At 41.1% G+C, this 72089-nt stretch overlaps 2 protein-coding genes and 3 non-coding genes across 5 annotated transcripts; 4 read left to right on the top strand and 1 right to left on the bottom strand.

Moving 5' to 3' along the window:
* Nucleotides 1-13625: 13625 nt before the first annotated feature.
* Nucleotides 13626-40983, bottom strand: SLC18B1 (solute carrier family 18 member B1). The gene is given in 15 exon segments (XM_072141509.1): nucleotides 13626-14164; nucleotides 14429-14478; nucleotides 14560-14653; nucleotides 17319-17393; nucleotides 20510-20605; nucleotides 23389-23480; nucleotides 23569-23610; nucleotides 23612-23671; nucleotides 25484-25620; nucleotides 29241-29397; nucleotides 31334-31481; nucleotides 32697-32770; nucleotides 34507-34602; nucleotides 37562-37722; nucleotides 40935-40983. Coding segments are annotated over 15 exon segments (1374 nt in total). The 5' UTR covers nucleotides 40960-40983; the 3' UTR covers nucleotides 13626-14097.
* A 19324-nt stretch (nucleotides 40984-60307) lies between these two features.
* Nucleotides 60308-64505, top strand: RPS12 (ribosomal protein S12). Its single transcript, XM_072141508.1, has 6 exons — nucleotides 60308-60415; nucleotides 60558-60605; nucleotides 60841-60957; nucleotides 62982-63084; nucleotides 63284-63385; nucleotides 64415-64505. The coding sequence occupies exons 2-6, from the start codon at nucleotides 60592-60594 to the stop codon at nucleotides 64475-64477; spliced, it is 399 nt and encodes a 132-aa protein (XP_071997609.1). The 5' UTR covers nucleotides 60308-60415; nucleotides 60558-60591; the 3' UTR covers nucleotides 64478-64505.
* Nucleotides 62845-62915, top strand: LOC140123287 (small nucleolar RNA SNORD101). Its single transcript, XR_011854616.1, has one exon. It is a non-coding gene; the product is annotated as a small nucleolar RNA SNORD101 (small nucleolar RNA).
* LOC140123295 (small nucleolar RNA SNORD100) lies at nucleotides 63136-63219 on the top strand. Its single transcript, XR_011854624.1, has one exon. It is a non-coding gene; the product is annotated as a small nucleolar RNA SNORD100 (small nucleolar RNA).
* LOC140123296 (small nucleolar RNA SNORD100) lies at nucleotides 63819-63902 on the top strand. The gene has a single exon (XR_011854625.1). It is a non-coding gene; the product is annotated as a small nucleolar RNA SNORD100 (small nucleolar RNA).
* Nucleotides 64506-72089: the final 7584 nt, after the last annotated feature.

Below are 72089 nucleotides of genomic sequence, written 5' to 3'. Positions count from 1 at the left end.
CACTTGCAAACTGAGTTGGTCACCAAAAATTTAGAGAACTTGCTACTAAAACTATAAACCTTCTAACATCCATAAAAAAGGAAAGGTAAAACAAATTATGAAATTACTAAGAAGACAAATGGCAAAAGGTTTCTACAAAAACAATTTGTGGTATAACTTTTTGTCTATAAAAAATGAGCATCTGAAACTTTTAACAACAAACATTTTCTATATTACAAGGATATGTTAAAGTGTTGAAAAGTTATTACCACGGAAAGACACACTAGTCAAATTGTTTTAAAAAAGGGTTGAGACTTAAAATATGAAGCATATATCTGGGTTATATATATATATATATATATATATATATATATATATATATATATATATATATGTATGTGTGTGTGTCTGTATTATTCATATATATGTGTTTGTCTATACCAGTGGTGGCGAACCTATGGCACGGGTGCCAGAGGTGGCACTCAGGCCTTTCAGTAGGCACCCAGGCCTTCACCCCAACACAGAGTTTGCCAGCTAGGCTTTCTCCTGTGGTCCAGTACAGCCCAGGACGTGCCATGCTCAGCGCTTTTTTAAAGCAACATCCTTGGCTGCCAGTACTATAAGAGGAGCGAGAAGGTGTGGATAGAGAAGGATTGTCATTGAAGCTCCTGCTATGGGTCCCCTGATTCTCTGTCTACAGTGGACCCTGCAGGGAAGCTACAATCCAAATTTTTCCATCATATTTCTATTATTGAATTATTTCTATTAGTGAATTCAGGAGATCAATACGATTAAAACCTTTGCTACAGCAAGAAGCCATAAGTTACTGCTTAATTTGTCATGTTGGCGCACGGAGGAGGAGCATGTGAGCGGACGTGACGTCACGCCGTTCTCTCTCCCTTGGAGCTGTGGCAGGCGCGAAAATCCTTTGCAAGCTAAAGCAAGCCATGCTAGGTGGAGTGGTCAGTGAAACCGAGCATCGAGGCCGGATCCCGAACACAGACTGCTAAGTGCCTGTGGGGATCACAACTATCCGCTGGAGCTTTCCTGTCCCAAGATTCTGGAGGTCCGTGGGATTGAAGACGTACCAAGTCCACACTGCAGTGCAGGAGAAGCGTTCAGCGTCCGACATCGGAGGCGGGGAGGCTTTTCCGGACTGAGGAGTGGAGGAGCGTTGCTTATCTGGACCTCGGGGAACGAAGCGGAGGAGCGATTAGGATTTATGACAGAAGATCATATTGGCGGTGCGGGAGAACTGTGACATTCATCTCCTCGACCAGGAAGAGATAAGTGTGCTGAAATATCTCTTTATTGTTGACTTTCCTACTCGTCTCCTTAGCCACTTAACATTCTTCTCGGAGATATTCTATAGCGTATTGCCCTTTCTCTGTATGTGTATCAGAGGAGCTGACTTTTTTTTCTTTTACGTGCACCGGAGCCCTGTGCTTGGTCATTAAATCAAACAGGGTTGAACATAAGCACAAAAAGTGCATAAATCAGTCCTAGTGCCGGGTCGGTGACCTATGTAGTTGCAATCTCAGCGCACTACATTCCTTGGACGGAGTTGGGACATTTCTAGTTAACGCTGGAATAGAGTTGTGTAGTGTGTGTTGACTTTGAAAGCTTAAAAGTGTCTATTTATCTTGTCTTAAAAACATAACACGAGGGTAATATCTACTGTGAAATTTGCAAGTGTGTTATAATGACGAAGGCTAATATGAAAAAATCCAAGGAGCCGGTTGTGACTCCTAACCCCTCTCCCAATAAAACTCCAAAGAATGTAAACAGATATGATAAATTACGAGAAACAACAGCAGCTAAGCTAGATAACTTTGCTCTGACACCTAAATATAATAAATACTCAGATGATATGGTAAAGAAAAATAACAGTGAGCAGGATACAGGTATGGAATCCACGATAGAGCACTGTAACCAAACACAGGCTGGGGAGAAGAGCAGAAAGAGGCGACAAATAGAGACGGATCAAGAAGTTGGCATAGAGGGACAGGATATACCCCGGGAAGCCCCTGATGAGGTCTTTAAAGAATTAGCAGGACAAAGACTGGAGGGTACACCGTCAATAAATGAGATTATGGCAGCCATTTTAAAAGGCAATGGTGCAGTTGTGGAACTAGCAAAACAGATAGGGGCATTTAAAGAGGAAATGGTCCTTATTAGAACGGATATGCAAAAACAGGATTCAAGGATCGAACATGCTGAGACCAGGATATCTGACCTGGAGGACTCAGTACACCGCTTAAGGGAAGAGGTCAAAGATATGGATAGCTTGGCTAAAAGTAACAAAAACAAACTGCTGGATCTAGAAAATAGGTCTAGGCGATCCAACATTAGATGTGCTGGTTTCCCAGAAAAGGTGGAAGGGGATTGCCCGGTGGCGTTTATACAAGAGTGGCTTTTAGGCACATTCGGCAAAGAGAATTTTGAGTTGGTGTCCATAGTCGAAAGGGCCCATAGAGTCCCAGCTAAAACTCCACCTGTGGGCGGAAACTCTAGGATTTTTTTGATAATGTTATTGTCCAGGGATAGGGACAAGATATTACAATTAGCACGTCAGAAAGGGGAAATAGAATATAGTGGACATGCTATTAAATTGTTTCCTGACTTTGCATTCGAGACGCAGCAAAAAAGAAGGACATTTGCTGAGGTTAAAAAAAAAATTGAGAGATAAGAATGTGCAATATTCTATGTTTTTTCCCGCAAAACTGCGCATTGTTTGGAATAACAAGTCTCTGTTCTTTGAGGATCCTGATAAAGTGCATGCATGGATAATCCAAAATGTACAATAAGTAAGGGCTGATTATATGTAAATCTCTATGTGCTGGCCGCGGCTCTAGGGGGGGGGAGGGGGAGAGGGATGCTAGGTATAGAAGGGAAATTGATTGGCATCAGTTTCTCTATGGGTTGCTTCAAGGTTGGGTTTTTTTTTTCTTGTTGTTTTTTTTTTTTGGGTGTTTCCTTGCTCCTCTCTTCTCTCTTGTATGAAGAGTTTTATGTATATAGTGGGACGAATAGGGTATCCAAATGAAGAACAGCAATTACCAAATTAAAATATTATCATGGAATGTCCGTGGGTTAGGGACTAGAATTAAACGAATAAAGGTATTTGATCTTATAAACAGAAATAACCCTGACATTATAGCTCTACAGGAGACGCATTTAATCCGGGATAATGCGTCAGTGTTTAGACAAAGATGGTTTGGTACGGTATATCATTCATGTAACTCATCATACTCCCGTGGAGTGTTGATAGCGTTCCATAAGAGAGTAAAATTTCAAGAAATATCTGTGAAATATGATATGGAGGGACGATATATATTTTTGTATTGTACTATCCAGGGTAGCAAATGGGTCATCGCTAATGTATATATACCCCCACCTTTTACACCACAGGTATTGTATGATTTACATGGATTTATGCTAAATATTGAAGATACTCCTTTGTTGGTAATAGGGGATTTCAATGCAGTTATGGATCCCAACAGGGATGTATACAGAGTGACAAAACCTATAAATGGGAATAATAGATCTACTAGGTTACATCTTGTAAGCACAGAGCTGGGTTGGCAAGAGGCATGGAGAATAAAGCACCCGGAGGTGCAGGATTTCTCGTGTTATTCTAAAACACATAAGGTTTTTTCAAGGATACATATGACATTCACAAACGTAATGGGGTTACATCATGTTCTTAAAGTGGAATATGGAACTAGAGGAATATCGGACCATACTCCATGTATCACTGTAATCACAACTAAAAATGAATTTTTAGGATATAATTTTCGGATTGCTCCTATCTGGGTGGAGAGTTTGAATAACTTTGATACAATGACCAGGCAGATTAAAGAATTTTTTGGAATGAATGAGGGCACAGTAAACACGGCTTTATTATGGGATGCAAGTAAATCACATGTTCGGGGTTTATTCAAATCAGAGATTGTAGGGTATAGAAGAAACATGAAGAAAAAAATAAACGAAATAGAGGGTAAGGTAAAGCACAAGGAAAAATTATATAGGGAAAGTCCCAGTGAGGAAAATAGATTAGAGTGGGAAAGGGAAGTGAGTAGATATAATGATATAAATCACATTCAATCTTCAAGGAAATTATTTTTTCAGACACATAGTTATCACACGGAGGCTAACAGACCAGGAAAGATGTTGGCCAACATGATAAAAAATCAAAAGGATAGGAATCACATAAATGTTATAGAAAAAGATGTAGATAGGAGGGTCTATGACACAGAGGGTATTTTGGAGTGTTTTGTGGAGCACTTCCAGGAAACTTACACCTCCGGTTTGGAGGTGACGACACATGATATCGGTGAATATCTACAGGGAATAAACCTACCTAAGTTATCAACAATAGAGAGAGAGATGCTAGAAGCACCCATAACAAGGGAGGAAGTTACCACAATATTAACTCAAATGCCCCATGAGAAAGCCCCGGGACCAGACGGGATTCCGGCTGAATTCTATAACAAATATAGTGATATTTTGGTGGAATGCATGATACAGGTATGGGAAGATGCACGAGTAGGAAAGATTTTGCCCCCCTCTATGCGTGAGGCACTAATCGTTTTGGTTCCTAAGCCAGATAAAGATGCTGCAAAAGTAGACTCATATAGACCCATCTCACTAATAAACACGGATAACAAACTTCTAGCTAAATTATTGGCAGTAAGATTAAAAAAGTGTATAAGAACAGTAGTGCATGAAGATCAAAGGGGCTTCATGCCTGGAGCTTCTACAATGGATAATATATGGCGACTATACCTGAATCTCCAATTTGTGTCATCTAACATGGGCGAAAGATCTATCCTTATGCTGGATGCCACAAAAGCGTTTGATACTCTCGAATGGCTATTCTTATGGCAAACTTTAGAAGCTATGGAGTTTGGGCCCAATTACTTATCATGGATGAAATTGTTATATAGGGACCCCATTGCTAGAGTATTGATAAATGGGAGAACCTCGAGGGCGAAATCACTGTTTCGGGGGACACAACAAGGGTGCCCCCTTTCACCATTACTTTTTGCAATTGCACTCGAACCGTTAGCATCTACAATCCGGCAGGACACAAGTATAGAAGGATTTATCCAAGGGAATAGTGAAGGAAAAATTTCTCTATACGCCGACGATTTATTGCTTTATTTGGGTAATCATAGTTCGGTTAGAAAAACGTTTGAGATCTTCCATTTATTTCGTCAGATGTCCAGATTGAGTATAAATTGGAAAAAGTCAGCCTATATTCTGTTGGATGGTACAGGATGTAAACCTAACGAGGTGCTAGTAATAGAGGGGGGCAAAACAATTAAGTACCTGGGGATATGCTTTTCCACTAAGGTATCGGACTACATAAAACTTAACGTTATCCCACTGACACAGAAACTTAGGGGGAAAATAAAAACATGGAAATCTATCTCACTCAATATGATGGGCAGGATAGCGCTATTAAAGATGGTAATCCTACCGGCAGTGTTGTATGTACTCTACGCCTCACCTATACACATTCCAAAAAAATCTTTAAAATAATTGAAAGTTTATTCCGAGACTTAGTGTGGCGCGGGAAACAACCCAGGATAAAACTAGAGGTACTCAAACAGCCCCTCCAACATGGAGGTATGGCAGTCCCAGATATGAGACTATATTATCTGGCAGCACAGACCCAATATTTATTTAACTGGGATAAAAATCCACATAGCCAAACACTGAGAGCCTCATTGGGGGTCAATAATATAGAATATAATATATTTGAAATCTTAGAAATGGGGATGGAGAGGAATTATAGGTTACAATATCCAAATGAGACGGTTAAACTGATGTATATGATTTGGGCGGAAATGAGGAAGTTGTGCCAGGTAAAGGGTCACTTAGAATTTATGCCGTTATGGGGAAATAACATCTTAAAGATCCCGACAGAAGTGTACCCGAGGAAGTGGATTGCACATGGTATAAGATACACTAAGCAAATTCTAGAGGATGGAAGAATAAAAACTTGTTGAGAGAGGAATTTGGATTGGAAGAGAATATGTGGTACAATTATCTCCAACTATATAGGACATTTAAAGCAGGAGGGGATAAACGCAATATAGTGGAGACTCCAATAGTATTGAAATTAATATATGGAGCAACATCTTCTAAAATTAAAATTGCTAAAATCTATAAAAGCCTGATCAATTACTATAGGGAGATAAGTGTTGACAATCTCCATAAAAAATGGATTAAAGAAATACCGGAGATGGTGAGAGACAAATGGGCCATGTTTAAGAGGGAACATCTAAAAGCTGCTCTAACCCAAAGCCACAAAAAGATGCAATTTTTTATTTCCTATAGGTTATATTATACCCCCAAGAGACTTGCTCAATTCTATTGTCAGAGAGATTCTAGATGCAACAGATGTCAGATGATTATGGCAGATGATATACACGTATTTTGGCTTTGTGGGAAAATAAGAGGATTTTGGGAGAGAGTGGGACAAGAGATAAAAGATCTCTATAAGATAGAAGATATCCTTAAATTTGAAATATGTGTTCTAGGCCTGCTAGAAAAGAATAATTTACCGTTTAACCCCTTCCCGACATTTGACGTAATAGTACTGCATCGCGGGAGGTGCGTTCCCGCAAAATGCAGTACTATTACGTCAAGCTTCTGGCGCCGGCTCCTGAACGGAGCCGGCGCCAGAAGCTGCGGGTGTCGGCTATATATTATAGCTGACATCCGCCTCTAACACCCGCCATCGGAGATTTCTCCGATCGCGGGTGTTAACCCCTAACACGCCGCGGTCGCGCTGACCGCGGCGTGTTAGAGGCATTTAAATGTCTACATTACCTGAATCGGACCCCCCCGCGGGGCGTACCGGGGGGGTCCGCTGCTCAGATCGCAGCCCCGGGACTGCCGGTGCCCGGGGCTGCAAGTTCTTGATCCGGAAGCCGGGTCCGTGCCTTCTGGCAGGACCCGGCTGTAAGACACTGGGCATGCGCAGCATGCTCAGTGTCTTACATTACACAGTGCAATACATCTGTATTGCACTGTGTAATCTGTAAAAAAGCTTGAACAAGTGATCAGAAGATCACTTGTTCAAGCTTAGATGTCAGTTACTGTAAAAAAAGTAAAAATAAATAAATAAAGGTTTTTTACAATAAAAATAAATAATAAAAGAAAGTGAAAGTCCCCCCAAACACCACATTTCCCTTTACACAAGTAATAAAGTATAAAAAACACTAAATCACGAAAAAACCCCACTTATTTGGTATCGCTGCGTCCGTAACAATCTGTACAATAAATCCTAATCATAATTGGACCCGCTCGGTGAACGTGGTAAAAAAAAAAACCCAAAAACTTGCCAAAAATTAAAACTTTTTATCAAATTGCTTTACAAAAAATGTTCTAAAAAGTGATCCGAAAAAGTTACAAGCACCAAAATGATACCAATAAAAAGAGCAACTTGTCACGCAAAAAATAAGCTTACAACCAGCTCCGTAAACCAAAAAATACTATAATTATGCCGCTATAAAAATGGCAATACTAAAACAAATGCAATTTTTTCTATTCTAGTTTTCCTTCAATAAAATTGGAAAAATAAAAATAAAACTATATAAATGAGGTATCACCGTAATCGTAGTGATCCGTAGAATAAAGATAATATATTATTGTTATGCTACAGTGAACACCCCCCCCAAAAAATGCTAAAAATCCAAAACAAGAATTGATGATTTTATTTTCCTCCACACGTAAAAAGTTAATAAAATTGCTTCAATAAGCTAAAAACCCACTAAAATTAAGTTTTTTTTACAGTGCATCTCGTCTCGCAAAAAATAAGCCCTTATTTGTCTAAATTGCTTAAAAAATAAATAAAGATTGTATAGCCTATTCCCAACGAGCGTTGTTATAGAACGGTGCGGCGAGTAGTGACTTTACAACACCGGTCAGGGTAAGATGGCGGCTGTTCACTGATTGGGGTAAGACGGCGGCTGTTCCTGACAGCCATCCATCCTGCCCATGGACCAGAAGGGTTACGTTCCCCCCACACAACCCCAGTTTATTATCGCTGCTATTGGCTCATCAATTCAGACGAGCCAATAGCAGCGAATTTACTTATGACGTCAGTAATACCGGTCACCATGTCTGTAGACACGGTGATCGGGGCAGGGTGGCGGCTGTTCCTGAAAGCCACCAATTGTGCCTTGCGGTCCAGAGGGGTTTTGTTGCCCTCCTCTGTCCATGTTTTGCCGCTATTGGCTGGTCGATTTGGTCCAGCCAAAAGCAGCAATATTCGTCACAATGGGCATCGCTAGGGTGAATAAGAGCAACACTTGGCGATAATTTCCCTACTAAAACGAAGAAAAGCGCTGGCCGTGCACATTGTTCAGATGATGCTGTACAACTCTTACGTGCTGTTCCAATGTGCATGTCCTGCCGTATCATTTCTCCGTTTTCAAGAGGAAGATATTAGGAAACTAATATTGGGACAAGAAGGACGGAGCCCCAGTACCTCTGGTTTAGATGTTCCTGTGTTTTGCCAGGACAGCATTTTCCCGGTGAATTCTGCTGCTTCTAAAAGTAGGACTCAATAAAGAGTCTGTTCCAAAAGAGGAGTTAGGATGGACACTACATACTACTAAGAGACCTGCGACAACTCCAGAGTGACAAAAGTTTAGTTGGTCCCCTGGTATATTCTACCTCCTTATACACTAGACATTCACAATTCACGCCCAACCTGTTGTGAATTAATTTCGGTAAAATGAATAATTGTAACAACTGTTATGTCCCGTTGCTCCCTATACCCCTCCATTATTTCATAAGGGGCGCCACATAACGGGCACTGAACTTTCCAGAAATAATTGAAATTTCCATCTTGGACTCCATTGCACATCGTATTTGGAAACCACCTATATGTTCAAAATGCTCATTTCACCACGTGTATTACACTACACCACATATTACACTTTGCTATATTCCCCAAGGGGTGTACATTCAACAATTAGGGTCACTTTTCGGGTTTTCCTCTGTTTTGGTACCACTACGGCTCTCCAAATGCATCCTGACACATGTGAAGGATTTCTTACAAATTTGGCCTCTAAAAGACAAACATCCCTCTTTTCCTCTACTGTGCGCCCATAATACATTTTATATGCACATGTGGGGTACTTCTACACTCGGGAGAAATAGTTTTACACCTTTTTGGGGTTATTTAATATATTATCCCTTGTGGCTTACAAAAATTAGAGGTAAAGTGACATTTATAGGAAAATTTTCACCTTTTTAATGATTAGGGCCTAATTGGATCATTCACCTGTAGGGGCAAATACATATATTACACATTGCAAAATTCTCTAAGGGGTGTGCATTCAAAGATTAGGGTCACTTTTCGGATTCTTATCCGTTTTATACCACTAGGGTTCTCCAAATGCATGTCAAACATTTCTGTCAAATCTGGCTTCTAAAAGGCAAACATTCCCCTTTCCTTTTACTGTGCGCCCATACAACATTTTATATACACATGTGGGGTACTTCTACACTTGAGAGAAATAGGTTTACACATTTTGAGGGGTTATTACATTTTTTTATCCCTTGTGACTATATAAAATTAGGAGTAAAATGACCTATATAGGAAAATGTTCACCTTTTATCTATTTAAGTCCTAATTAAATCAAACACCTTTACGGACAAATACACATATTACACCTTGCTAAATTCTCTAAGGGGTGTGCTTTCCAAAATGGTGACACTTGTTGGGGTTCCCCTCTGTTTTGGTACCACTACGGCTCTCTAAATGCATCCTGACACATGTAAAGGATGTCTGTCAAATTTGGCTTCTAAAAGGCCAATGCCCCTCTTTCCCTTCTGAGCTTCACTGCGTACCCATACAACATTTTATTTGCATGTGTGGGGCAATTTTATACTTGGGAGAAATGCTAGTACACATTTTTTGGGGTTGTTTCATCTTTAATGCCTTATGGGATACAAAAATTAGCCGTAAAAGTGACTTTTTTGGGAAAATGTTCACTTTTTTCCTTTTAGGGACCTAATTGAAGCAAACACCTGTAGGGGAAAATACACATATCACACCTTGCTGAATTCTCCAAAGGGTGCACTTTCCAAAATGGTGACACTTGTTGGGGTTCCCCTCTGTTTTGGTACCACTAGGGCTCTCCAAATGCATCCTGACACATGTAAAGGATGATTGTCAAATCTGGCTTCTAAAAGGCCAAAGCCCCTCTTTCCCTTCTGAGCCCTACTGTGCACCCATACAACACTTTATATGCAAAAGTGGTGCAGTTCTGTGCTTAGGAGAAATAGTTTTACACATTTATGGGGTTGTTTTATCTTTTATCCCTTGTGGCTTACAAAAATTTGGGGTAAAAGTGACTTTTTTGAGAAAATGTTCACCTTTTTTCACTTTTGGGGCCTAATTGAATCAAACACCTGTTGGGGAAAATACACAAATTACACGCTGCTAAACTCTCCAAGGGGTGTACTTTCCAAAATGGTGTCTCATGTTGGGGCTTTTCTCTGTTTTGGTACCATTATGGCTCTCCAAATGCATCCTGACACATGAAAACTTTTTCAGCCATATTTGCCCTGCAAAAATGAAACAACGCTCTTTCCCTTCCAGGTGCCCCCCTGTGCCCGTACAGCAGTGTACAGTGACAAAATGGGTATTGGCATACTCAGGAGGAATTGACCTAAACATTGTAAAATGCATTTTCCTTTTTAACCCATTGTGAAGGTGCAAATTTTAGTGTTCAATGAATCTATAGTGAGATAAAATTACATTTCTCTAATTTCACTTTCATTTATCTTTCACCCTCATGAAACGCTCAAAGGGTTAACAAAATTCCCAAAGGTTGTTTTGAATATTTTGAGGGGTGTAGTTTCTAAAATGGTGTAATTTGTGGGGGTTTTCTGTCATGTAGGCCTTATAAAGTCACTTCTAACTAAATTGACCCTCCAAAAGTAGGTTTTGATGATTTTTGTGAAAATCTGAAAAATTGCACCTAAAGTTATAAGCCTCCTAACATCCTAAATAAAGGAAAAGATGTTTGAAAAATGATGCCAAGTTAAAGCAGACATATGGAAAATGTTAGTTATCAAGTTATTTTAGTGATATGACCCACTTTCCAAAAAGTAGAAAATTTTGAATTTGGAAAACATTGTTTTTCTCAAAATTTTTGCCAAATTTCCATTTATTTCATAAATAAATACTAAATATATTGCTTAAATTTCTCAACCAGCATGAAGTACAACGTGTCACGAAAAAACAATCTCAAAATCAACTGGATATGTTAAAGCGTTCCAAAGTTATAACCCCTTAAATAGACACATGTCAGATTTTAAAAAATGGGCCGTGTCAGGAAAAGTGGCTTCAGCGTTAAGGGGTTAACAACAATACAGTAGTGAAGAAACTTCTTCTAACAGCAAGATACAGTATTGTCAAAAATTGGTTGTTGGCAGAACCGCCCACAAAAGCAATGTGGATAAGTGTAACTAATAAAATACTCCAAATGGAAAGGTTAACTATGTATCAAAGGGGTAGGAAGAAGATGCAAAGATTTGATCAAATTTGGAGGATATGGAATGATAGACATTTTTCTGAGAAGGAAGTATTCGATTAAAATGAAGAATAAGATCACTGAGTAGATAGTACGTGATGTAGGTTTGAGTGAGAGAGGGGAAGGGAGGAGCAAGGAAATAATTAAAAAAAGTTTTTTTTTAAATTATTTTTCATGTATATGTGTATGTATATATATATATATATATATATTTTTTTTTTTTATTTATTTATTTATTTTTTTCTGGGGGGGGGGTGTTTGGTGGGTTGGGGCTGATGGGGGGAGGGCGTATACTAACTACTTCAAGACCAGGTAGGAAATTAGTAGTGAACTATTATACGGGTTGCTACAGCCAGACACAAGAGATATAAAGAATACTTATGTAATGTTTAAATTATGTGGATGACTTATACGCTCAGTGATATGTAAAAATGGTTGTTATGGTATCATTATTGCAAACATTGTCAATAATTTTAGTTTTTGCAATAAAATATAAAAAAAAAAAAAAATTTGTCATGTTGGCATTTTGCGACATATACGTGGTTTTTGGTTGTAGCTTGGGCACTCGGTCTCCAAAAGGTTCACCATCACTGGTCTATACTATTCATACATATGCATGCCTGTACAGTATTAAACATATATGTATATGTCAGTAATATACATACATGTGTATATATGTGTCTGTGTGTATATCACTGTATATATATATCCGAGTATAAGCCGACCCGAATATAAGCCTAGGCCCCTAATTTTGCCACAAAAAAACTGGGAAAACCTCTTGACGAGAGTATAAGCCTAGGGTGGAAAATGCATTGGTCACAGCCAATATATAACCAGCCAGCCCCCTGCCCCAGCAGCTAGCCAGCCCTCCTTTAGCCCAATTCCTAAAAAAAAAATAAAGTCAAAACCAGGGCCAGCTACAGCACCCGGCTTACCTGGGCAACTGCTGGGGCCCAGAGAACTGACGGCATCTTCAGTTTACTTCCTGTAATGACTGAGCAAGAGCTGTGTCCTGCACTGTTCCTCCCACACTCGGGCACGGCACAGGGCAGGAAGAGGCTACTGAGCTGCCTGTGTGATGCAGCACATCATAGGTTAAACCCTCCCCCCATAACCAGTAAAGTTAAAATTTGGCAGCTCAGAAATCAGGAAGTAGAGGTGGAGGAGAACCGTGTAGACTTCTCTGTGTGATACCAGGGTTTGCTGCAGATACCACAGGGTTTGTGATGGTATGTGACATGTATGGATGTGTATTACAGATCCATATATTGAGTGTACTGAATGTGTGATGATGGGTTTGCCTGCATGTGTGTGTTTGCATGTATCTGTGCCCGCCTGCATGTGTTTCTGTCAGCATGTATGTGTGCCTGTATATATGTCTTGCTGCATGTGTGAATGTGTGCTGGTTTATAGACTAAAAATATTAATCACCTCCAATGTACATGAGAAGGAGAGAGGGTTCTGTGTCAGCAATTATGAGGTGCCTATTATGATGTGTTGAAGCAGCTGAAGTGTGTATTATGATGTTCGTCAGCAGCAGGGAAGTGTATTATGAGGTTCTGCATCAGCTGAAATGTGTATCATGAGGTTCTGCAGCAGCTTAGATGTGAATTGTGTTATGCAGCTGCTAAGTTGAAGCTTCAGTTTTATTATTTGGCAGAGGGGAGGGTCACAAACTACATGAGTAGTGAGTTCACTGCAAAGGGGCCCACTGAGGCTCTGTCGCCTAAGGGCCTACTGAAACCTGGAGCCAACCCTGGTCAAATCTCACCTTTCCCAGCCGCCCCCCCCCCCCTCCTCCTGCAGGTCTTCTCTTCTTCGGTATGGCAGCAGCTTGTCAATATGTCGTCAAAAGGAGAGTTTTGACTTTATTTCTTTCTTCACTTAAGTATAAGTAGATACGGTATGTATATATTATCTCTAAATATGTGTTGTAATGTGATTTATATAGTATATGAATGTGTGTTGCATAATTACAAAGAGTTGACCTCAGTTAAGCAGTATTAGGGCCAGTTCACATCACCAATAATGATGTATTACCGACAACTGTGTTCACATAATAACAGAATGACAGACAACTGATAGTAAACGGAAAACCTTCTATTGCAAGTTACATTTTTAGCCTCTGTCTATGAGTTGAATCCTATAATCAAGTTTAGTGTATATGTTAGGAGGTTTACAGATATACATAAAACATAAGGGAAAATGAGATGTGAATCTAGCCTCCTCAGCTTCATGACATATGGTACAATTGTTCATCTAGCAAAGTATGATTTAGCAGGTAAAGACAAGGTTTTTATCAGTGCAGCAACCTGATAACATGAAATGTGATGAAAACTCAGAAATGCCTTCGTATTGTTATGCTGATCACTAGTATTTCACGTTACCAAACAGAAATAAAAATTGGCAAGATTAGGAATTTTACAGGTTGACAGACCTATAAGAATACCAGCATTTTACAGCTCAAAATGTTAAATTAAAAATAATAATTAAAAAAAAACAAAAAACATGTCAACGGAAACTGTAAAAAAAAAAAATTCTTGACTTGGCTTCATTGTTCTTCTTGTAGTAAAGGTTCCCTTTCTTGAACTGAGCCATTAGCTTCCAATGAACTAGAGCTGTCAAAAGAAAGTAAAAAAAGAAATTTTATTTTTTTCCTAGCAATGATTCAAGTGCCTATACCAATAGACTTTATGTGGATCTGTAGGGCAGGGAACACACACACACACACACACACACACACACACACACAATAAAATCGCATTCACCCTATTAAAGCCAAGCTGCAGTATGCATGCGCCATCACTAGAATGTACAGAGTTGACTGCTTTGATTATTAGCTCTAAGTACTCTGACTTTAAAGCATCCTCTGAAGACCTCACCTTTTCTTTCCACGTGCTTCACAGCTATAAAATATTATACTCAGTACAAACTGCAAAAGACAAAACGGTGTATATTAAAATCAGCAACATTTCAATCACATAATGGCTACAGAACATGACGTGCAACTTACAGCCACTAGAGGTAAAAGTCCTTGACAGGCAGCTGCCCACTTAAAATTGATTTTTTCACTTAGAAACCCACCAAATGTAGGACCTACAAATGATCTGAAAAAGATATAAAAAACTAAATTAGTTGGAAAAAAAGTACTCAAACTATAATCCCCTAATGATGTTTACATAATAAAAATCACTTTTCACCTCCTTACTTTAGAATATCACTCAGTTTTATTGAAGTTTTAGCTCCCATCACTCAGGAAGGGTCAGTGTAAAATCCCAGAGTGTGAGCAGGGACTCTCTAAGCAGACACATTATGATTCCTGTCTGCTGTGTGTTACCCTCTGTGCTGATGATGTATTTAGATCAGGGTCCAGGGTTTATTTACACTTTCATTTAGCTTCTGAACATTAAAGGGGTTATCCGGGTTTAAAAAATTTTTTATGGCCGGGCTGGGGAGGGCTAGTTAAACATAATAAACATGGACTTACCTCCTCCGGCGCCGCCGATGTCCCGCGCCGCGGTCACTTCGTTCTGTGCCCCTGTAAACAAACAGGGGCACGGAAGCCGCGCACAGGGAGCTTCCGGTCCGCGTTGGGGACGGATGGGAGGAGCCGTCCACATCTCTCAGCATTGTAAGCGCTGGGAGACGGTGCGCACAGGAGCTTCCGGCCGGCCGGAAGCTCCCTGTGCACCCTTGTACTGAAACCGGGACATCGGCAGCACCGGAGGAGGTAAGTACATCTTTATTATATTTAACTAGCCCTCCCCAGCCCGGCCATAAAAAAATTTTTAAACCCGGATAACCCCTTTAATGTTCAGAAGCTAAATGAAAGTGTAAATAAACCCTGGACCCTGAATCTGGGCTGAAAGTATATCCCGGTACACTTCAGAATTCATCCAGCTACTCTTGTCTGCTGTTATGTCATCAATAAACATAAGTGACCTAGTGCCATTGAAAGCCATGCATGCCCATGCCATCACGTTGCCTCCACCATGTTTTACAGAGGATGTGGTGTGCCTTGGATCATGTGCCGTTCCCTTTCTTCTCCAAACTTTTTTCTTCCCATCATTCTGGTACAGGTTGATCTTTGTCTCATCTGTCCATAGAATAATTTTCCAGAACTGAGCTGGCTTCTTGAGGTGTTTTTCGGCAAATTTAACTCTGGCCTGTCTATTTTTGGAATTGATGAATGGTTTGCATCTAGATGTGAACCCTTTGAACCCTTTCAGAGTTAATTGCAGCCCTTAGAGTCCATTGTCCAATTACTTATGGTCCCTTGAAAAAGAGGAGGCTATGCATTACAGAGCTATGATTCCTAAACCCTTTCTCCGATTTGAAAACTCTCATATTGCAGCTGGGAGTGTGCACTTTCAGCCCATATTATATATATAATTGTATTTCTGAACATGTTTTTGTAAACAGCCAAAACTTGTGTCACTGTCCAAATTCTGGCCCTAACTGTAAATTCTAGAAATGCTATGGCTTTAAGGAGGCATGCATGACATTTTGGAAATTTTGAAGTGGTAATGGAAATTTGGGATAGTGTGTATAGCTTTACAACAATGGCCACTTGAGAACAGAAGCACTCACATATCTGACAATAACACACACACCATTAGCCATTGGCCATTAAGGCGTTACATGGTTTATGTACCATCTCTGTGACCACATGTATATGTTTAACATTCTAGAATAAAATTACCATTTTATCGCACACCACTGTTATACCCTGTTATCAGAACCTTTGTGTAAAGAGGGGAATTGTTGTGTACTTGGAGTAGCAAATTACAGAACAAATAAAAAGCAGTAATCTCCTTCAGCAGCTTCCGATTCCCTTGAACTCTAAATAATACCTGATATGAGTGCAGTATCTCAGTGTTAAAAGTTCAAGCATTACTTTACAATGATTATTTTATCAGATCTTAGATACCGTAGCTATTACAAAAAAATTGGACTTTAAAGCCTATATATGTACATATAAACCATTTCCTAAGAGATTGTCATATAACCAAATAAATAAGAACATTTCTTGATATTATAATATGTGTATTATGATCTATCATCCGGACCAATCTATCCCATGGGTAAAACGGATGATCAACCCTTCTTATCTTCAATATGTTGCCAAAGAAAAATATACATTTAAAATTCATAAAACGGTATAGCTATATATTCTCATTAAGATAGTAATTCTGTGCTAAGTTCCTGTTAACCTTTCAAAACGTGTAGATAAATGTGAGAAGATCCTATTGGTTAAGGCTTTTCCACGGTCCATTGTTTGCATCCTGTGTCATCTCTATGTGTATGCTCACACGCTGAGGACCACAATAAAGACTCCACAGGCTGCAAAAAGACAGGAATAGGATCTTCTCTGAGTTTTGCGGGTCAGGTAGTCGGTTCTTACACAGGGCCGTGGAAACCACGGGTGTATATAATTAACCACAAATGCATCAATTGAGGGATATTCTGAAATGATATATTAATATTATATCCTAAGGGAATGTGACAAACTTCTGTTGCATAACTTAAGAATCCTATCTTATCATCCTAGATTGTAAGCTACCTGTATGACTATTGATCCTTTCTGAAGTGCTGACAGGGGACTTCGGGACTCTGGATTCTTCCTTTCATCCCACATATACTATTTTAATGTGCAATAAGTGTCTTAGTTCTGAGTAATCATTACTTTAATTCTGGCCCTTGCGGGTGGTCAAATGTTGCTGTGTGAACAGAAAAAGATGTGCACAAAAGGTAGGAGAATACAGTACTTACCCTGTAGACCACATTGCACTGAACAGTCCAGATATTAAGCCCAAAGTGCTAAGACCTTCTTCAAAGCCATTCTCACTAGAAGCAAATGAAATGAGAATTAATAAGAAATCACATCCAATGCCTGAAGCACTATCTCCTCCTGCCACATACATTAAAACATAGGCGATCTTTGCAAATCGATATGTACCCTCCTTAAATTAACATACAGTTATAGATGTGGGAGACGTTTGTCTCGGAAATCCCATGGAGGTAAAAGGAGAACTAGTCAGGCATGGGAACTAGCACTCCATTCATTTGCAGCACTGGGGGACACTTCCAGCTCACTTGCAGATCTCTATATGTCCCAATGAGAGTATTACCAAATAGTCAGGTAGAAATGGCAAATACTGCAATACAGTAGAATTGCAGTATATGGTAGGAACAATCAGACCATCTACAGCCAAAGTAAAAAAAAAAAAAAAGTTTAAAAAAAAAAAATGTTAAAAAAATAATTCAAAAACTAAAAATTAACCCCCCTTTCCATAGGGCTGATATAAATCATAATAAACACTAAAAATCACAAACATGTTAGGTATCGCAGCATCTCAATATGCCTGATATATGAAAATATAAACAGTTATTCCCTCACACAGCTCTGTGCTCAGAAAAATGAATAAGTTATGGATTTTTGAAGGTGCAGATTGAAAACTTTACAAAAAAAAGAATATTGCGTCCTTAACCCCGTCAGGGCTGCTCCATGTAAATATACGGCAGCTTTTACTGTGACAGATTGCAGAAAGGCCTTTTAATGTCATGACAGTGGCCAACTTCAAACGGCTATATCTCCTGAACCCTGGCATCTAGAAACACAATGTCCCCTTTAATATGATGCATGGATTGTGTATGAATTTTAACAGAGCAAGAGATATCAACCCTTAAAATTGTACTAAAAAAAAGTAGATTTTTATGTACAGCTTTCTATTGCTGATTGTAACTAAATAAGAGTGGATATCTCCCGTTCTGTTGAGCATACATACAAAATTCAGGTTTAGGAGATAGAGGCGTTTGAAGTGTGTCCCCCTCCAAACAGGAGAAGGCAGAATCTAGAAGGAGCTGCAGGAAACACTTTCACTTTTCATTATTACAGAAGTACATGTACCTACTGCATCTGTAGCTGAACCTGGGAAAAGGTGATTGAATAATGCTGTACATATTTATAACATAGTTTGGTAAAAATTACTTTTTAAAAAACACTTTCATTGGAAAAATTACAAAAAAGCTTATTTTTTCACATTTGTAGTAAATTATTGCCAAATTTTAAATACTGTATATAATCGAATATAAGCCGACCCAAGTATAAGCCGAGGCCCCTAATTTTACCACAAAAACCAGGTAAAACCTATATATTTTTTTTACTCGAGTATAAGCCGAGTTTGGGGTTTCTCACATATTTTTGTGCTGAAAAACTAGGCTTATACTCGAGTATATATGGTATGTAATTATTAAAACTAATGTATCAATATAAAGTCCCACATGTCTTGGAAAAAAAAAACACACTACCGTATTTTTCGGACTATAAGGCACACAAAAAATTCTATAATTTTCGCAGAAATCAAAAGGTGTGCCTTATAGTCCAGTGCGCTTTCTATATGAACCGTACTTACAGACAACAGCTGCCTTGAACTGTGCACAGGTCTGCCACCTGCTGGTCATTCATCCTAATAATCCGGTGTGCCTTATATATGAACCTAGTCGTTTTAGCAGGCATTTATTAATGGTGTACCTTATACTCCGGTGTGCCTTATAGTCCGAAAAATACTGCAAGTTAAAATTGTACTTAAAGAACATCTACCACCAGGATCAAGGATTGTAAACCAAGCACACTTACATGCTGGTGTGTGCCGCCTCTGGCAGGATCCAATCTTATTTAAGCTTCCTATGCCCTCATTTTTATGGAAAAAAAGCTTCAAAAATTATGAAAATGAGCCATAAGGCTCATTTGCATAATTGTAAGAGCTTTAAAAAAAAAATAAACAAAAGAAACCTAGGTCATAAGAAACTAAAAGAAGAGCAAATCCTGGGGGCACACACCAGGAGGTCAGTGTGCTTGGCTTACATTCCTATATCCTGGAGGTAGATGTCCTTTAAGGAGTTAACTGCTACATTCCTTCAACATGTATGAGCCTAGTTAGTATTGAACAATAAAATAAATATTACACAGCAAAATCATTTTCAAAATAATTATCTTCTTAATTTCTTTTTGCCATCTATGACATTATTCAACAAAGTGGTGGAACAGCACTGATGTATTATACAGAACTTACTATGTGGAGTGGGCCTATGGAGCATTCAGAGGCCTGGGTGGCCGGGACTGCTGCACGTTATTCCTAGTTAGTCTAGTGGTCAGGTACCACACGTGGAACGCACAGTGCTTAGAGTCGACGCAGCGTAAAATCCTCCCAGTGGATGAGGTGGTTAGGAACATTCTGGGTGACCGGGTGAAGGTGCGCTCTCTGGAGTATGAGACGCTGGGCACGGGGAGGGCCTCTCTGCTTTGGAGGGGGTTCTCCTTTAGTGTCTCTTAGTCTATAATCTCCATTCCTGGTGTTAGGCTGAAGCTGCACTGTAGATTTTTGTTTTGTGTTCTGAGTATATAGAGATGTAGGGCTTGCAAGCGCTGAATCTGGGCTTTATGTGGTTGGTTTATATGACTCTATTCATCATGTTGTAAATAGTGTTTATATTGTATGTATATACTGTGGTCTGGGATATAGTGTTAGGTTGGGAGGGGGGTGATGGTGGTGGGATTTTGGAACTGATATTGGACACTGGATTGGGCACTGGTCTGGACTTCTTAATGCAAACTTTGGACATTAGACCAGTGTCTGAGGGAGGGAGTGGGCATGGGATTCAGTTAAAAAAAAAAAAAAAAAACATTTAAAAAATGAAAAAAAAAGGATGTAAAAAAAATTGAAAATGTAAAAAAAAGGATGTGTTATTTCTGTGGGGTGGTCTGTTATGAGAGGGTGGAGGGTGTGTTTATGCTCATTTGTGTTGATGATATCTTATGTTAGTTAGGTGTGAATGAGGCTGGACCAGCAGGTGGGGAGTTGTAAATATTTTGTATATATTGTACATAATGTTTGTTTTATGTTTTGTGTTTTTGTTAGGTTTTATATTATATATTTTAATAAAAAAGTTACAATACTTACTATGCTGCACTGAGCATTTCTGGATACACTGGTATACCACATAGACCTATACAAAATCCATCCAAAACCAACACAAGGATAAACAGCCAGAGTTTACTGAAATAGAAAAAAAAAAAAAATCCAAATCCAGGATGAATATTCTAGAATACAAAATGGATTCATATATTATGATCTGTGCTATAGGAATTTCATTTAGGGCCGACAACCTTAGACTTATTCCAGAACACAGGGAATCCATCATCTTAAATTCTTAAATGTATCTTGTTTTCAAAACAGATACAACATACACAATGGGGGAAACTTATCAAAAAAAAAAGAGACCAAAACGGTTCTAGTTGCTCATGGCAACCAAACAGAGGTCAGCTTTAATTTATAAACGGTCGTGGGAAAATTAATTTAATTGCACCGTTTTAGTTTTTAGACACTTTTGATAAATGTTCCCCAAAATTCTCCCTACCCCAGTACTACAAGGTATGGCTATTCCAAACTTTATAATAAAGTGTAAAAGCACCATCTAGTGCCAGCAAATCAGAACTGCAGAGAAATCAAGAAAAGGGTCCTTTTTATTGTTATCTGCAATTAAAAATAAAAGAACAGACAGAAAACACTATAATAAAGCTAAATCACTGTACCACATGAAGTATTGCAGCATTCCTCACAATATCGATCAGCTGTAGGAGATTAGCAACATTAAAGTGATTGTCCCAAGAAGCAAGTTAGGCCGTATCCAAAGGATAGGGCCTCACTTGCTGAAGGGACCCCATGGATCACGAGAACAGGGGTACATTGGGCAACATCTCGTTCCCTGCAATGAACAGCTGCTACGGTCATTTTGGGGTGCAATGTGGATATATAGGACCCCTGGTTCTAGTGATCCGCAGGGGTCCCATCACTGAGACCCCCACCGCTCAACGGGAGCGGATAGGGCACAACTTGCTTTATCGGACAACCCCTTTTAGAATGTATTCACATGCATAAGAATAACTCATAAAAAGTGCTGCAGCATGTGGATGTCCCCCATGTCAATATATCTTTATGATGCAATTTAGTTGACATAAAGGAGCCTAATAGGCAAATCTACATAACAGACAATTGAATCTGGGTGACAAAAGAAACCCTCTCACCCATCTAACTGCTTAGGTACCACAATCATTACTAACTGCAGCATCTAATGGTTTAAGAGGAGTCAACCATCTCCACCAACTGTTATATAATCCGCTGGCAGCATGTGTTAATGAAATGTATTGTGATTCCGAACATACCTTTATTATTTCTGTGCGTTATGTGCTATTTCCCAGTTATTACCAATTTAATCTGTATGATAATGAGGCAGTTGGTGCACCAAGGTGATGTCCTCTGCTCCTCGAGCAAAGCTATTCACTTCTTCTCTTCTTCCCTGTTACTCCCTGCTTTTCACAAGATAAATGACCAGGGGGAAAGAAGTGGTCCAGCAAAGGTCCACGTGCCAAGAACAGGACTGTGGAGTTGGTAAGCCAAACTTCTGACTCTGACTTCACAATTTTCCCAACTTCAACCAGCTCAACCAAATTGGTCACTCAAACTCCACAGTCGACTCAATTCGACTCAAAATTCGACTTAAACTCCACAGTCCTGTTTTCTTGGTCATTTCAACAATGCAGAGATAAATGCAGGAATTCCTTCCCAGTACCTTATTCCTCTGATCTGTAGCAGAGGAGTTTCACTGCTGAGTAGGTAGATAAAGTGCACACTTTCATCTCAACTAAAAGCCTAGATCAGGATTGCACATCCTGCACCGACAGGCCATATGCAGCCTGTCAAGCCAAGAGTTGTCAGTCAGCGTCCAATGAGAATTTCCATAACCAAAGGAAGCGTTCATTGGTGCAGAAGGCCGGGTAGAGGTGAGTGCAGCTGAAAAGTCCTCATTGCTTCCGGGTCCTCTCCTGCTGTATCTGTATCCTGACTCCTGAAGCTGGTTGTATGCGTCGGGTTAAGGACACCGAGCAGAACTGCCCCAATTGCTGAAGAAAACCGTTTCCTCTACTACTCCTGGCATGGCTCTACTCCTGGGCCTGATGCCAGCACATACAACCAGAGCAGAACACAGAGCTGAGCGGCATATGGAGGAAAGAAGAATCTGCAGTGTGGTGCAGGGAGTAGAGGAGCCAGGAAAGGAGAGTATTTATTTTTTGTCTCCTCTGGGGGGCTCCGGTATGATTGTCACCGTCTCCTCTGGGGTGCTCCAGTATTATCACCGTCTACTCTGGGGGTCCCTCTATTATTATCGTTGACTGCTCTGGATTCTCCAGTACCATTATTATCTGCTCTGGGGTCTCCATTATTATTGTCTGCTCTCAATGCAGGATTTGGTTTCTGGGGTGCCATTTATTGCTTTACTGTGGCATTTATAATTTCTGTTGTGGCATTTTGAGCTGTACTATGGTTTTTGGCGCATCTAGTGTGGTGGTTACTGATGTGACCCCTTAAAGTTGAGCAGTATGACAATATGGCCATTGAACCAATAAATGTTGCTCACTCCTGGCCTAAATCCTTTGAACAGTAATAGAATAGACATTTTAAAAGGAAATTAATTTTTTTTAATGTATTATATGTTCGTGGAGTCAGTCCATTTTATCATGACTCCGACTCCACATAGAGGGCTCCAACTGGCTCTTAGCTTACAGATTAAAATGGGAATTTCTCATAAATGACATGCTGGACCAAAGTAAAGGTCTTACAGATGCTAGACTCCCTTTAAATGGATGAAAACTGCTACAGCTGCTACCCATTAGTGGTGGCACAAGCACAGTTCACCACCAATATCATGACATACTATTTCACCTGCAGAATAGAGACAGTAAAATAGAGAACTTTTATATATTTTAAAGATTTGAACACACCTTTCAATGTGGAATATAGGTGCAGGTCCTAACATAAAAAAACACATTGCAGTCCCAAGGCTGCCAAAAATAAGAAGCCACTTCCTCAATTCCTATATTAGAAAAAAATGTCAATTTACATTGTACATTACATACATAATATTGTAACCAAAACCATATGTGAATAGAAATAATACTTACAGGTAACTTGTCACTTATGAGTCCAAGAAGTGGTGAACTCAAAAGAATATGATAAAGCAAGGCCAAGAAAAACCAAGCCAACATAACCGACTTTTAACTGAAACTGGAAGGAGAACATTGACAACAATATTTACTGAATATGAAGAGAAGATTTTAGTAACTAAATATATGTCTATGTCCATGATTAGATGATAGATTTGACTACATTGAAGAATGCAGCATGCATAAAATTTTTCTAATCTCACAGAAATTCCAATAATATTGCATTTTGTTTCAGCCATTTCCAAATCATGAACTTTACTTTCCACATAAATGAGCCAAAATACCAGCCAATGGCAAAAAAATCAAAGGATAAATTAGGGAACTCTTGTTATTGTGTATTACAGTGATAATTTAGAAAATACATAGTACAAATCTATTTTAATTTTGTTCTAGAGATACAATATTTGCCCTTAGGAGACTAAGGGAATGGCAACATTTCCACATCTCCATTCACAGCAGAAAGGATGCGAAATGTGGGACAGTGGGTGGGTGACACCGGACAAGCTAGCTGGGCAGATGTCACAGTGAATACTGCTACTATCTGCTTTCTCTCATTCAGTCACTATTACCGTATTTATTTTCATGTATGTGGTCTCTAATCATTCATACAGTCTGCAGAGTGTGAAAAGAAGGCTGCATAGCCAATACGGGTCACCATTTCAGTATGTTGGTAATAGTCATCAATTATATCATTTATTAGTTATTATGAGAGATTTGTCATTCAACATTAGACAGTCATAAATCTGGTGCAGAAGAAGACTGCGTAGTCTAACTTGGAGAAAGGAATAAGCACATTTTCCAGGGTGGGAAAAGGAAAAACAATGCCCAGTGCCATCTTAAATAAGGCAGTTCCCTCTACATCAGTGTCCAACTTTGAGAGGCCTTGTGACATTAGATGGGATAACAAACAAACTACTGACTCTCTTCAAAATGAATTGACACCCAACTGTGAAAGTGATGTTTCTGAATCATTGTTCCCCATCAGCACAGTGTAGGAAACTGGTTTATTTAGGTGAGTGGCCACTGACAGGGGGTTGGAAAGGAATTCATTTTTCTTACAGGTGTATTAAGTCTTAAAGGGAACATATCAGCAGGGACCTCATTTGCACTGCACCTTCACTCACACAATGATAAAGCTCACCATGTGGTGAGCGGACATCAGTGGGGGAGGGAGGAGCTCTACAGGAGCAGAAAGTTGGGGGCTGATAGCTGAGGAGTGAGCATCACAGACAAGTCACTTTTTTTTAATGCATCCAAACCAAAACATAGCTTGGGACTGGGTAATTTAAAACACACAATGAAATAATAATGCAATTGCTCAGAAAAGGTAGAAAGGCCTCTTTGCAATGAATGTGTAATGGGCTTCTGCAACCTGTCTTTAATGAAAATGAGGTCCCTGGTGACAGGTTCATTATCCCATGTCGTGTCACAAGGCTTCCTGAAAGTTCGGTATTGATGTAGAGCTACCTTATTTAATGTAGAATAGTTTTCCTTCATCAACCGTGGCAAAATTCTTTGCATACTGCATTGCTATATTAAGTATTGCAAATTTTTATTCTCAGCTTAGCATGCATGGCTTTAAAACTTTGATCGCCTGTAAAGGTAGCCAGCGCTTCTAGCAAATATGCCCCAGTTTGGTACATACAAGTGGTAAGTACCAGTATTTTCCATTGTTTAGAACAGCAAGTTCTGGTGCAGTCCAGCTATTAACACAGTAAACTGCATGTTTTTACAACAGGTATATTTTTTTTCCAGGTAACCTAATTTTTTATTTATGCATTCTACAAATCTCATCAAAAGGCAAGCTTAGCAGGACAAAAATCGTTTCATATCTATTGGAGTTTATTTGGCAATAAGAATTAAAATGACTTACCGTTTCTATAACAAAAAGTGACATAGTAGGGTCCAAAAATCCTAAACATGCACTGAGTGAAAATATAATAAAAGACATTAACATAATCTTTGGTAGCTTGACTAAAGTCCAAAAAGAATCTTTTCCAGGTAAAGAATCTGCAACAAATAAATAAACAAAAAAACATAAAATAAAAGTAGTTAATTCCTAAGGAGTTTATACGTATGATCACAACAAAAGTAAAGCATTAACCCCTTAATGGAGTTATACCTTTTGAACAATTTTACTTATCAAAGCAGATTGAGATAGTTTTTTCGTCACATGTTGTACTTCATTTTAGTGGTAAATTTTGGCTGATAAGTTTTGAAATTATTTATAAAAAAAAAATTAAAAACTGCTGAATTTTTTTTACAAATTTGCCATTTTCAAAATTCAAATCATTGCGTTTTCAGGCAGATAGTTTTACCACCTAAATAAGTTGCTGAATAACATTTCCCATATGTGTACTTTAATTGGAACACTGGGGATCATTATTGTTTTTAATTAAATTAATATTAGAAACCCCCTATATATCAACCCATTTTTAAATCTGCACTACTCAAACTATCAGAAACAGCTTTTAGGAATATTGTTAACCCCTTGAGATCTCCATAGTGATTAAAACAAAATGGAGGTGAAATTTAGAATGGTCTAATTTTGTTGGTTATACGTTCATTTAGCCTTAAAATTTACACATTTTTAAAACATAAAGAGATAAAACTCATTATGCTTGAAGACCGCGCGTGGGGCCATCGTGGGTAGGGACCCATTACAGACAGTTTAAACCCTTCACGCTCTGCGACGATATATCCGCCGCAGAGCTATGAAGGGTGTATGAAGAGGGCTCACTGGCTGAGTCCTCTTCATACAGAGATGGGCTTTGCTGCATATTGCAGCAAAGACCCATCGCTATCACCCGCGGTCGGTGCTTGGACCAATCGCGGGTGTTAACCTCTTCTTTGCAGCCGGCAAAGTCGCCAGCTGCACTTAAAACTTGGCGGCGCTTGGGCGCCGCCATGTTACCTCCGATCGTCGCTCCCAAACATCATCGACGGGGGCGGCGATCGGTTGCCATAACAGCTGGTTTCAGGAGATTCGTTCGCAGTTGCTCATTGCAATGAATCACATGCAAAAACTCCATATACTGCAATACAGTTGTATTACAGTATATGGTAGGAACAATCTGACCATCTAGGGTTAAAGTACCCTAGAGGGTCTAAGAAATTGTGAAAAAAAAAAACATGTAAAAAATTAATAAAACATTCAAAATTCAAATCACCCCCCTTTCCCTAGAACTGATATAAAACATAATAAACAGTAAAAATCAAACACATTAGGTATTCCCAAAATGCCAGATCTATCAAAATATAAAAACAGTTATAACCGGCGGTGACCTCCGAGACGGGAAATGGCGCCCAAATGTCCGAAATGCGACTTTTACACCTTTTTACATGACATATAAAATGTAATGAAAATTGATCAAAACATCACACAGTCCTCAAAATGGTAGCAATGAAAACGTTGGCTGATTTCACGAAAAATGACATATCACACAGCTCCGTACACCAAAGTATTAAAAAGTTATTAGCGCCAGAAGATGGCAAAATTTTCCTCTCGTACACATTCGTTTAATTTTTGAAAATGTATTAAAACGCAATAAAACATGACGTTCTGGTGCAAAGTATGCCACATTTATCATGCAAGTTCAACAGAAATTTGTTGCACACCCCATGTTAAAGGTGCACCAAATAAGTTGGTGCACTCTGTTGTCGTAGTGCAGGGAGCGCCAGATTCATTAAAACGGGCACCACAATCATGAATCTGGCGCTCTCTGCACAGGCAAACTGCACGTAGTGTATTTTGCACTGTTTTTAGTAAATGTGCCCTTATGTGTTAGCTGGTGGTTTCTGTTCTAATCTAGACTAAATAGTGTTCTTTACAGTGGAAAATTACAGCCATTACGCTACATTTCAAGTGAAAGGTATAGCAGTGTTGAAGTTTTGCCTAGAATAGAGACTCTGCAACTAGTTTTCCCTCTTGAACACTTGCATGACATATATATTTTAAGTCACTATGGTTATAAGTTTATAAGACTTTATCTGTGTAAGGCTGCATTCACACTGCCGTGTGGGGGATGTATATACGTCCCCTATAGACGGCAATGGGCGCATGGGGCCCTACGGGAGTGGAACGGTGCTGCACCGTACCCCATGAAAAGATAGCTCTCACCCCCTCCTCCTCTTCGCGGTGCCGCCGTGTGCCCGCCGTGCTACAGTACGGCGGCAACGGTGGTGTGCATGTAGCTAACAAGTATCTTTAATACTGCGGTATGTTCTCCAGCTTCACAATGAGTACAGAACTCGATTCTTTGGAATTACGCAAATTAAATGCTAACAGAGCAGTCACAAGGGCCTAGCCAAGCCACTATTTTGTAGGATCTAGTCTAGTTACCACGATACAAAGACATCAGTTCCCATCCTCTTAGCTTGCTATGCGCTGGTGTTGTATTCCTTAGTACATGGACATCTCCTCCTCAAAATGCTACAGCACCATCTCTGCTACTTGAAATGGTGGTCACATTTACATTAATAAAAAGTATATTCTCGGGTATAAGCCGACCCGAGTATAAGCCGAGACCCCTAATTTCAACACAAAAAACTGGGAAAACCTATTGACTCCAGTATAAGCCGAGGGTGGGAAATGCATTGGTCACAGCCTCCCAGTATACAGCCTGCCGGGCCCCCTGTAGTATACAGCCTGCCGGGCCCCCTGTAGTATACAGCCTGCCGGGCCCCCTGTAGTATACAGCCTGCCGGGCCCCCTGTAGTATACAGCCTGCCGGGCCCCCTGTAGTATACAGCCTGCCGGGCCCCCTGTAGTATACAGCCTGCCGGGCCCCCTGTAGTATACAGCCTGCCGGGCCCCCTGTAGTATACAGCCTGCCGGGCCCCCTGTAGTATACAGCCTGCCGGGCCCCCTGTAGTATACAGCCTGCCGGGCCCCCTGTAGTATACAGCCTGCCGGGCCCCCTGTAGTATACAGCCTGCCGGGCCCCCTGTAGTATACAGCCTGCCGGGCCCCCTGTAGTATACAGCCTGCCGGGCCCCCTGTAGTATACAGCCTGCCGGGCCCCCTGTAGTATACAGCCTGCCCGGCCCCCTGTAGTATACAGCCTGCCCGGCCCCCTGTAGTATACAGCCTGCCCGGCCCCCTGTAGTATACAGCCTGCCCGGCCCCCTGTAGTATACAGCCTGCCCGGCCCCCTGTAGTATACAGCCTGCCCGGCCCCCTGTAGTATACAGCCTGCCCGGCCCCCTGTAGTATACAGCCTGCCCGGCCCCCTGTAGTATACAGCCTGCCCGGCCCCCTGTAGTATACAGCCTGCCCGGCCCCCTGTAGTATACAGCCTGCCCAGCCCCCTGTAGTATACAGCCTGCCCAGTCTGTCTCCGATGCTCCGGTGCTGCCTCGGGTCCTTCGGTCCTCTTCGGATTCTTCCTTCGGGAGCGGAAAAACTCGAAGAGGATCCGAAGGACCCGCGGCGGCACCGGAGCATCGAAACAACCATAGGAGCTACAGGTGACGTCGGAAAGGCGAGTTTTTATTTTTTTTTTCTTTACTCGAGTATAAGCCGAGTTAAGGTTTTTGAGAACAAATTTTGTGTTTAAAAACTAGGCTTATACTCGATTATATATGGTAATTATAACATTTTTTGTAACAAATTAAATATTTATACGTACCATACTCAGGCAAGACGAAAATATTTAGTGGTATCATTAACAGGACAAAACAGCCGATTGCGATAAATGGAATTTCATATCCAAACGTTTGATAGAGAATTCCTCCAATTGGAGGGCCAAGAACGAGGCCAAGCCCAGTAAATATTTCGAGACAACCCTGCACAATAAGTAGAAGAAATGTATTTAATATTGTGAGAATTAATTTACAGATCATTAAAGGACAACTACCACCAGGATGAAGAATTATAAACCAAGCACACTGACATACAGGTGTTCTATGGAGCCCCTCGTTCTATGCCCGAGGGGCTCCAGGCTCCATTAACCCCTTAAGGACGCAGCCATTTTGTAGCTTAAGGCTCAGTCCCATTTTTTGGATTCTGACCTGCGTCGCTTTATATGGTTATAACTTTTGAACACTGTTACTTATCAAAGTGATTCTGAGAGTGTTTTTTACCCACATGTTGTACTTCATTTTAGTGGTAAATTTTGGCTGATAAGTTTTGCATTTATTTACAAAAAAGAAAGCTGCCAGGATTTTAGTTTCCTCATTGGCCCCTTTTGTAGGCTGTAAAATTTGAGCTTTTGCGTTATTGGGGCCATGGAAGGCATTTTTTTTTGTGGGACGAGATGCTTTTTCCAGTGTTACCATTTTGGGGTTGGTATCCCCTATTGTTGAAAATTTAGGAACTTTTTTTTTTTGAGGGCAGGAGTAGAAAAGCATAAACTCTCTACTGGATTTTTTACTTTTTTTTTACCCTATAGCCCAATAATCATGTTATCTTTATTCTATGGGTTGATACGATTACGGGGATACCATACATTAATATTTTTCCTTACATTTTACTAAATTTGTCAAATAGAACTCTAATGTGGGAAAAATCTATAATTTTTGCATTGCCTTCTTCCAAGTGGCGTAACATTGTTACTTTTTTGGCTACGGAGCTGGTTGATGGCTTGTTTTTTTTTTTGCGGGACATGTTGTACTTTGCACCAGTAGCATTCTGGAGTACATATGCTTTTTTGAACATTTTTTATAGCATTTTTTGTGGGAATGAATAGATAAAAATCATAATTTTTGGAGGGTTTATAACAGTTTTTTTTTTTTAAAACGGCGTTCGTCGTGCGGGTTCAATAATTATGTTACGGACGCGGTGATACCATATATGTGGGGGTTGTGTTAGGATTTAGACGTTTTTTGCGTTATATGTATCTTTATGTATATGTTATGGGGCTGAAGAGCATTTTTATTGATTTCTTACTTTATATTTTATTGAAAAACGTTTTTTTTTTTTGTTTTTTTTTTTACAGTTTTCACCATGAACAAGAAATCAGATGATAAAACTGTGCAATACTGATGTATTGCAGGGTATTAGCAGTGTCAGCCTATGCACATGCATAGGCTGACACTGCCTGTAAGATGACGTCACTGACGCCATCTTACAGGCAGTTCTTACCCCCAGAGTTGCCATAGCAACAGTCGGCGCCCCCCGAAAACGGCAGGGGGTGGGCGATCATGGGGGAAACACCCCCCCAAAGGCATGTTAAATGCTGCGGGCACACTGAAAGACCATGATTAAAGGAAACCTACCACTTTAAAATGGTAGTTATAACCCTCAAATACCTTGCACCAGCTCAGGGTGTGCCCGAGAGCTCGTTGACGTCACCGGCTCTCTGGCATTTCCTATTCAGGCGCACGCACGGTTGCGTGCATGGTGCGCCGAGGGAGGTTGAAATCTAACAAATAAACAAGTTTTTCAAGCAATAAGGCAGATTCTGAAAATTATGAAGATATGCTCCGGCACCAGCTCACCCTGAGCTGGTGCAAGGTATTTGAGGATTATAACTACCATTTTAAAGAGGTAGGTTTCCTTTAAGACTTGTTAGAGTAGAAACGTGTGGGTGTGTTATACAAATGTGTTGTTATGCTCTTATCTAATGTATCCAATAAGTTATACTTGCATCAAATGCTGACTACCTTTATGTAGCAGAGGTATTTTCGTTTTGCATTACAATTTATAATATTAGCAACACCCAAGGAAGATGACACACAATAGGATATTTTTATTTCTAAGTTACTAATATGATTGGCTTACCATAGCCGTGGCTATATTGTTAGGAAATGCCTTTGCCAGTATAGAAAACGATGCGGTTATTGAAGCACCAAAACCCACAGCATCTACTGACCTCACCAAAAAGCACATAACTATGAATACTGTTCCGTCTGGAGCTTTGTCAAGCAATCTGAAATCATGTAAAAATAGAGATCAGCCTGATTTGCTAACACGAATCAGAGGAATCCTGAGGAATAAGAGCAAAATCTAAACCCATTACATACAAAACTTTCATTGTTCACAGTGACGCAGAGCTGAAAAAAAATGGGCCAGAAAAGATAAACTAAGCCTTCACTAAGTAGTTCCCTTTGGTCCAATTATGTGTCAAAAGAGGTAATCATGTGGATCAACTAATATTTATCCTAGGGCCATGTTGACATTTCTGATGGGAAAATCCAATGAGGAATCCCAGCATAAAGCAGAGTCTGATCCACAGATTTCTGCAACAAATTTTCAGTATGATATTTTGTGTTAGGCTTAAAGACCAGTAACATATTTTGGATTTTGTGTGCTAGTTTTATTTCAATGGATTGATTCACACACACACACAACTGTGGTTTTCACAGTTCTGTGTATGAGTCGCCCGTCCAAGCTGCAAATTATTGACCAAATTCAAGTTTATACCTTGGGTAGGCCTTTTTTTTTTATTGTCATCGCTACATGATCACGCCAATGAAACACAGGCCCACATATCTGTTGTCTGCAACCTATTGTGCAGACCTTAGGCATCTTGCCCACGAGCAAGTTTTATGCGTTGAACTTGCATCAAACTCACATTGTGTGCCTACTTCAATTACCGGCCCGAATACCCAGAAAGTGGAACTGAACTCAGCAGGTCAGTTCAGTTCTTGTTTCCAAGCACTAAGGCCACATCAAACTCGCTCAAGGGAAAGAGGCCTTAAAGGGAGTCTACCAGCTCCCACTTTATTAGCTTTTGATAACCTTGCAGCTTCGCAGTGAACTTCAGGGTACACTGCCTTCTTTCTACTCAATCCGACATGTCCTACATTTACACAATGTGTGCCAAAGAAGGAGTAGAAGAAAGAAAATTCAAGTAGCAGTCAGGATGCAGCTACTGGTGCACCAATAAGTTTAATTGCGTAAAGATGAAAACTAGAATTTCTCTACAGTGGCAGTTAACTGGGAATCAGGAAATAATGTCAGTGAAGCATATACAGTGCACTGCACAATGCTGATTTTAGTAGTTTGGCAATTTGGAATCTGGTAGACTCCCTACAACCAAGTATTATAGGACACTGCTAGAACAAAGGGGTCCCTATGAAAATATTTCTCCTGGTCTTGGCATTAACACATTTTAGAAGCAACATAATAGATTATAACATACCCGAAAAGTACTGTAGCGACTCCTGATAAGGCTAAACCAGCCACAAACATAAATTTTGCTCCAATTTGGACAATCTGAAATACAGAACAAATACAAAAAATTTTAATATATTTATTTGCAGAAGTATTGTGTTTCACGCTTAATTGTTTATAAGTGGATTTACCAAAAAGAACACATACCGTAGCCTTCATATATTAATTTTATAACATTTTTTTTGCTTCTAAACTTAATAATACGTAATTCATGTTATATTACGAATAAATACATATATAATATATAGTATATGTGAATAGAAAATTTTAAAGTATGCTGATGTAAAGGCGTACAGTGAGTGCAGACACATATAGTAGACATGGATATTAAAACTATCCTTTTTTTACGCTATTTACAGGTAGTCCCCGGGTTACGTACAAGATAGGGTCTGGAGGTTTGTTCTTAAGTTGAATTTGTATGTAAGTCGAAACTGTATACTTTATAATTGTAGATCCAGACAAAAAAGGTTTTGTGCCCAGTGACAATTGGAGTTTAAACATTTTTTGCTCCAATGGGACCAAGGATTATCAATAAAGCTTCATTACAGACACCTTACAGCTGATTATTGCGGTCTTGGACTATAGTAAAGCATTCAGAAAGCTTCCCCAGGAGTCAGAGGGGTCTGTCTGTAACTATGGGTTGTCTGTAAGTCGGGTGTCCTTAAGTAGGGGACCGCCTGTATACTCAGTCCTAAAGAGTGGTGTGACGGACATGAAGATCTGAGTGTTACTTGCGCAGATCATTAAAACACGCCTTTCATGTTACTGGTATAATAGGCGCTCTTTGATGAATAACATGGTAGGTGAAACATTATGTTATTTAACCAAATTATACATTTGCAGTCATAGGCTTGATTATTTTTGAATCATTGCTAGAATCCCTGCTTCTGGATATGTTCCTGAGCAGAAAAATCATACTGGCTTCAAAATCAGTCATTTATGTGAATTATATCAATTTAGAGGAGTCTGTTTCAGAATTTGAGCATTAGCTAACACACACCTGAGAAGGGGACTTAGTTTCAAGTTGGGGCAAATGCAAAAGACAATGAAAGCCAGCAATGTGCCATCCACTTTATGAATGTCTATGGCTGCATTGTAAGTGCCCACAGATACTTTAACGGACAGGGAAACCAATCCATTAACAAGTAAAGTATGTGCTAGTCTAAAACTATGAGGATCCATGAAAAACAAAATGCCAAACTGAAGAAAGTCAGCCATTAAAAAACAGTTTTACACAGTTTATTTTTGCAATATGCATGTGTAGGAAGCTTTAAAATAGCAAAGCGATAGGAATTTTTTATTTATATTACAGTATTTTTTGGACTATAAGGTGCACCAGATTATAAGGCGCAACATCGATAAATGCCTGCTAAAATGTCTACATTCATATATAAGGCGCACCGGAGTATAAGGCGCACTTGATTATAAGAATGAATGACCAGCAGGTGGCAGACCTGTGCACAGTTCAAGGCAGCTGTTTTCTGTAAGCGTGGTTCATATATATGGCGCACCTTTGATTTCTGAGAAAATCAAAGGATTTTTTGTGCGCCTTATAGTCCGAAAAATACGGTATACAATTTATTTTTATAAAATTCTATAATTTTATTTTACTTAATTACTTAATTTTGCTTTAACGATTAGAAACCCACTTTAACCTATGGTTTTCAGACGAGCTGTACAAAATAACCTATATTTTATAGCTTTTATCTACATTTTATAATTTACATACAGCAAACAATCTGTAATAGAATAGTTATAAAAAGGTAGAACATACTTACATATTTTCCAAATATTAATGAACTTAAAAAATTAAACAATGCAAAGCAGCCGAATATGAAGCCAACCATTGTGTTACTAACACCTTTCTTCACAGCCTTTAATAAAAAAAAAAAAATAGAAACAAAAATAAATACATTTGGAAGAAACAAAGTTACAGTTTCGTCTGTATTTTCTATCAGCATTTATAAGCCAAAACCAGGATAGAAACATATACATGTAAGGCTATCTGCAGACATTGCAGATTATCATGCGGATTTGTCTATTTAGTGTTGCGATTTTTGTGTGTTCCACATGCCTTTTTTGCCTGTTTAGTTTCACCTGATCGGATGTCATTTCAAGCAAACATTTGCATCATGGTGTGGATTTGATGTAGATTTTTTTGCATATTTTACTTTCCCATAGATTTAAATAAAAAAAAATGCAAACATCTGCGAGGATGAACAAGAAAAGTCAGCATTTTATTTTTCACACACAAAAAAATATATTGTCTACATTACTTTATCCAAGTCACATTCACTTTAATGCTCCTATATTACACTGCAGATTTTCTGCACCAAATTCTGCAAGTAAAATCTGTGAAGAAGGGGCACTTGTCATAGCTTTTGGGCTGCCACTTTTTCAAGTTTCCTGAAGTTGGCCTACTTAAAGGGAACCTGTCATCTCATTTTCACTAAGGACGAGTTGCAAAAGCTCACCTGCAGTGCAAATATGCCTTTTCTTAGCATTTGCATTACAGTATAATTGGGTGTTATAACTTACGTTGCATCCTAACAAAATTCCGAGTAGTCACAGAGGCTGGACTTTGGTTTGCATGCATTTCAAAAAACAACATGTGACTTGTCTGTGTTACTCACTCCTCAGATCTTGTCCCCCACCTTTGTGCTCCTGTACAGCTCCACCTCCTTCTCAGAGGACACAGCCTGGTCAGCCTGACATCAGTGGAGGAGGGACAAGCTGTACAGGAGCACAAAGGTGGAGGCAGCTCAGACAAGCACATGTTGTTTTTTGAAATGCATCCAAACCAAAGCCCAGCCTCTGTGACTTCCCCAGGATTTTGTCATGATGCAAAAATAGTTATAACACACAATTATATTGTAATGCAAGTGCTTAGAAGGCACAGAGGCATTTTTGCACTGCAGGTGTTATAGGCTTTTACAACCTGTCTTTAGTGAAAAGGAGGTCCCGGTGACAGGTTCCCTTTAATCATTGCAATGTATCTTAAGTTTTTTCCCTTTGTCATACATGTCCGTTTAGTCTCACTTTTGCAACTTTTTGTTTAGGTTTGCAACTTTTTAGTCCCAAATAGTCTGGGTCTAGCATGCTCTAATTTGCGACTTATTAGGTGCAAGAATGGGTCAATTTCAGAGCTCAAAAGTCTCACAAGTAGAACAAACATCTGGGCTACAAAGATAAATCCTGCAACTGCATTAAATCCTTGAGGCATACATAACTTTGGTACGCTGCTAACTGAAAAGTCTCACAATAAAAAAAGAAATGAAATAGGAGTGATACAGATTTGCAAATTGTTCCACTTGGTCTTGGATTGCAAATACTGTGATCTGAATGTGACCTAAAAAATATCAGTAGTTTTCTTGGAAGCAAAATAGCAATATGCAAACTACAATTCCATATAATTAACATTTGGCTTAGACTGTTCAACATGAACATATGCCGAGGCCCCTAATTTTACCACGAAAATATGGGAAAACCTATTGGCTCGAGTATAATCCGAGGGTGGGAAATGCATTGGTCACAGCCTCCCCAGTATATAGCTTGCCGGACCCTGCCCCATAGTATATAGCCAGCACCTGCCCCCCGGTATATAGCCTGCCAGCCCATATCCCCCAGTATATAGCCAGCCCCCTCCTGTAGTATATAGCCAGCAGCGGGGGAAGCCAAAAAAGTGAGTTTTGATATATATTTTTTTACTTGAGTATAAGCCGAGTTTGGGCTTTCAGCACATTTTTTGTGCTGAAAAACTAGGCTTATACTCGAGTATATATGGCAAGTGAAAATAAAGAATGGCATTTCCTTTTTTTATCATTTTAACCTCTTCAATCACCACTCCAGGTTAGTACGCTCGGTGAGTGTTGCTTTAGTGTACCACAACATACTATTCCACTGTGTTAATAAAGTGTCCAGAGCACCAATAGCCTATGAACCCTGTTACTGTTGCATGGATTGAATTCCACAGTTGTAGTGAATAATACTATATTGCACACTTTTATGAATTGGAATAAAATAGACATTTTTGACATAATTTTTTTTTAAACCCTTTCATGTAAGGGTTAAAGGAAAGGCTCCACCGGTCTAATCTTCCATTTACTACTGTACCCAGTAAACTAGCTACAAAGTCCTTATTTGTTAGTCTGACTCAAGTGTGGCTCATACACTGATAAAAGATATTTATGGTCTACCCCCCAGCCAAGAAATGTTCCCATTTGGCCACTAGAGGGGGTCACATGGACTTGACAATAACTTAGTTCTTTACCTGCTTCCAGTCTGCCCACTATATATGCTGGAGGGATCTGGACCTAAGCTACATGAACATGAAGGTATCAAATTCTCGACCATGTAGCAGCCAGAGCTCCGTAATCCCACTGTATGGGAAAAGAACATATACTTTCATAGACTTTTGTACTAATGTCCAGCTGCAGTATCATAGAAGTGAATGAGAATTGCATATGTAAAGCAGCCCAATGGTCAATACTCTATATGGTAACAAACGATCATGACAGATAGGTCTTCCAGAAATCCCCTTGAATGCATCTTCCTTCTTATAATGCAGCACTATAACAGAGATAATGCAGCACTATAACAGAGATAATGCAGCACTATAACAGAGATAATGCAGCACTATAACAGAGATAATGCAGCACTATAACAGAGACGAGCAATCAGATTTTGAATGATCTAATATCTCAATGGAAGACAAAATTGTATTAAAAAAATTAATTTACCACAATAAATCCTTTCCTAATTCCTAGACTACAAGAGAGACGAGTGCCCCTCACAAAATAAGGAGTAGTACACATAGACACATGGAGATAATACCTCCTGGGGAAAGAAGGGTCCCAATATGGAATAACATATCATTGAGCTTAAGTTAAGGGAGGCAGTTGAAATCAATGTAAGGACTTGATTCCTCGATAGTTTTCTGCTGCCACTGGTGTTATTTTCCGGTGTGATGTCCGTGTTCTCAGGCATGTTGTGATCTGAAACAAAAACACAAAGAACTAAGATACAATCTTAGGCTACATTCACATTGACGTGTACCCGCCGTACCATAGCACACGTCGGTTCCGTGGACAGGTGCCGCGCTGCTCACCCCTGCCCCTCTCCATAGAGGAACATTGCGCACGGCGCTGTATTCCGGGAAAAGATAGGACAGGTCACTTGTACTGCACCGTACCGCTCCCGTAAGGCGCCATGCTCCCATTGCTAGCTGTGGGGGACGTATATACGCTGTATACACGTCCCCCATACGTGTGTGTGAATGTAGCCTTATAAACACATAGGTATCACAGAAACACTTGGACAGAGGTCACCAAAACAATAACATCAATGTGAATGTGTGCCGGCCTCACACTTAAAGGACACCTGTCATCAGGTCTGTGTCACTATTCCTGTCACCTCTACCTGTTGGAGCAGCTCACAAGGATCCCATCCCAGCCTTTATCTAGTCAATTTATACATTAATCATTGTAGAATCATATTTTTTCTAATAATGTAAATAAGGCAGGTCAAATGGCTTGAATATGCTAATAACTCATTGGGCATCTCACAGGTCATTTGCATACAGCTATAGGACCTTATTGCTTAAGTTTACAGGCATGTAGAAGGACAATGAAGGGATAGGGACAATGTTCATAATACGACGCTAGCGCACAGGGAGCGGGCCTCAGCCCGATCGTATATGGTTTACCAGAAAGGGGATTCGGGGTAGAGCAGTCAAGCGTTCACCCAGCCTCCAGGCAGCTTTGTCATGAAATCTCCTGCTATAGCTCTCAATTGAGCCGACTCCTGCCCTGCCTCCTTCTTTAAGTGACATAGTGTAAGCAGCAAAAATATACTACCCCAACTCAATGTAAGACAGACAAATACCATATACACACTGTATACACTATGCATCGTACAGAATATGACCCTATATGCACCATATATGCAAACTGTATACCTCAATGCATCATACAGTATAGGACCCTACATATACCATATATACAGACTGCATACTTCTATGTATTATACAGGGTATATGACCATACATACAGACTGTATACTTCTATGTATTATACAGGGTATATGACCATACATACAGACTGTATACTTCTATGTATTATACAGGGTATATGACCATACATACAGACTGTATACTTCTATGTATTATACAGGGTATATGACCATACATACAGACTGTATTATACAGGGTATATGACCATACATACAGACTGTATTATACAGGGTATATGACCATACATACAGACTGTATTATACAGGGTATATGACCATACATACAGACTGTATACTTCTATGTATTATACAGGGTATATGACCATACATACAGACTGTATACTTCTATGTATTATACAGGGTATATGACCATACATACAGACTGTATACTTCTATGTATTATACAGGGTATATGACCATACATACAGACTGTATTATACAGGGTATATGACCATACATACAGACTGTATTATACAGGGTATATGACCATACATACAGACTGTATACTTCTATGTATTATACAGGGTATATGACCATACATACAGACTGTATACTTCTATGTATTATACAGGATATATGACCATATATACAGACTGCATACTTCTATGTATTATACAGGGTATATGACCATACATACAGACTGTATACCTCTATGTATTATACAGGGTATATGACCATACATACAGACTGTATACCTCTATGTATTATACAGGGTATATGACCATACATACAGACTGTATACCTCTATGTATTATACAGGGTATATGACCATACATACAGACTGTATACCTCTATGTATTATACAGGGTATATGACCATACATACAGACTGTATACCTCTATGTATTATACAGGGTATATGACCATACATACAGACTGTATACCTCTATGTATTATACAGGGTATATGACCATACATACAGACTGTATACCTCTATGTATTATACAGGGTATATGACCATACATACAGACTGTATACCTCTATGTATTATACAGGGTATATGACCATACATACAGACTGTATACCTCTATGTATTATACAGGGTATATGACCATACATACAGACTGTATACCTCTATGTATTATACAGGGTATATGACCATACATACAGACTGTATACCTCTATGTATTATACAGGGTATATGACCATACATACAGACTGTATACCTCTATGTATTATACAGGGTATATGACCATACATACAGACTGTATACCTCTATGTATTATACAGGGTATATGACCATACATACAGACTGTATACCTCTATGTATTATACAGGGTATATGACCATACATACAGACTGTATACCTCTATGTATTATACAGGGTATATGACCATACATACAGACTGTATACCTCTATGTATTATACAGGGTATATGACCATACATACAGACTGTATACCTCTATGTATTATACAGGGTATATGACCATACATACAGACTGTATACCTCTATGTATTATACAGGGTATATGACCATACATACAGACTGTATACTTCTATGCATTATACAGGGTATATGACCATATATACCGACTGTATACTTCTATGTATTATACAGGGTATATGACCATACATACAGACTGTATACTTCTCTGTATTATACAGGGTATATGACCATACATACAGTCTGTATTATACAGGGTATATGACCATACATACAGACTGTATACCTCTCTGTATTATACAGAGTATATGACCATACATACAGAATGTATACTTCTATGTATTATACAGGGTATATGACCATATATACAGACTGTATACTTCTATGTATTATACATTATACAGGGTATATGACCATACATACAGACTGTATGCTTCCATGTATTATACAGGGTATATGACCATACATACAGACTGTATACCTCTCTGTATTATACAGAGTATATGACCATACATACAGAATGTATACTTCTATGTATTATACAGGGTATATGACCATATATACAGACTGTATACTTCTATGTATTATACATTATACAGGGTATATGACCATACATACAGACTGTATGCTTCCATGTATTATACAGGGTATATGACCATACATACAGACTGTATGCTTCCATGTATCCTACAGTGAGAAGATGTCCTGACATGTTCTATAGACCGGCTCCTAGCGCTAGTGTTCCTTCCCCCCGTGTACTATCCTGCATACAGGTGGAGCACGAGCTCTAGTTCCGGTAGCTTCTCTCGTTACCAGGCAGGATCTGGGACACTTCCATGTTTCCCTCTTCCTCACTTACTTGTTCTTGGGCTCAGACTGCTGCCTCCTCCCTGCACGGACTGTGTAATGTGAGCAGCTGCCGGCTCCGGCCTCCTCCCCCGGTCACATGGAGCGGAGCACCGTGTACACTACAAGTGTGTGCTACTCCATGTCAGCTGCTGTCAGCTGAGGTACAGACCCGGCTCGTCACATGTATAACGCCTTGTTCACACAGCGTTTTGTATCCATGTGAATGTCTGACCAGGGCCACACAATAGTCTCAGTATCTCCCATTCAAAAAGTCATGGATGATATTCTCTTGTATTAATTGCAAGGACAATTGCGATACCATAAGAATAACCTGGTGTGCTCGTGTTTTCAGAATATCCATGGAAGTCTATAATAAGTATTCCCGTCTTGGGAAATCTAAGGCTGCATTCACACATGGTGCTAACCTATGAATTTTGGAATGTGATATAACAGCTGAGAAGAGATTTGTCTAATTGCATAACTATTAACATTTTTGTTTACAAAATGCAATGTTTACACAATGTTAACATGTGTTTTGTGAACAGGATTCTGACATGCGTCGCTTTATATGGTTATAACTTTTGAACACTGTTACTTATCAAAGCGATTCTGCGATTGTTTTTTCCCCACATGTTGTACTTCATTTTAATGGTAAATTGTGGCTGATAATTTTTGTGTTTATTTACAAAAAAAAAGAAAAAATGATGAATTTTTAAAAAAAAATTTGTCAGGCAGATAGATTTACCACCTAAATAACTTGCTGAATAACATTTCCCATATGTCTACTTTACATTTTCATCATTTTTGAAATGTCTGCGACTTACAAATAGATTATCGATTTTCTGTATTTTCAGAATTGACCATTTTGGGGATAAATACAGTTTTGAATGAAATTTTACATATTTAACATCAAAAAACCAACCCATTTTCAAATCTGCACCCCTCAAAATGGAGGTGAAATTTAGAATGGTCAAATTGTGTTGGTTATATGTTCATTTAGCCCTAAAATTTACACATTTCCAAAAGATAAAAAGAGAAAGCCCATCTAAAAATATGTTATGCAATTTCTCTGCGGGATGAGATGCTTGTTCCAGTGTTACCATTGTGGGGTTGTTATCCCCTATTGGTGAAAGTTTAGGAATATTTTTTTGAGGGCAGGAATTCTGTACTGGATTTTTTACTATTTTTTTCTTTGGTGTTCACCGTATAGCCTAATAATCATGTTATCTTTATTCTGTGGGTCAGTACGATTAGGGGGATACCGTAGTTTTAACAGTTTTTTAGCTGCATTCATCATGCGTATTCAATAATCATTTACTTTTATTCTACAAGTTGTTACGGACGCGGTGATACTATATATGTGGGGTTTGTGTTATGATTTAGACTTTTTTTTTAGTGTTACCGTATATGCCGGCGTATAAGACGACCCCCAACTTTTGCCCTAAAAATATAGAATTTGGTATATACTCACTGTATAAGACTACCCCTCTCCCAAATGAAAAAAAGTCTGCTTAAAACTTTGCAAAACAAACAAGAGAGCAAGTGCCTGGTGATCATAACTGTAAGCTGCGATATTAATGAAGATCCGACATGCTTCTGTAAGTGCCGCCTGTGACCCCCAGCTCTGTGACGCCGACCGCTGTGACAGGGCGGCTGCATTAGCATACAGCGCGCCGCCCCGTCAGCGCGTACTAAGCTTCTGCTAATGACTGTGAGAGGCGGACTGCCGCGCATGCGCGGCGGTCCCAGGAAGCGGCTCTCTGCGCGCTGACGGGGAAAAAAACACCTCACACAGTGCGGCCCCCGTATATCCGGCGTATAAGACGACCCCCCACTGTAGCCATTATTTTAAGGGGTTAAAAAGTAGTCTTATACGCCAGTATATACAGTATATGTCCCTTTATAAATTATGGGGCTTATGGGCATTTTTATTGATTTATTACTTTATTTTTTATTGAAAAACATTTATTTTTTTACTTTTTTACTACTTCCACCATGGGATATGAACAAGCAATCATCTGATTGCGTTAATTTAATGCAAAACACCGGTGGCTTGTTCCCGATCGCAGGCGTTTCTATAGTACGCCGATGCGATCGGGCCGTGGCCTGCCCCGGTAGGCGTGGCTTTGTCTGTGTTTGCGTTTTCAAACACAGACAAAGCGGTGAGTGTGGCACCAGCCTAAGGCTGGCGCCACACGTAACGCTTTGTCTGTGCTTGCAAATGCAAACAAAGTTAATTTTGCGTTAATTTAATGCAAAGCACCGGCGGCTCCTTCCGGATCGCAGTCATTTCCATAGAAACGCCGATGCGATCGGGCCGAGGCCCACCCCAGTGGGCGCGACTTTGTTTGCGTTTGGAAGCGCAGACAAAGCGATACGTGTGGCGCCAGCCTTAGGCTGCATTCACACACATGTATGGGGGATGTATATACGGCCAATATACTTCCCCCATACACTTCTAGGGGCTCACTGCACCGTACCGCTCCGTACGCGGGAAAAAGATAGGACATGTCCTATCTTCTCCCGTAATACGGCGCCGTGCGCCATTTATCCCTATGACGGAGAGGGGCAGGGGTGAGTAGCTCTCTCCCCCTCCTCCTCCACCTCCTCCACCTCTCCCCGCACGCTGCCGTGTGCCCACCGTGCTACGGTGCGCCGGGCAACGGCAGTGTGCATGTAGCCTTGGGGGTGGTGATACCATAACAGTGGTGTTTCTTAAGCAGATGAGCGTCCAATGAATGCGTTGCTACCGGAACACGTCATCATTCTGCTGCGTCATCAGTGATGTGATCACATCACGTGATCTAACATTAACCATGTGACCGATCACGTGATCGTGTCACGTGATCAGTTTAAATGAAAAACAAACACTAGCGGATGCTATCGTCTTGCAGGGAGATGCAATCGGACAAAACATAAGGTATGTACATAATAATGGAACATTCATGTTAACATAATAACCATTTTGGACATTACTGTTTTTCAGCATAGTTAAAATGTCTTTTGAATATAAAACATGATTTAAAGTACCAAATTCTCAAAATCGCTACATTAGTGGCGTCGATCTCCTATCTGGAGACAAAATACATTTTTTGCAGATGTTAGTATAAGGAAAAAAAGGTTAGTATTAAGAATAGAAAAATAATGGGTTTTGTTCTGTACCATGTCTTCTCTCCCATTGTCAGGTGTACTCATGGGCTCTGTGTCTGTAAAAAGATAATGAAAGGGTCAGACTAGAGTTGGCCAACTTCATAGTCCCTATTTAAACCATGCGGTTCCAATGTTTCCAGTTCATGTATCCAAAAGGCTTCTTTTCGTAGTAACAATTTGGTGACCTCCCCCCCCCCCCCCCCGTCTAGGTGGATCTACTTTGTCGATAACTTGAAATTTTTAATTGGGGTAATGAATGGTTGTATTTTTTAAAATGTGCAGGTATTGGTAATAGGAGATTTTCTCTCCTAATGGTCGATTTATGTTGACCGATGCGGTCTCCTATACGCTGGCGGGTTTCCCCAACGCATAGGAGGCCACAAGGGTATTTGATGATGTTTATTACATCTCTAGAATTACAAGTGAAAAAATCTTTAATTTTGTATGTATGTCCTGAATGGGGGTGAAAGAAGAGGTCACCTTTGTTAACATTATTACATTGTTGACAGCTTAAACATGGGAAAGTGCCATGTTTCTTTGTTGCTAATAAAGTTTGTCGTGCTGTTTTTTTATCACTACCCAAGTCAGCTCTGACAAGTTTATTCCGCAATGTGGGTAATTTCTTGTTACAGATTAGGGGGGGTTCTGGGAACTCTGGTATATGTGGGTATATTTCTTTTATCAGATGCCAGTGTTTCCTGATGATTCTATCTATTTTGTACATTTGTTTTGATTCCTCCAATATTTTTGTAGGGTATCCCGTCTGTATAAATCTATTTTTCATCTCTTCTGTTCTAATTTGTTTTAACATGGGGTCTGAGACTATTTGGTCAACTCGCTGAAATTGAGACTTTGGGATTGACCTCTTAACTGAAAGGGGATGAGCACTGTCGAAGTGTAAGAGGCTGTTCCTGTCTGTTTCTTTTCTATAAATGTCGGAAAGTAACGTGCCGTCTTCCTGTTTAATAATTTTGGGTGTCTAAAAAGCTTACTTCTTGTTGACTGTATGTCATGGTGAATTTTAATTCCTCCCATATTGAATTTAAGTCATTCAGGAAGCTCAAGAGGATGTCGAGTGGCCCCTCCCATATGCAGAAAATATTGTCTATGAAACGCCTCCAAACCTTTATATGTCTCTCAAATAAAGGGTTGCAATAGACGAATTGATTCTCAAAGAAGGCCATAAACAAATTTGCATATGGGGGGGCCACATTCGACCCCATGGCCGTACCACGTTTTTGTAAATAAAAGTCATCCTGGAACATAAGTGAGTTTTAGGCTTTCCAATATAAATGTTTTTTGTTCAGTACTATATTCACTATTTTGAGGATCCATTCAACAGCCTGTATCCCTTTATCATGCTCTATAGATGTATATAAACTTGTAACATCGATCGTGACCAACCAAGACTCAGATGAGATATTATTAATGTCTCGTACAATTCTCAGGAAATCTCCTGTATCTAACAGAAAAGAAGGCATTTTCTTAGTTAAAGGAGTCAGCAATTTCTCCAGTGTGATTGCTAATGGAGAGAGTAGTGATTCCATGGAGGACACAATAGGTCTCCCAGGTGGGTTATGTAGAGTTTTATGTATCTTAGGCAATACATAAAAAACTGGAATTATTAGTGACTCCTTATGTAAAAACTTTGCAAGTTTATCATCAATCACCTTGTCACATTTATTTCTTACTATCAGATCTTCAATTTTCCTTTTAATCTCTGCTGTAGGATTTCTTGATAACTTCTCATAGGTTACATCATCAGAGAGTTGGCGTCAGATTTCATTCTTGTAGCCGGTTTTGTCCATTATTAGAATGGATCCGCCCTTATCGGCCGGTTTTATTATAATATTATCTTTATGTAATAAATCATCCAATGCCTTTCTCTCTGATGGGGAGAGATTTTGATTGACATGATAAGCACTAGAGATGAACGAGAACTAAAATGCGTGGGTACTCGTTATTCGAGACAAACTTTTCCCAATGCTCGAGTGCTCGTCTCGAATAACGAACCCCGTTGAAGTCAATGGGAGACTCGAGCATTTCTCAAGGGGACCAAGGCTCTGCACAGGGAAGCTTGGCCAAACACCTGGGAACCTCAGAAAAGGATGGAAACACCACGGAAATGGACAGGAAACAGCAGGGGCAGCATGCATGGATACCTCTGAGGCTGCTTAATCGTACCATTATGCCAAAATTATGGGCAACAGCATGGCCATGACAGAGTGACCGAATGAGGCTAGATAGCATCTAAAACATGCAATAATTGACCCTGACACTATAGGGGACGGCATGCAGCGGCAGCAGGGGCAGGCTAGAGAGTGTCATGGCGACATACCCTAAATGGACTCAGGCTTCACCAAAGGAGGTGAGCAAGAAGTGCTGAAATTATTTCCTATGTGAACAAAAGGTTGACGGTATATTTAGTCGATAACACAGCATGGTGGCGACATAGTCACCAAGTTCCATAACGTATCTGGTGAAACACCCGAAAAATGAGCCTGACACAGCTCTTTTGATAAGGGGATGACATGTGGAGGCAGCCATGGAGACGACTTTCATGATTAAGCAACAGTATGGGACATTCATATTGCGCTGCTATGATTGCAACTTCAGGTCTCCAGCATGGCGGCGACAGATGGGCCGAGTTCCACCTGAAACACCTGAAAATTCTGCCTGACACAGCTCATTTGATAAGGGGATGATGTGCTGCATATCCTCTCGTGCTCCAGCGTCTGGGGTATAGAGAGTTGAAAGTTGCGCATGGAGACATTGGTGGACGCTGTGGAGGATCGTGGAGGCAAAATGGACAGGAAACAGCAGGGGCAGCATGGATGCCTCTCAGGCTGCCTAATCTTGGGATGGAGCTGGCAGTCCACTGCCAGGCGAGCTTTCGCCTGTCCAAGCCCCTGTCTCTCGGCTCCTCCCCACCCAAAATGGGTCTGGGGGCCAGAAGCGTTTACTTTGAAAAAATTATAATTTTCAAAGCAGGCTGGGTCGTTTGAATATTTCACCTAGGAATAATGGAATAGCATAGTGGTTCTATTTTTAATTGTTCTTTCAGAAATGGTTCCATGATTAAGAGCGACAGTATGGGGCATCCATATTGCACTGCTATGATTGCAACTTCAGGTCTCCAGCATGGCGGCGACAGATGGGCCGAGTTCCACTATGTATCTGGTGAAACACCTGAAAATTCTGCCTGACACAGCTCGTTTGATAAGGGGACGATGTATGGAGGCAGTGAAGTAGTAGTAGATTAAAGGTGCTGCAGTTAAAACTATGTTAGTTGGATCTTGGGATGGAGCTGGTGTTCCGCTGCCAGGCGAGCTTTCGCCTATCCAAGCCCCTGTCTCTCGGCTACTCCCCAAACAGCACTTCTAAGAACCTTTTGTATAAGATCAAGTGTAGTAGTTTTCTTATAAGTTTGGGTTATGGCGGGTGAGGGGAATGTAAACAGATGCGCAAGAAGCGCTGAAATAATATCGGTAAATGATAAAAGTTTGCCAGTATATTTTGTGGATTACACAGCAGGGTGGAGACAAAGTTAACAAGTTTGATGTGGAAGCCATGAAAACAACCCAAAATTCTGCCTGACACAGCTCGTTTGATAAGGGGACCATGTATGGAGGCAGCTATATGGACGACTTTTGGAGGCAGCTATGGCGATGACGTGTGGAGGTAGCAATGGAGACAACGTGTGGAGGCAGCTAAAAAGACGACGTGTGCCTGTATGTGGCAGTCCAAAAAAGTTTTCAAACCAGAGGAGCAGGTAGGTGGTCCTCCAGAAAAATTAAATAGATTGAGTGCCTGTATGTGGCACTCCCAAAAATTGTTGAAAACAGAGGACCGGGTAGGTGGCCCTCCAGAAAAATTAAATACATAGACTACTATAGCTAGAGCCAGTTGGCCCTGGCAAAAAATAGCCAGTTTCCTCTGCTTTAGTGTACAAAGAGGAGGAGAAGGAGGACAATGAGGAGGAGGAGTGCATACATTATTCAGGTTGAGCTTCTTTCACCTGGTGGAGAATGGAAATCCTGAGAAATCCAGGCTTTATTCATCTTGATAAGCGTCAGCCTGTCAGTGCTGTCAGTCGACAGGCGTGTACGCTTATCGGTGATGATGCCACTAGCTGCACTGAAAACCCGCTCGGACAACACGCTAGTGGCAGGGCAGGCAAGAACCTTCAAGGCGTACAGCGCCAGTTCGTGCCACATGTCCAGCTTTGAAACCCAGTAGTTGTAGGGAGCTGTGTGATCATTTAGGACGATGGTATGGTCAGCTACGTACTCCCTCACCATCTTTCTGTAAAGATCAGCCCTACTCTGCCGAGACTGGGGACAGGTGACAGTGTCTTGCTGGGTGACATAAAACTGGCAAATTGTGCACCAGGGCCTGCTGGTATTCATGCATTCTCACACTCCTTTCCTCTCCAGGGATGAGAGTGGAAAGATTTTGCTTGTACCGTGGGTCCAGGAGAGTGAATACCCAGTAATCAGTGCTGGAATAAATTCTTTGAACGCGAGGGTCACGGGATAGGCAGCCTAGCATGAAATCTGCCATATGCGCCAGAGTCCCAACGCGCAAGAATTCACTCCCCTCACTGGCCTGACTGTCCATTTCCTCCTCCTCCAACTCCTCTTCTTCTGCCCATACACGCTGAACAGTGAAGGACTGAACAATGGTCCCCTCTTCTGTCTCGCCAACATTCTCCTCCTCTTCCTCCTCCACCTCCTCCGATATGCGCTGAGAAACAGACCTGAGGGTGCTTTGGCTATCAACAAGGGAATCTTCTTCCCCTGTCTCTTGTGACGAGCGCAAAGCTTCCGACTTCATGCTGACCAGAGAGTTTTTCAACAGGCCAAGCAGCGGGATGGTGAGGCTGATGATGGCGACATCGCCACTGACCATCTGTGTTGACTCCTCAAAGTTACTCAGCACCTGACAGATATCAGACATCCACGTCCACTCCTCATTGTAGACTTGAGGAAGCTGACTGACCTGACTACCAGTTCTGGTGGAAGTTGACATCTGGCAGTCTACAATCGCTCTGCGCTGCTGGTAAACTCTGGATAACATGGTTAATGTTGAATTCCACCTCGTGGGCACGTCGCACAACAGTCGGTGAGCGGGCAGTTGGAGGTGGCGCTGCGCTGCCCTGAAAGTGGCAGCATCTGTGCTGGACTTCCTGAAATGCTCACAGATGCGGCGCACCTTCGTGAGCAAATCAGACAGATTGGGGAAACCAAAAGAGAAAGACCTGTCCAGCGTCCAGGCAAAAAGGAATTTTGTAATCAATCGTTAAAATTCCACTTAATTAGAAAAATTGTTATCTTTAAAAACAATGAAGACGTCTCATAACAAAAAGAAATCTGACGCGTTTCGGACTATGTATAGTCCTTAGTCGTAGGAATATACATAGTCCGAAACGCGTCAGATTTCTTTTTGTTATGAGACGTCTTCATTGTTTTTAAAGATTACAATTTTTCTAATAAAGTGGAATTTTAACGATTGATTACAAAATTCCTTTTTGCCTGGACGCCGGACAGATCTTTCTCTTTTGGTTTCATTAACTCTGGTCCCCGCATAGCACGTCCGTGCAACGGCAGAAACTACAAGACGATTATGAAAAGTGGTGAGCTGAACTCTTTTTTTCTCTTTATACAGACAGATTGGGGTATGTCTTGAGGAAACGCTGAACTATGAGATTTAACACATGGGCCAGGCATGGCACATGTGTCAGTCTGCCGAGTTGCAGAGCCGCCACCAGGTTGCGGCCGTTGTCACACACAACCATGCCTGGCTTCAGATTCAGCTGAGCCAGCCACAGATCAGTCTGCGCCGTGATGCCCTGTAATAGCTCTTGGGCGGTGTGCCTTTTATCGCCTAGGCTCAGCAGTTTGAGCACCGCCTGCTGTCGCTTAGCGATGGCACTGCTGCTGTGCCTAGAGCTACCGACTGATGGCGCCTTGCCCATGGATGGTAATTCGGTGGAGGAGGGGTGGGAGGAGGAGGAGGCATAGTAGGCCTTTGAGACCTGGACCGAGGTAGGCCCCGCAATCCTCGGCGTCCGCAGTATATGACCAGCCCCAGGGTCAGACTCGGTCCCAGCCTCCACCAAGTTAACCCAATGTGCCATCAGCGATATATAGTGGCCCTGCCCGGCAGCACTCGTCCACGTGTCCGTGGTCAGGTGGACCTTGTCAGAAACGGCGTTGGTCAGGGCACGGATGATGTTCTCTGACACGTGCTTGTGCAGGGCTGGGACGGCACATCGGGAAAAGTAGTGGCGTCTGGGGACCGAATACCGAGGGGCGGCCGCCGCCATGAGGTTTCAAAAGGCCTCGGTCTCTACCAGCCTATAGGGCAGCATCTTCAGGCTAAGCAGTTTGGAGATGTGGACGTTGAGGGCTTGGGCGTGTGGGTGGGTTGCACTATACTTCCTTTTGCGCTCCAGCGTCTGGGGTATGGAGAGCTGAACGCTGGTGGATGCTGTGGAGGATCGTGGAGGCGAAGATGGGGTTTTCGCACGGGAGGTGTTTGGGCCTGGGTCCTGGGCAGCGGCTGACTAGCGGATGACACAGGGGGAGGAGCATCGGTGTGCCCGGCCGGAGGTGAACGGGCTTGGTGCCATTGAGTGGGGTGTTTAGCATTCATATGCCTGCGCATACTGGTTGTAGTTAAGCTAGTAGTGGTGGAACCCCTGCTGATCCTGGTTTGGCACAGGTTGCACACCACAGTCCGTCGGTCATCCGGTGTTTCTTTAAAGAACCTTCAGACTTATGAAAATCTAGCCCTCGCCACGGGAGCTTGACTGGCGCTGATGCACCAGCTCTGGCCCTGCCTCTCCGTCTGGCCTCACCACTGCCTCTTCCAACCTGTTCTGGTATAGGACTCGCCTCCGTCTCAGAAGCACTGTGTTCACCCGGCCTATCAACCCAGCTTGGGTCTGTCACCTCATCATCCTCCGATCCCTCAGTCTGCTCCCCCCTCGGACTTCCTGCCCTGACAACAACTTCACCACTGTCTGACAACCGTGTCTCCTCATCGTCTGACACCTCTTTACACACTTCTTCCACTACGTCAATAATGTCATCATCACCCACAGACTGCGACCAGTGGAAAACCTGGGCATCGGAAAATAGCTCAGCAGCAACCGGACAAGTGGTTTGTGACTGTGGGAAGGGTCCAGAAAACAGTTCCTCAGAGTATGCCGGTTCAAATGCCAAGTTTTGCTGGGAGGGGGCAGACTGGGGGGAAGGAGGCTGAGGTGGAGGAGCTGGAGGAGTGCTGATTTCGGTGACATGGGTGGACTGCGTGGAAGACTGACTGGTGGACAAATGGCTAGAAGCATTGTCCGCAATCCACGACATCACCTCTTCGCACTGTTCTGGCCTCAACAGTGCTCTACCACGAGTCCCAGTAACTTGAGACATGAAGAACCTAGGGAGTGTAGCTCTGCGGCGTTCCCCTGCTCCCTCATCAGCAGGTGGTGTTTCACCCCGCCCAGGACCACGGCCTCTGACCCCTGCAGTAGTTGGACGCCCATGTCCACGCCCTCGTCCCCTAGCCCTCGGGTTAAACATTTTCAAAATTAAAGTGTAAACTTTAATTTTTTTTTTTTTTTAAACCAAACGATGCTATCCTATTGCTATGGCTAGTTTCTAACCTACACCTACACACAACTGGATTTTGTGCTGTGAACGATGACTTTGAGTTATAAAAGTAAATAAACTTAAAATAAATTAAATCAGAAGACTTTGCCTAATTCAAATCAAACACCTAATAAATTGTCCCACTTCGGTGTTTGAGGTGGATATGTGTGTCACTAAGAGCTAAACACAACGGTCGCAAGTCTCCCTGCAAATTCCTCACAATATGGTACTAGCTGCACTACTAGTGGCAGCAAGCCCAGCCACAAGCAAACCAAAAAAAAGTAAATATATAACGTTATTGTAGCCCTAAGAAGGGCTGTTGGGTTCTTGTAGAATCACTCCTACCTAACAGTAAGCTAATAGAACACCCTAACGCTTTCCCTGACCAGCAGCAGCTCTCTCCCTAGCGGCATCCAGACAGAGAATGATCCGAGCAGCGCGGGCAGGGGCTAGTCTATTCCAGGGTCACCTGATCAGGCCAGCAAACCACTGCTATCGACGTGTAAGGGTACCACGTCATGCTGGGTGGAGTGCAGAGTCTCCTGGCTTGTGATTGGCTCTGTTTCTGGCCGCCAAAAATCACAACGGCGGGAGATGCCATTTTCTCGAGCTGGCGAAATACTCGTCCGCGCAACGAGCAGTTTCGAGTACGCTAATGCTCAAACGAGCATCAAGCTCGGACGAGTATGTTCGCTCATCTCTAATAAGTACCTTTTTTAATCTGGATAATTTCTTTTTCTATATCTCTATTAACAAGTTGCACAAAAGTCTCAACCAGGTGGTGTAATTTAGGTGGATTATAGAGTCTTTTAATAGAGAGGCCCAGTTCAGACAACTTAAACATTTTATGTGTCTCAGTAGTGTCCTCTATTTGCCTAGGAGTCGGCTCTGATGAAAAATGTGTTTTTAATTGAATATTACGAAAAAATCTCTGAAGATCAATGTCCAGATTGAAAGTGTCCAAAGTCTCTACTGGACTAAAAGAGAGTCCCTTTTGTAGCACTTTAATTTCATCTGGAGCAAGACTTTGAGAGGAGATGTTAATAACTAGGGAGGGGGTTGTTGTTGCATACCTGTGACCTCGTCAGTACTGGGTTTTCTCGATCTTTGGTGATGTTGCCCCGCTCTCCTCGTCCTCTTGTACGTCCAGGTGGTCGTCCTCGCCTTGAAAAAGGACGGCCATCTTTCCTTAAATATTGACAATCGCTGCCAGAACTGGAAGAGTCGTATCCGCTCCTTGTGGATCTCCACATTGGGTAAGAGGATCATGGTGATTCCTGCCATTTATAGACCCGTTTGAGCAGATAGTCCTCAGAATCTCGTATGAATTTCTTTTTCTTCTTTTCCTGGGTTTCCACCCGAAACTCTTCTAGATATTTATCCACTGAGGTTTTTAACTTATCGTATTCTTCTGTTGATAGAGAGTCTTGTAGCTGTTGTTCTGTAGTTTTAATTTGCTCTTTCAGTTTAGTAATTGATTGTTGTAGAAAGTCTACTGTCAACAGGATAATGTCCATAGAGCATTTATTCAATATGCCTTTAAATTTCTTTGTGTAATCGGGGTCTTCAGCAAAAAACGTGGGCAACATCACCAAAGATCGAGAAAACCCAGTACTGACGAGGTCACAGGTATGCAACAACAACCCCCCTCCCTAGTTATTAACATCTCCTCTCAAATTCTTGCTCCAGATGAAATTTAAGTGCTACAAAAGGGACTCTCTTTTAGTCCAGTAGAGACTTTGGACACTTTCAATCTGGACATTGATCTTCAGAGATTTTTTCGTAATATTCAATTAAAAACACATTTTTCATCAGAGCCGACTCCTAGGCAAATAGAGGACACTACTGAGACACATAAGATGTTAAGTTGTCTGAACTGGGCCTCTCTGTTAAAAGTTGCTATAATCCACCTAAATTACACCACCCGGTTGAGACTTTTGTGCAACTTTATAGAGATATAGAAAAAGAAATTATCGAGATTAAAAAAGGTACTTTTCATGTCAATCAAAATCTCTCCCCATCAGAGAGAAAGGCATTGGATGATTTATTTCCGGCGATTGTGAAATGTACTGCGCATGCGCTATAACCCAGACCGGAACTGCACGCCAAGCAGATGCAGGTATAAAAGCCAGTCCTCCCCTGCTATATACTCAGTCCTGATGAAACCTACTTGATAGGCGTCACGCGTCGGGTCATCTTCTTCCAACATAGGTTGGGATTGGTAACTTACCTTCTATTTATTTATTATGTGCACATATTGGGGCAGATTTATCAATCAGTCTGAAAGTCAGAATATTTCCAGTTGCCCATGGCAACCAATCACAGCTCAGCTTTCATTTTACCAGTGCTCATGAATATTTTAAAGGGGAGCTGTGATTGGTTTCCATGGGCATCTAGAAATATTCTGACTTTCAGACTGCTTGATAAATCTGCCCCATTGTGTTTAACATATTTGTTGGCTAGCATGATTCTTGCCTTGCAAAACTGATGGAGACCACTGTATTAGACTCATACACACATGGATTACCTGTTACCTTTATTGGTGCTTCATTCTAAATATTCTTTGCGTCTATGTGTATGTTTAATAATAAAAATGTATCTCGTTGATTCGGCAAATATGCATCCCTCTCTCTTTTTTCAATTTAAATGTTCCATTGGATGCAGATGAATTATCATATCTTGGCCCTACCACGATATGACAGTTGTTTGTATGCAAACGCATGCGATCGGCAATCAGCGCCAGGTGTCTTGAATTGTGTAAATGCGAGACACGGGCCGATCACATGCGTTTGCATACAATTGCAAATGCGATCAGCCGCAGGCCGCCACAGTACACTTTGATTCCTTTACAAAACTGATGTGATGTGAGATCTACAGGAACTAAGTGCAAGATGGAAGTTATATAATGGCCACATATAGATTTACTCACTACAACTGCAGTCCGAAGAGATCCAGTATATTTAATTCACAATGTACTGTAGATGTCACTCCATACACCGTATCTACGGTACTCGAAAATGGTACCATCCTTTATTATTGTATTGTGCAAAAGAAGTAAAGCATAAAAATACCTATACATATGTGTTATTTTTTATTCCAGTGCTGATTGTTTAGCCCCTCTATGTGATGTCCCAGAACAGCACAATAGGGAACAGAGTTGTCGGTATTGATGGAGGGGAGTAGCACAGTTATTTACCGTATTCACATGTGATGATTCTGATTGTGTTATGAAGGACTGCTGTGATTCCACGTTGAATTAGCATTGCATTCACTTTGCGTAAATGCAATATAAACACAATGGGGCTCATTTACTAAGGGTCTGCACGGCACATTTTCGTCAGTTTTCCCGACTATTTCCGATTTTCGACGCATTTATGTGGGTTTTTGGCGCACACGATCGGACTTGCATGTGACACAAATCGGGGGCCTTGGCCAACGGACAACCCGACTGATTCAGACTAAGAGCGGGATTTACAATTCAAATTGTGTCGCAAGACAATGAACTCACATACACCGGGAAGAAGAAGGTGAACTCCGGCAGACCTGAGCGGGGAAGCGACATATGCAGGAAAATGGACGCACGATCTTAATGAATCGTGGCAGACTTCATCCTCGTCAGAGAACGCACCTCGGGGATTGCGACAGGACCAGGTAAGTAAATCTGCCCCAATGTTAACTGAGTATCCACATGTGAACACGGTCTAAATCCTTTCTTTATATTTCAGGGGTAGGGTAACAGAAAGCAAGAGAAGTACAGGGAGGGGATGGAGGGATACAACATGTCTTTCAATGCAACAATACGCAAGAATAAGGGTGATGCCACACATGGCGTTTTTGGTCCGTTTTTAGTCCATTTTTCCCAATTATCTTAATAGATAAACAGGTTGTAAGCAGCCAAATGTATGGTAAACTGCCAAAAACGGATGTTTAAAAACAGACCAAAAACGCCATGTGTGACATCACCCTAAATCATAATGGGGGAAGAGTTACAACAGAAACAGACTAGTCTCTCCTGAAAGCACTTGTCATCAGTACATGGAGTACAAAGATCACATAGTCATTTTCCCTATAGTACTATTGCCAAAAAAGTTGTTTATTTCTCATGTTGCAACATCGCTTTCCTGTTTTTGAGTGATAATATGAATGTTAAAGATTTAAAGAAATATTCCCTTTACTGAAAATAAATAACTAATTAGCCACAATGGTAGGCTTCATAGCAGAATAGGATTTTTTAAATAAAACAAACAGATGCTAAAGATAAAAACGGATGGAGACCTTAAGGGCGTGTTCACACGTTGCGTTTTGGCCTGAGGGCGCGTTCACACGTTGCGTTTTGGTTGCGTTTTCATTGCGTTTGGAACGCATATACAACAGCTGATGTGAGGTAATTTGCCTAATTACATTACCGTTTACGTTTGTAAACGCAATGTTAACGCATGTGTTAACAAAACGCATGCGTTAACGCAATGTTAACGCATGCGTTAACATCGCGTTTACAATGCGTTTTGTTAACGCATGCGTTAACAGTGATGAAATTAGGCAAATCACCTCTCCTCAGCTGTTGTATATGCGCTTCAAACGCAATGAAAACGCAGGTCAAAACGCAACGTGTGAACGCGCCCTAAGGGTGTGGTCACATGGTAATTTTGGTTGCGTTTTCATTGCCCTTTGAAACACATTACAACATCTGAGAAGAGGTGATTTGCCTAATTACATTATTATTAACATTTGCGTTTGCAAACACAGTGTAAGCATGATGTTAACACATGTGTAAACAATGAATTACCAAAACGTGAGCATAAATACATTGTTAACGCATATGTTAACATCACATTTACATTCCATTTTATAAATGCAAAAGTTAAGAATAATGTAATTAGGCAAATGCATGTTATACGGTACTCAATAAACAATGTTGACCTCCATGTTCAAAAGATCATGAATGTCCCATTTACATTCTGCACCAGTCTCAAATGCCCGGCTGTCTCCATTACACCGTGCAATAGCCACTCATGCATTTTAATGACAATTACAGATGATCCTGTAGTATTGTAGTATCACCTACACCTCAGCAACAGCCACATGTATGTTCTTCTTTACCCTTGAAATTTGAGGTGTACCACTATTATTTTTGGTGGTAATTCAGTGTCCATCGCTGTCACTCTCCTCCCACTAGTGTCTCTTTAGGAGCTGCACGCCATGACTGAGCAAGGAGTGTGATGTCATTACATTCAAACATCACTCTCCATGGATAGACCTGTGGGTGGTGGCACACTTGCCGTTTTGTCTGCATTGTCTGCGCAGGAGTTTTGCGTTTGCAAAGCGGTACGTGTGGCATCAGCCTGAGGGCGCGTTCACACGTTGCATTTTGGTCGCGTCTTCATTGCGTTTGAAACGCATATACAACAGCTGATGAGAGGTGATTTGCCTAATTACATTACCGTTTACGTTTGTAAATGCAATGTTAACGCATACGTTAACAAACCGCATGCGTTAACGCATGCGTTAACGTCACATTTACGATGCGTTTTGCAAACTGAAATGTTAACAGTGATATAATTAGGCAAATCACCCCTCCTCAGCTGTTGTAGATGCGTTTCAAACGCAATTAAAACGCAGGGTGAAGACACGTGGTGTTTTTAGGCCGTTTTTGGTCCGTTTTTAGTTTTAGTTTTAGTTGCGTTTTCATATCGTTAAAATCATATGCATTAAAAAACGCATCCGTTTTTTGAAAACGCATGCGTTTTTGTCCGTTTTTAATTGCGCAAATTCGGACAAAAAAGCATCGTTTTCAAAAACCGCATGCATTTTAAAAAAACGGATGCGTTTTTTAACGCATACGGTTTTAACGATCTGAAAACACATTAACTAAAAACGGCCCAAAAACGCCCTAAAAATGCCACGTGTGTCTTCACCCTAAGGGCGCGTTCACACGTTCTGCTATCATCGCGTTCATAACGCGACGCTAGCGCACAGTGGGCGGAGCTCGGGCCGATCACATATGCGTTTCCCGCATATTTCATTTTCTATATTTGCTAGTTGGCTTGTCTTCTGCAATTTATTTGATCCCATTGTCGGACTTTTGTGATCTGCCTGAAGGATACCCAGACTCTATCCACCCGGAACCCCCTATCTGATGTCTTCTACTAATAGGGCCTTTTTCTAGCCCCATATTCTAGCTTTATGGTTTCATCTCTTACATGGATCCTATTCGACTGTTCTTCATATCAGTATTGAGGACTTGTCACCGGGTTGCACTTGGGGAGCACTGCATGTCACATTTCTTCACATTGTTTTCTAAATTAATCTGGATTTTTTAATGAATTTTATTGTAATATTTTCATCACATGCAAGGTTTTATGTATAGTCATCACATGTATACAATATTGTCAATATCATATGTTTGTATGTTTGAGTGTATAATCAATGTTATTATTATCTGTCATTTGCTATTTATTTCATATTTACACATCTGTATATTATTCACCTTTCTAGTTTCAGCGGTCATTAATTATTAATGCACTTTATTGACAGGCACATACCACCTTCATTTCACCATATAGGTTATACATACATTTACATTTTATTCAGGTAGTTTCGTTTTGTTAGTATTGGTGCCAAGGACCCTCTCAGCGCTCTTTTGGTATTATACAGGGCGCTTATTTACCTATATCTACTTACTTACCTATATTATTCTTTTGATGCTTGTTTCCTTGCATATGAGGCCGTTCTTTTGCGGCTATTTAATTGGGCTATGTCCTTGTGCTGCTGCTCTGGCCCCGCCCCCTGGCCCGGGTAACGTGCTGTGGTCATGTGATTCTATCTCGCGATGCGTGAGAGTTTGATCGCAGAGACGCGACGCCGAGCTTAGCGTCACCTGTTGTCACGGCAGCGCCTCCAACTCACCTGCGCTCCACCATTCAGGCGTCCCGATTGGTCTCTGGGTATTTAAATACCGAATTGCTCTGCTTTTCGGCACTCCCCCAGAAGAAGCCATTCTGTGGCGAAACACGTGTCGGGGCTGTGTTTCTTCTCTTTGCTCCGTGGTTTGTATGCTGAGGGCATACGTTCACACGTTCCGCTAGCGCCGCGGGGGCGGAGTTTGGGGCGATCGCATATGCGTTTCCAGAGAAACGCATGCGATCGGGTTATTAATCGCATGCGTTTCCCGGAAAACGCATATGTGATCGGCCCGAGCCCCGCCCCTGCGGCGCTAGCGGAACGTGTGAACGCGCCCTTACACTTACTTTTCCTGTCACCTTTGCTCATAGGTATTTTTTGCTGGGCATAGTGGCAATACGCCAGTGTATCTTATACTTAGATGTGATGCCTCAATTTGTTCAACTCGCCCTACGACTGATTTTGGTCCTACTTACTAAGCACTTTAAGTTATATGCAGGAATGTTTACATATGTCTTGATTATGGTTACACCCGGGCCCTTGTAATTATCTTTTTGTCTGTTTGTTACCCTCCTATTTCTTTGCCTATTTTTAAACAATTGATATTATTATTTGTATTCAATAAAGCTTCAATTATTTTATAATGCTATTCATATGTAACTTCTATTCTTTCTTGATGGGTTTAGTTATTTAATTTAGGGGGGGCGGTGCATGGCCCTATATTCCCACCCCTTATATTTTTTCTTTTTGGTTTGTCATTTTCTATACCAGTCAGATGCAATAGACAAATCTCATCAGCTTCTTTTTATTCCATATCACACGATACAGCAGTAAATCGGACATATATAAATGCATATATATATATATATATATTTATATAAATGCATATATAAATACAAAGGACCATTTTGGCAAGCTTTGTGCAGCGCTGCGTAATCTGTAGGCTCTATATAAAAAAAAAAAAAAAATTATTATTAAGTACCAATATATAGGATACAATGTGAGCCTTTCAAACTGACGTCACATCCTACCGGAACTGATCCTTCTGTGGTGTGACGTAGTGAATTCAGCATATATCTATGTCAAGTGTCTTTTCTAAAAGACCAAAAAAAAAATAACAATCCATAAGTGAATGAATCAATACAACAGCTGAGTAAATTTGCCTGATTACATTGCTACATTACATTTACAAAACACAACCGTTAAAGGGGTATTCCCCTGAAAGCAACATTAAGAATAAAAACAAAATAACATATTTTGTAATATAGACACATGTCAGATTTGAAAAATGGGGCTGTGTCCATAAGGTCAAAATAGGCTTAGTCCTAAAGGGGTTAAATGGGGGTTACAGGGTGTCATTTAAGCTGGTTCTGTCCTTCCCTTTCCATTTATTACAAGTTGGGATTTTTATTGGAGTAATGGAAGCTGGAGGCACCAGGGCCACAGCTGACAGACTCTCCCTTAACATTCTGTGGCCAAGGGATTTGTGTTATGGGATACCCCTTCAGTGCTTACACTAGTGTATCAAGAATGACTAAATACTCATGGAAACGCTATACTATCGCAAGTAATAAAGGCATAATGCCAGTCTGCCCACAGAAAGTATGGCGGATGAGGTCTCCTCGTCAGCACGTCTCCTAGCCTTTAACCTCACGCAAGGCGGAGCTGCGCCTCGCGAGCTATAAATACGTGACGTGCACACATGGCTTTCTCTTTCCTTAATGCAGTGGTGCATATTGGGTAAGTGATGGCGGAGCAGAGCGCTGTGTCCGTACACATGACAATCTCTTGGCTATCTTCGCCATCCCGCCCTCCCTGAAGCCGGGAGCAGTGGCGGCGGCATGAGCGCGGCTAACGCTTCTCGTTTGTGTCTTTATTACAGCGCGGTAACGCCGAAGATCCATTAGACATCGAGGATGGCCGAGGAAGGGTGAGTGTCCCTTATGTGTGTTCTTGTGGTGGTCGGCCGGCGCTTGGGTGATGATATTGTACTAAGTCGGAATCCCCTTCACTCTGTATGAGTGACAGCATGTGACTGACAAGCCTGCGGCCGCAGCCTGGTGCACCTGATGGTGGATCTCTTCACATTAGTGTATTGCACACCCTAGGGTATTGTTATGTGCACCCCAGTCAGTATTGTGCTTAATGAATTGTGTTATTTTCAGCATTTCTGCTGGAGGTGTACTGGATATAAACACCGCTCTTCAAGAAGTGCTCAAGACCGCACTTATCCATGATGGCCTGGCCCGTGGCATCCGGGAAGCCGCCAAGGCTCTTGACAAGTAGGTACCATGGCGCTTATGTACTATAGGGGGACAGGTCTGCTGGGAGCTATAATTACCAAAGTTTATGTAATCTGGAGTACCTTTGAGGCCTTGTGCCACCTCTATAAACTGTTCAGTGTCAGGTGAAGCACATTTTCTCATCTCCACCATTTAATCTGTCATTCTCCTTGGGTAGGAGAGGCCAGACATCACCAAGCAGTGGGCATGAAGGGTCTTGGGGCATCGGCATCCTAAACACTGACAGGTTTCTTGTTATATGATTCCTATGAAACATTAAAGGAGTTGTCCACTTTCGGCACATAATTGATGTTTTCTGTAAAGAAGTTGTACAATCTTCCAGTATTTTTTGTATAAATTCCTTAGTTCTTGGCTTGCTGTTTACTTCCACTGGATAGAAATCTGTCCCTGGTCATGTCAAACAGGTACACGACTTGTTGTTATCGCAGTAATCCGCTGTTATAACTAGCTGTGCATCTGTGACCATGGTTGAATTTTTTTTTTCCACTGTAATAAAACAGAAGCTGCTTATAGGACACCAAGCAGATATACAATTCAATATACTTTCTGTATGAATTGTTTTACTGGATAACTTTTCTTTAAACAAACCATGTAAGTTTGCTGAAAGTGGACAATCCCTTTAAGCTTTGAGTACGTTACTTGCAGGTAAACTGCAGCAACACAACCGTTGTAGGTCTTCTGGACATTGTAATGGACTGTAAGAATCGCTGTTCTATGGTTCCTGCGGTTACACATGGTCTGCTCCTTCTAGCTGTACATGTCTCAAGAATTTAATATCAATTGCCTGTTATCAGTGGTGTAGTCAGGGAGGCTAGCCGGTCTCTGCTGCATTTGTGACTAAGCATGGCTGCTGATCAGAAATGTCGTCATTGGGTACTAAAGACAGACCTGGAAACCTGACAAGTTTCCAAGCCTATCACTTGGGGCAGTGGTGGCGAACCTATGGCACGGGTGCCAGAAGTGGCACTCAGAGCCCTTTCTGTGGGCACTCAGGCCATCACCAGAGATGACTCCATGTATCCTGCAGTCCCAGACAGCCCAGGATTTGCTGTGCATGGAGCTATTTTAATGTGGCAGCACTACCTGGGACTACTGGAGGAGTGGCGGGGGGCAGATCTGGATTATCATTGTAGCTCCTGCTCTGGCCCTGACAATTCTTCCTGTTTATGGGACCCTGGAGGAAAGCTACAATGATCATCCAAATTTCTTCTATTTTCTGCTTAATTGGTATCCTCAGGGTGCTGATGAATAAAAGCTGTGACAGAGCAGGGAGTATAAACCACAAATTAAATTTTTGTGTTGGCACTTTGCAATAAGTGAGTCATGGTTGTAGTTTGGGCACTCGGCCACTAAAAGGTTCGCCATCACTGACTTAGGGTGATGCCACACGTGGGTTTTTTGATCAGTTTGTAAGCATGCATTTTCAGTCAGTTTAAAAAAGCATGCTTAAACTGAACAGACTCCATGTGTGGCATCTCCCTTAGCAGTCGCTATTGGTCTAAATTACCCTGGGGAGGCATTCAATAAGTCAATTTGCCATTCCCCCAGAACACAAACTAAAAATGGTACATATGTTTGGACATGAGGAATATTAATCTATAAAAATTATTCCATGCACTAAATATTAAACCCATACCATTATCAAATGTATAAGAGAACATCAACCTGCAAAAAAATTGTTAGCTCTGTACACCAAACTATTAAAGTTGCACAGGTCTGAATAGAAGGCTTATACATTAATGAATGCCACTTTAGTTTGAGATCTTTTGCATTGGCCCAATATGAACTTCAGTCAAAGTTGGATGTTTTTTCCTTTTACTCCAACTGACTCACAAGTGTCTTTGTATATTTTGTAAATGCAATAGGGCTTGGAGGATGATTTTTAATGTCGGAATCCCCTTCACTCTGTATGAGTGTCAAAATCTTAACTGACAAGCCTGTTATCAGATGTTTGAAGGAACGGGGGAAGGTTCAGATATTATGAGATGTTTCTTGTATTCCAGACGCCAAGCTCACCTGTGTGTCCTGGCTTCCAACTGTGATGAGCCGATGTACGTAAAACTAGTCGAGGCTCTGTGTGCTGAGCATCAGATCAATCTCATTAAGGTAAGTAACTGAAGGCGTTTCCAAAGTGCTAAACTACTGAGTTCATGAAATGCTGTACATGATGACAACTTGGCTCCCTCTACTGAGTGTTGTGAGGATAAAAGCCTATGTTACCCAATTTGTCTGAGCTGCAGCAGTCATGGGTTGACTGCTTGGTTTTCATGGTTGTGCATACTAATGTAAGGATTCTGTCTTGCAGGTTGATGACAGCAAGAAGCTAGGTGAATGGGTTGGGCTCTGTAAAATCGACAGAGAAGGCAAGCCCCGTAAGGTGGTGGGCTGCAGCTGTGTGGTTGTCAAGGTAAGAGGGTACAGGTAGATCCTCTTGCAAACTTTGGAGGTCACCAAAGACAGATGGTTATTGATGCACAAAAATTGGTTATGGCTGTGTAGATCATACAAACCTGTATCAAACAGATATCGGCAGTTGCAGGGCTGTGAAAATGGCTTTCATAGAAGTATTGCCCCCCTCTGCTCTACATGAGAGCATTAACAACAAGGTTTTGTTATCCCATGGTGGCATAGAGGGATCAATTTAAATTAAGATATTAGGAATACAACAGTTTAAAGCCTGTTGCTCCAGCAATCATGCTGCTGGTAACCATATGGCTTACGATATCTGGAGCCAGTCCTTGACCATAAAAAGATGCTGCTAGGTTTCTGTGTGCTGAGCATCAGATCAATCTTGAGTAACAAAGAATTTCCAAAGTGCTAAACTACTGAGTTCATGAAATGCTGTACATGATGACAACTTGGCTCCCTCTACTGAATGTTGTGAGGATAAAAGCCTATGTTACCCAATTCGTCTGAGCTGTGGCAGTCATTCATCTGTGCAAATAAGCGGTGTAGATCATAAAAACCTATACAGTGGTGGGTAGTTACAGGGCAGTGAATATGGATTAGTATTCAAAGTATTGCTCTGTAGCTGTACTTTTAGTATAACTGATTTCACAGCACCCTCTTCTCTGCATAATAGCATTAACGGGGTTTTGTTATCCCATAGTAGCAGAGGCACCATTTTAAATTAACTGTTGTGTTCCTAATATCTTAAGGCACATTGCTCTGGCAGTCGTGCTGCTGGAAATGATATGGCTTAAGGTTTCCGAAGCCAGTCCTTAACCATAAAAAGATGCTGGTAGGTTCCATTTTAGTGGGGGGGGGGGGGGGGGAGATTTTGAGCCATTATTATGGAGCACTCATTGCAGCTCTGTGGTTCCTAAAAAAAAAAAAAAAAAAAAAAAAAAAAAAAAAACTGGTGCAGAGACTTGTAGCCAGGAAGTGTAATGCACAATCCTTTTTAAAGATGGCTAACTGAATTCTCTTCTCTTAGGACTATGGCAAGGAATCTCAGGCCAAGGATGTTATTGAAGAATACTTCAAGTGCAAGAAATGAACATCTGAATAAAAGTTATGAACTTGAATAGTGTTGTGGCTTATTTGACTCTTGGCTTTACATGGGTAAATATCCAGTTGTTGGTATTAAAATGGTTATTCTTTATCTTGGCTTTTCACTGCGAGGAGAAAAAACCCAGATCTAAGAATTGCAACTCTCCATAAAGGTAGATGAGAGTTAATGAAATGTGGCCCAGTGAGTTTTTTTTTTCCTATAACCCGTTGTTTATCACAATGCAAGAACAGACTTGTGCAGGTGACTGGGAGAAGTTGCTTTTCCCTCCTTGGCCATGCTTTTGAGGGGCTGTCCCTCAGGGCCAATATCTTATGGACCAACTTGTCCAGAGAATGGAAACTGACCCTTCTGATCCCTAGGGCTGTGCCTGCAAGTCCTTGTGTCAGAAATGTGTTCAGCCTGTGGCATCTGACGGCACATTAGCAAACAGTGTTCATGTTTGTTGCAGCTGGCCTAGGGCAGTAGTTGGCGGCATCTGTGAGAACTTGGCTCCCTCTTCTGAACTTGCTGAAGAGAATTACCAACTGTTACCCTATTCCTCTGAGATGCTTGTAGGACAATTTGTTTGCTGTTAGAGGCACTTGGTAAAAAAGGCTGAATGCCATGCTTCACGTGTTGAGATCTGAATATGTTCTACATTGTGTGTATGGCAAACCATAAATTCTAGGGAGTCATAACTTTGGAACCGGTGAACTCTTCAGAACTCAGCGGGCTCAGGTTCTGAGTCTGCAGCGACGCCTCTAGGAGTCGCAGTTCTCTTCTGTTAAGAGGAATGTGGTTTATTACCTCTTCTCCACTCCTCCATAGCATTGTGCCAGGTCTAAGGTGATAATTAGCGCTGCTGTTAATCAGAGCCAGTACACCTCTGAACTGCATCAGCGCTCACACCGGGTAGTTTTCCCTTGCACTGAGGCTCTTACAGATTCCTCAGATACAGGGGTACACTTTTCAAAGAAAGCAGTGAAAATGCCTCCTGGAGTTCTTCTAGGACCTCTGACTGTTTATAACCCTCAAAATATTATATTTTTATTAGGAAATGTAAATATCCCCCACTATACCCATTTGCACAAGACTACATGTTAAAAATCAAAACTGAAACAATAGGGAATTAAAGGACATCTACCACCAGGATCAAGGACTGTATGCAAATGAGCTTGCAGGGCTTCAGCCTCTTATCACCTATAGAGCCTGGAGAACCTTAGGCTCATTTGAATAGTCATTAATCCTTCTGGTAGATACTCTTAAATCTTTAAATTTGAAAACATACTATAAATTACAAACAGCCTTTTTCCACTTTTAACCCCAAATACAATTTTAGGCTACATTCACACTACAGTATGGGGGGCGTATATGCGGCCGATATACGTCCCCCATACACTTCTATTGGCTCACGGCGCAGCACACATGTGGCACCGTACCGCTCCGTAGCCCGGGAAAAGATAGGACATGTCCTATCTTTTCCCATATTACAGCGCCGCAGCCATATATTGCTATGGAGAGGGGCGGGGGTGAGCTGCGCTCCCCTCCTCCTCTCTCCGCACTGCCGTGTGCCCGCCGTGCTACGGTGCGGTGGGCTCACGGCAGTGTGCATTTAGCCTTAGTCTTACATTTTTGTTTGAACTAGCCCTATGTGTCCTAAAAAGTGGCACCACATACAAAAATTAGCTAAATTCTCCATGGTCATTAAAGCCATTTCAGGCCTTGTCACTAGGGGATTAAAGGGTTGTTTTCTTAGTAAATGTTATGGATTGTAAGAAAATTGTTAAATTTTTTTTTTTTTTTTTTTTCAATTTACTTTAGGATTTTCTAGATCACTGCTTGCTTTTATTTTCTATAGAAAACTTCTAGATTCACTTACATTGGATGGAAAACTGTCCATGGTTATATGATGCACAGGTGCATGAGCTTTTGTCAGTCACTAGAGCTGTGTGATATATTATGGTCATGGAAAATTTTTCTGTCCATTGGACGTACACAAACTTTAGCGTGACGACAAGCAGAGATCTAGCGAATGGATGGAATATAATTTCCAATATGTACTGTAATTCTTGCACAAACCATACCAATCATTTGAAAGTAAACCTCTTTAAATTTAATTTCAAATTTGATGCTCCATGATGTACTATTACAGCATGGGGCTGTTAGCGTGATCCTAGGTTGAACACTTGTCATACAAATACAAATGATTTGCACCAATCATGGGTGATGACACTGATTGCCAGTGGCACATGGCTGCCGCCATCTTGTTTTTGATCACTGCTCCCTGTGTCATAATCAGGAATCGGCTGCCATGACGGCCTCTGGTTTCAGCATTCTTGTTCTATAATGCCTCAAGTCTTACAAAGACTTGAGGCTGTATGTAACAAATGTGTTAAAACACCATATACTACAATAGAATATGATGTTCTCGGTTTAAAGTACCCTAGAGGTCTCAAAAACATACGTGGGACACGTGGTGTTTTGAACACGTTTTTGGCCCGTTTTTAAGCAGTCCGTCAAATAACTGATCCGTTTTTTGACAGGTTTGACCAATTATCTTAATTGAAACTGGTCTAAAACTGATGCGTTTTCAAAACAGGCATGCATGTTTTGACAGACCCTTGGTGTGGACTCACATTGCAAGTTTTATTCACATCAGTGATTTTTCGCAGAACCTATTTTGGCTTATGGACACATACAGATTTTTTTTTTTTCTTTCTTCCTGTCTTCAGTGATTTTGCATTGATACTTTTTCCACAATTCGGTTTTTTTCACTGATCAGTTGGCAGTTTAGAACCCTTATCTTTTTGTGTTCACTGACAACATTAGATCAGTGGAAAAAACTGAAGTGTGAAAAAGCCCATTGAAAAGAATGGTTCAGTAAGACATCAGTGACAAATCACTGGAGCTAGTAAGAGAAAAATCTGTGTCCATAAGCCAAAATGAGTTTAGTGCAAAGCACTGATGTGAAAATAAACGTCAATGTGAAACCACCCTAACTCTGCATTAACCCCTTAAGGACGCAGGGTTATTTGCTCATTTCTCGCTCTCCAACTTCAAAAATCCATGACTTTTTCATTTTTCTGTGTACACATGCCGTGTACTGCGAATTTGAAAAAAAATTCCAAATGTGGAAAAATTGAAAGAAACCGTCACGTTCTTGTGGGCTCAGTTTTTACGACTTTGTGCGCTCCAAATAACACCTCAGCTTTATTCTTTGGTTCGGTACGATCGCGGTGCTACCAAATTTATACAGGTTTCATTGTGTTTTAATACATTTTCACTAAATGTCTATAGGACGAAATACTGTCCATAACCGCATACCAGACGCTTATTCTCCTTGATTCCTTTACTGGAACCAATCCGGTTGTGTAGGCTTGTTTAATAGGGCTATCCAGCCTGGGATAGGTTCCTGTCGGGGTTGTGGCTAATTAGGACCACGACTCCGAGGTTAGGTTCTCAGGGTATCAGAGAAGTTGGACTTAGAGCATACCAGGAAGAGTGACATTGTCATCTTGACCCCATTCTTGTCATCCATAAGTCCTATCTTACCCTGCCTATATTCACCTATCCACTCCACTCTTTAAAGACACGATGTGTCTTCTTTCTGGACGAGCACTCTGACACTTCTCGTCTGAGACAAAACTAATGAACATACGTCGTGCTCAAGGAAGACGGATAGTGTGTTTTGATGACTTATGCTGCTGAGCATTCAAGGTGAGCCTAGTGCCTTTATTCTGTCATGTGAAACTTTATTCATTTAGGCCACCCAGCTCATGTTTTGCAGTTGTCTATTTTTCTCCTAGATGGGGTTCATGCACTAAGGATTCTGCATAGCAGCAGCTATTGTGTATCTTACTACGTTTGTATATATTATGAGATTTTCAGTAAAAGTTAAGTTTTAGATCACTTTTTAATAAAAGCAATTGTCTGATTTACTCTCACTAGCTATCTGCAGCTTGTTACCTTTTAGAAGGGTCATTTCCTTGCCCTCCTGGCTGCTCTCACTTTGGTTATATTGGTTGCCATAGAAATCCATATCTGTACAGAGGACGTTGGTTGGATCTTGTTGGGAGGGGCACTAGGAGAGGTGCATGCTGCCGATTAGTAGTCTGCTAGGTGCAGGAGAATATCAGTCTTCACTTTCAGCCTTCACTTTTTCTCCAGGACATTGAGTGATGTCATAAGCATGTGACTGATAACATGCTTCAGGTCATCCAGTAACAAGGGGGACGTCTTTATATTGCTGCAGGAATGGAATGTAGCAGAGCTGGTTGTGTTTGAATGCAGCAGAATTGTGTATGTGTGGAAATCTGAGTGCAGCACAAGTAAACACAGAGGTCAGGCTCTTAATCAATTATAATGAATGGTTATCAGATCCTGCACAGAATGTATACAGTGAAACCTCTTTGTACAGGAGTATATATACTAATACATAATGTGTGTGCTCATACTGTGATGTTGCGATGTATTCATTTTTTATTTCTATGTATGTGTTTTATAGTGTAGATGGACATGTTGTAATATATCTTTTTTTGGTGGTGTAATAGATTAATGTATGATCATTTCTGACCATGATGCAGAGATCCAGTATTACGTGCAATCAGGTCTGTGCCTTCCCCGCCTTGCTGTGCACTAGATCTCTGTTCAAGCTGTAACACTGATTCTGTGTCCTTATTTATTAGGTGGGCTGTTTGTTGAAGTTAATGCTCTCAGTGCTTTGGCCCACTGCCCTTAGCTGATGTAGCACCCAGGAAGTCCCGCCGGCTACAGGAAAATCTGAGAGGAAATTACAGATATCAGGGCTGATAGATATATCAGGCTAGGTATCAGGATAGGAAGAAGCCAGAGGCATGATATAGCTATCGTTGTCAAAGGCTCTCTCCAGCTGTGCTAAAACTATTTTTTGTTAAGTAAGTTAACAGTTACGGTTTAACATCCTTTATGAAAATTTTGCAACATATAAAGTCAATATTTACTTGAGCTGTGAACAGCTCCTCTCTGCACACTCCTTCAAATTCTTCCTACAGTCTGCTGGATAAGAAGCTGGAGGGATGGGGGCTCATTTTAGAGGCCTATAACTTTGGATCCTTGGCACCTAGAAACACTTTTTTTTCCCTTTGAATTCTTTTTCTCATTTGTAATTAGCTTTGTGTTTCTAGGTGTCAGGGAACCGTAGATATTAACATTTAAAGAAGTGAGATTCTAGGTGCCACAGATCCAAAGTGATAGCCCTCTTGTACATCCTCACATACGTCCTTGGCCATACAGTTTCATCATACATCATTGGCTTGTTCTCACTTGATTTGTATTACCCAACAACTGATCTATGAATACAGATGACATTCAGATGACACCTATGTGGTATTAGTATTTTTCCATGGACCTCTATTGGGTGAAACAGGCTACAAATATGGACAGAAATAGAATGTGTTTCCAAGGCCAGTCTTAACCCCTTAACAATGAGTGACATAATAGTTTGTGACGTGTCGGTTACAAGAGTATGGAGAGGGCTCATGGGCTGGGCCCTCTCCATACAAACCAGTAGTGATTGATTCTGGCCCTTCGATTGCCACTGGTGGCTTTCCGCACTGCTCTGTGTTACATCATCAGGGAGTGACGAGTCGTTACCATGACATCTTAATAAGACCCAAGGCTGCGTCATTTATGAAGATCTGGCACATTGTAACAGATCATGTGCAAAATGCACTTATACTTCCATACTGTACTTTATAGGATCAAACAGACAGGGGTTAAAGTACCATAGGGGGTCTGCAAAAAATAGTAAATGAAAAAAGTTGAAAAAAAAAAAAGTTCAAAACCCCCCTCTTTCCCTAGATCTGATATAAAGAAGAAAAATTAAATAATTGGGTATCGCTGCTTCTCAAAAGATCTGATTTATCAAAATATAATAATGGTTATTCCCAGTGTTGAAACCTGTAACAGAAAATAGCACCCAAATGCCACTTTTTTGCCATTTTGTAACATAAACAAAAATAAAAGGGGTTGTCCGAGTTCTGGAAAAAAAACTAAAGGTGGCCGGGAGAGGGCTGCTTAAAAAAATAAAGTCCTACTTACCTTCCGGTGCCCTCCAGTATCCAGCGCTGCAGTCACTCCGGTCTGAACGCCATGTAAACAAACATGGCCGCCGGAGCAGCGCAGGACTCAGCTTCCGGCCGAACCCGACAACCTTCCGGCCCCCATACACAATGCTGTGTACAACTTATTAGTGCCAGAAGATGGCAAAAAAAAGTATGTATCCTTAGACGACTTCTTCAGTCTTCTGCTAAACCAAATTTATCAAAGTGTCTCTTGCTGTTTCATAAATACAGGTGTAATTTATTAACTCTTTGGATTTGCATATCTGCCCGTTTTTTTCCACAATCTATATCTTTTAGATTTTTCAGTTTACCTAGCTACATCATGGCTTATCTGCAGGACAAATTATAATTTGTACCGGTTCCGTTTAATCAAAAATGCAACATTAATAGAAGTGCTGGAACAATTGTGTCAGCGACGTGAAGACGTCTGAAGATGTCTATTTGAGGGCAATGTTGCCCGAATTAAAAAATGTGGCAAGGGAGGACAAGGCAAATTGCAAGGCGGCACTTTTTGCCATTTTGCTAATTTTTCAAAAAATGAGGTGGGTCTTTTCCAGGACCCGCACCGAGAGTGTGCTGGAGGCCAACTACCTCCCAGCCCTCCTCGTTCTGCAAGATAGCACACTGGGTATGAAGGCCCATCGCATAGCCAGGCATCTATGAGGGCATTCTCTAGGGAGTTTTTTGAATTGTAACCTTTTTTTTGTTTTATGTACCGTATATACTCGAGTATAAGCCGACCCAAGTATAAGCCGAGACCCCTAATTTTACCACCAAAAACTGGGAAAACCTCGAGTATAAGCCGAGGGTGGGAAAGCATTGATCACAGACCCGCCCCAGTATGTAGCCAGCCTGCCCCCAGTAGTATACAGCCTGCCCCAGTAGTATACAGCCTGCCCCCAGTAGTATACAGCACTGCCCCCACTAGTATACAGCAATGCCCCCACTAATATACAGCACTGCCCCCACTAATATACAGCACTGCCCCCACTAATATACAGCACTGCCCCCACTAATATACAGCACTGCCCCCAGTAGTATACAGCCTGCCCCCAGTAGTATACAGCACTGCCCCCAGTAGTATACAGCACTGCCCCCAGTAGTATACAGCACTGCCCCCAGTAGTATACAGCCAGTCCCAAGTAGTATACAACACTGCCCCCACTAGTATACAGCCTGCACTGCATTAAAAAAAAAAAAAAAAAACTTATATACTCACCCTCTGGTGGCCCCGAGGTACAGCGCTGCTCCCCCGATGTCCGCGCCCACCCTCTTCTGGCTTCCGTGCCCATCTTCTTTCTTCTTTAACTTCGTGCTGGGCACCGCCATTGTTCTCCCCCGGACGGCGCCTAGTATGACGCTCCGCTGCTGACGTCATACTAGGCGCCGCCTGGGAGAAAAACATGGCGGTGCCCAGCACGAAGTTAGAGAAGACAGAAGACGGGAATGGCTTCTACAGATATCGGGCAGGGAATCCTTTTCAGAGAAGTGTCGGTTTAGCGGAGAGCAGGGACCAC

This window comes from Engystomops pustulosus, chromosome 3 (genome assembly GCF_040894005.1).
Source record: "Engystomops pustulosus chromosome 3, aEngPut4.maternal, whole genome shotgun sequence".
NCBI classification, from domain to species: Eukaryota; Metazoa; Chordata; class Amphibia; order Anura; family Leptodactylidae; genus Engystomops; species Engystomops pustulosus.
This window is presented reverse-complemented; position numbering and strand designations above follow the sequence as displayed.

Bases quoted from the DNA above. Each gene is read 5' to 3' on its own strand.
- RPS12 (XM_072141508.1), top strand. The intron at 63,085-63,283 runs GTAAGTAACTGA...TCTGTCTTGCAG, and splicing joins ATCAGATCAATCTCATTAAG to GTTGATGACAGCAAGAAGCT. The intron at 63,386-64,414 runs GTAAGAGGGTAC...CTCTTCTCTTAG, and splicing joins GCAGCTGTGTGGTTGTCAAG to GACTATGGCAAGGAATCTCA.